This window comes from Alligator mississippiensis, chromosome 7 (assembly GCF_030867095.1).
Source record: "Alligator mississippiensis isolate rAllMis1 chromosome 7, rAllMis1, whole genome shotgun sequence".
NCBI classification, from domain to species: Eukaryota; Metazoa; Chordata; order Crocodylia; family Alligatoridae; genus Alligator; species Alligator mississippiensis.
The window spans coordinates 28,071,939-28,144,027 of NC_081830.1; the positions used below are offsets into that span (position 1 = coordinate 28,071,939).

The window sequence follows — 72,089 nt, forward strand, 5'->3', positions numbered from 1 at the left end:
CATACTCAGAAAGTATAAATTCTCACTAAAATGTGAATGAATTCATGAAATTGTTTCTTTAATGTAAAATATACAGCACATATAATAGACTTTGTGGCATCAGGTGCTTTCATCTGGCATACCTTAGCAAATCAATTGCATCACTGCGATGTGTAAATAGATATAGTTAAGACATCTTGAACCAAGTTTCTTACCAAGGAAAAATGGCTTTTTGTAAGCATTGAGCTTTCAAAAATAAACTGCCATGAGTTTAAAATCAATGTTTTCTACAAAATTTCCAAGCCCCCCTGATAATATGGGAAACGGAGGTTAATAGGTTCTTTCTAATGAAAGCTAACTTCATGCAAGATCCGTTGTGTATTCAGGCCATGTAGGACTAGCCACGTCAACCAAGATATATTGGGTGCGCTTACATTGTGTGATGAGTCGTGATTTCCTCCATGTCATGATGTCAAACAAATTAACTCATTTTCTGCTATTCTTTTCTGAGAAGCCCAGTTTTCCTAAAAGTTTTCCTCAAGGCCTTTCTTACCTCTTTGTTTCTCAAGCTGTATATAAAGGGGTTGACCATAGGAGTTAATACAGTGTATAAAATGGACAACATTTTGTTCAGGGATTTTAATGCAGCAGTGTCTGGTAGCAAATAGACAACAATTAGAGTTCCATAGAAAATAGTCACGACAATAAGGTGAGCGGAACAGGTAGAAAATGCTTTTTGCCGCCCAGTGTTGATGGGATTTGCAGGATGGTGCTCATGATGCAAGCATAGGATATCAGGATAAAGAAAAAGCCAAGAACAGTGAACACACAGGAAAGTATAAAGGTCACGAGTTCCATTACACTAGTGTCGCTGCAGGACAGTTTGATCAATGGGGTGAAATCACAAGAAATGATCAAACTCATTCGGGCCACAGAAAGTGAATTGGGACAACAAAGAAGTTGTTACCATGCTAGCCAGAAAGCCACTAACCCAGGACCCAGAGGCCAGCTGGACGCAGAACCTCCCATTCATCTGACTTGCATAGTGCAGTGGCTTGCATATTGCAAAGTACCTATCGTAAGACATCACAGCAAGGAGAAAACACTCTACAGCTGCCAGAGAGCTGAACACATTAAACTGCACAATGCAGCCACTGACAGAAATAGTCCTGTCCCCAATCAGGAGGCTGGCTAGCATCCTGGGCAGGATGCTGGAGGTGTAGCAAGTCTCCAAACAGGACAAATTCCCCAGGAAGAAATACATGGGGGTGTGCAGGTGTTGATTAGCCACAACCAACACAAGAATGAGGATGTTCCCAGTCATGGTCATCACATAAATCACTAAAAACAGCAAGAAGAGAAAAATGTGCAGATGAGGGAGACCTCCAAATCCCAGGAGGATGAACGTTGTTACTGATGTTTGGTTTCCCCATTTTGTACTGGCCAGGAAAGGATCCTGGGGAAGGAAAACAAATTTTCCATTAGGCTGAGGATTGAAAGATTGGAAGGAGTCATGCCCAATATTATGTAAACTTAATTTGCATGTGTCAACATGTTTCCTCTTTCTCGTAAGATTTTGACTCTGATGCTCCTAGAGGGCCATAGATTCACAGATTCATAGATGCTAGGGTCAGAAGGGACCTCAACAGATCATCAAGTCCAACCCCCTGCCTGGGCAGGAAAGGGTGCTTGGGTCAGATGCCTATCCAGCCTTCTCTCAAAGACCCCCAGGGTAGGGGAGAGCACCACCTCCCTTGGAAGCCCATTCCAAATTTTGGCCACCATTACCATGAAGAAGTTTTTCCTGATGTCTAGCCTAAATCTACTCCCTGTCAGTTTGTGACCATTTTTCCTTGTTACCCCAAGAGGCACCCTAGTGAACAGAGTATCTATGGTTCCTTCTTATGCTCCACTAATGAATTTGTAGGTGGCCACAAGATCACCTCTCAGCCTTCTCTTGTGGAGGCCAAAGAGGTCCAGGTCCCGTAGTCTCTCCTCATAGGGCTTGGCCTGAAAACCCTTAACCATACGAGTGGCCCTCCTCTGGACCCTCTTGAGGTTATCCACATCCTTCTTAAAGTACAGCACCAAAAACTGGATGCAGTACTCCAAGTGCAGTCTGACCAATGCCACATAGAGGGGAAGCATCACCTCCTTGGATCTTTGTCATGCATCTGGTGATGCATGATAAAGTGCGGTTAGCTTTGCTGATGATTTTGTCACATTGACAACTCATGTTCATCTTGGAGTCCACTATGACTCCAAGATCCCTTTCTGCTTCTGTGCTGCTGAGAGGGTCATTTCCCAGCCAGTAGGTGTGCTGCATATTTTTATACCCTAGGTGCAGCACTCTACATTTGTCCTTGTAGAACTGCATCCTATTGCATACTTCCCACTTTTCCAACCTGTCTATGTCTGCCTGCAATCGTTCCCTATCCTCCAGAGTGTTCACTTCACCCCACAATTTAGAATCTTCTGCAAACTTATCACAAGTCTGTATTTTGTGATATCCAGCCAAGCATATCACACGTTTGTATTTCCATAATAAATGTGGCCTGGCTTTACTGAAAACTAGTAGTGGCTATATTAAACTTCAAACTCAAAAGCCACATTTATGTCACTTTATAAGTTAATCAGGCAAGACATTCATCATCATCTAATGACAGACAGAGAGAGATCTCTGTCTATTTTGCAGCTTCCCCACTCATAGTCAAGCTTGGATAGCATTATTTTCATCTCCTCAATATGAATTTAGATTTTACTTTCCCCCACCTCATATTTACATGTAGTCTTCATTATGACTTCATAGACTCTGAAGAATGTGACTTTTTGTTCATCATGGCCAAAGAGGATTAAAGGAGAGAAACGTAGCGACCCTTGTAGATGTTTCTCCTTTAACAATTTATGAAGAGGCAGACAGATACATAGATGGCTGACTCAGACAGATCTCTGGCAATATCACAGTTTTCCAGGTTGTCTTTTCCATTAAGGAATTCCCAGAGTGGGTTATTCTGGTTTTATTACCTTCATAGCCATGCACTGAATTTAGTTTTCTCTGTTTATGCCCTTCTTACTTCAATGTATTTCTTCATGTGGACTTAACTTCAAATGAGGATTCAAGGAGCCGTAGGTGAAATATTCCATTCTAACATCTACCTGACCTCTGGCTAGAATTGACCAAAATAAACCTGGAGCACTCTACCTCAACATCCCCCTTTTGCCTTTGGTACAATGTGTCTGAAATGTATCTAGTAACTTATGGTCCCAACTCAGGATGTTGTTTCAGCCTGTGCTTAACCTTTACCACAAAAGTAGCTCAGGAACCTTAAAGGTGATGATGCCTATGTCTTATACTGTTAACAGGCTTCTGTATTTCCTGAATCAAAATCTCCAGATCTATTAATTGCTTTACCTTGGAGAAGGGCGCATTCCCAGCTGGAAAGTCTGTTGTGATCTCTTCGCTGTTTGTACCAGCACTAGAATATGGTTTCTGTAACCCATCTTCCATCTTCTCCTGCAGACACCTCAAGCTTTTCAAGAACCTAAATATGCTTAAATCCATACCTCAGTTTCCTACCTGGAGACACTCCTATCACCTGCCATACAGTGTTGCTCCTTTTCTGAATTTATTATATATGCTTTGTCTGGAAATAGCAACCTCTTTTCACGTATCTGCTTATTGCTCAAGATGATGATAATCTCTGGGACGTTGCTTTGGGATTTGAGTGCCTGCTCCCCTCAGGCTGCTTTGAATAGCTCTCACAGCCTAGGATAAGAAAAAAAAAAAACAGTGACTAGAATCTAATAGCTATCCTGAGACAACTGATAGGCAGCTGCTGTTCAGAGGGTGATGACAACCTGACTTCTGGATGTCAGGTATTTCCAACATGTCTTATCCTGGACTCTCCAAATACAATAAGGCCTTCAGAATCACTAGACACTTTGGAACATCTTGTTCATGTCCTCTAAATTCATGTGTAACCACAAACATTTTTTTTTCAGAGAAGAATGGAAAACGAGGCTCATCCATAATTTAACCTTTAACAAATTCACATTCCCCCTGGGGACTAGCTGTCACCCAAACACAGTAATCTTTCATGGCAGGAACCATTCACAGCTTCCACTCTTACATGTCACCCTCTCTTATATAATCAGGGACTCTTCACAACCCAACCCATGTAACACCATCACACTAGTTACATGACATAGACCATCCATGACCCCAACTGTCACTTCATCTTGCTTCTCCTATATTACATGAATTGTCCATAATCCAACCTCTCATTACATAACATATCCCTTGCACACCTTAGACCATCCATACCTCACACCCTTTCACTCTTCATACTCCCGATACACCAGGGACTATCCGGAACTCCCCTGGCCACCCTATCACCCTATCAGACGCGGGAGTGGCGAGAGACGCGCGGGTGAAAGCTCGCTGCGCCCCCGCTCCCCCGAAGCCCCCCAGAAACCCTCCAGCAGCTGCGGAGCCCCCGCTGACCCCCAGCGCAGCCGGGGTAAGCAGGGCCTGTGGAGAGAAGGGGCTAACCCCCTTAGTGTGTGTGTGGGAGGCGGCAGCTGAGTGGAGCCGGGCCGGGTCAAGCCCCGCCCAGGCCCCTACTTCGCCCAGCCCCACAGGGAGCCACGCAACCGGAGCCGCGTGAACAGGCTGCACAAACAAGCACGCTTCTCTGCCGGCGCGTGAGTTAGCGCGGAGTTCGCGCGGGAGGGCGTGCGGGAGGGCGCCAGACCCTGCCTGCACACCCCCCAGGGTAGACAGTCCCAGCCGTAGCCAACCTACCTGAGGCATGACACGGATGGGCACGCGCCGCACCCCGAGGGTCCCCTCGGGCTCCACGGCCCCCCCCCTCTTGCACCTCAGAGACGGCCACCCAGACGGAGCCCCTGGTTCCGGGCTCCACGCGGACGGAGCCCCTGGCTCTCGGCTGCGGGGGCTGCCTATCCCTTTTTCAGGCTCTGGGGCCTGGGAGCATGGCGACCTCCCCTTGCGGGGTCTGCTCCCTTTTGGGGTCTCTGGCACGCCAGCTGGAGGAGCTCCAGGCCACAGTCCACAGACTGCGTGCCATCAGGGACTGCGAGCAGGAGATAGACTCCTACTGCCAGGCCCTTCTCCCCCGGGAGGCAGAGGGTAGATCACAGTCTCCCTCCAGGCCAGAGGAGGACTCTGGGACCTCCTGCTGTGTCGAGCCAGGGGCATGGACCAAGGTGGTCAAGGGCCCTAAGGCCCGCCGCACCAAGGACCCTCCCCCGCCAGAACTGAGCAACAGGTATGCACCTCTTGCTGCCCCAGCAGAGCCTGCTGAGTTGCCGGCCCCCACAGGCAACATGGGCCTAACTGCAACTCCCGCCCCTGCTCTCCCCAAGACAAAACATAAGGTGTTTGTTGTGGGAGACTCCCTCCTGAGGGGGACAGAGGGGCCAATCTGCCACCCTGACCCCTTAGCCCGGCAAGTCTGCTGCTTCCCAGGGGCCCGCATCCGGGACATTGCAGAGAGGATCCCCAAGCTCCTCAAACCCACAGACCACTATCCCATGCTCCTTATTCATGTGGGCACCAATGACACGGCTCGGAGCACTCCCAGCCAGGTCATGAGGCACTACAGGGATTTGGGAGCGGGGCTTAAGGGTCTGGGGGCACAGGTGGTGTTCTCGTCGATCCTCCCAGTCTCAGGCTATGGGCTGAGAAGGGACAGGAGGATCTATGTGGTCAACCAAAGACTGCGGCGCTGGTGTAGTCAGGAAGGCTTTGGCTTTCATGACCACAGCCCGCTCTTTGGCGAGAGAGGCAGCGAGCTGCTGGGAAGAGATGGTCTCCACCTCTCTCCCCTAGGGAGGAGGCTCTTCTCAGCCAGACTGGCTGACCTGCTCCACCGGGCTTTAAACTAAGCCCGCTGGGGGACGGGGGGACTACCGCCACTGCTGGCCCGCTGAACAATCCTTGCAAAGCCAGCGGATCACGGCACTCAAGGGAGCCCACCCCAGCCCCAGCCCTGGTAAAATCTGTGGGCAAGGAAGGAGCCCCCCAGGGGGCACTTGCCTGCCTGTACACAAATGCCAGGAGCTTGGGGAATAAGCAGGAGGAGCTCATCCTCCTGCTCAGTGCAAACAATTACAATGTCACAGGGATCACGGAGACCTGGTGGGACTCCACCCATGACTGGACCACGGGGATAGATGGCTATACCCTGTACAGGAGGGATCGTGTAGAGAAAAGGGGCGGGGGTGTAGCTCTCTATGTTAAGGAAAGCTACGCGTCCCTGCAAGCCGATATTGGCGACCAGGGTGGACGGCTGGAGACCCTCTGGGTTAAAATCCGTGGGGAACACGGCACAGGGGACACAATGGTGGGAGTCTATTACAGACCTCCCACCCAAAGTCCTGAGCTAGACCAGGAGTTTGCCCAGGAACTGGCTGAGGCAGCTTGCTCCAGGACCATGGTTGTCATGGGTGACTTCAATTACCCAGACATCTCGTGGGAGGATCGCTCAGCAAAATCTGAGCGGTCGCAGAGCTTCCTCTCGTGCGTGGATGACCTCTACCTGACTCAAGAAGTCTATGGGCCAACGAGAGGCAAAGCGCTGCTCGACCTGGTGCTGGCTACTGGGGAGGACCTAGTCGGCAACCTAGTGATCGATGGGAAGCTGGGTGACAGCGACCACGAGCTGATCACCTTCACCATCCACCGAAAAGCTGGCAAGTCAGTCAGCAACACGCAAGTCCTTGACTTCAGGAAAGCCGACTTTGACAAGCTCAGGAGGCTTGTCAGTGAGGCCCTAAGGGACTGTGACCGCAGGGAGAGGGGAGTTCAAGAAGAGTGGTTGCTCCTCAAGGGAGCGATCCTCAATGCACAAACTAAGTCTATTCCATCTCAGAGGAAAGGCAGCAAGAGGGCACAGCAGCCCCCCTGGCTCTCCAGGGACCTAGCAGACCTCCTAAGGCTAAAAAGAAAGGCCTACAAAGGATGGAGGATGGGAGTCACCTCCAAGGAGGATTATTCTGCACTGGTCCAGTCCTGTAGGGAGCAGACCAGGAAAGCCAAGGCTGCAACTGAACTCCAGCTAGCTTTGAGCATCAAGGACAATAAAAAGTCCTTTTTCAGATATGTGGGGAGCCGGAGGAAAAGCAGGGGCAACGTTGGACCCCTGCTGAACCAGATGGGGCAACTGACAACTGACGCCCAGGAAAAAGCCAACCTATTAAATAGGTACTTTGCGTCGGTCTTTCATCAGCCCCATGGGACGCCTGTGCCTGTTACATGGCCGGGAAGTCCGAGTGAGGGTGATCCCCTGCCCTCCATTGATGCTGACTTTGTGAAGGAACATCTTGAGAGGCTGGATACCTTCAAGTCAGCCGGCCCTGACAATCTTCACCCCAGGGTACTCAAGGAGCTGGCGAGCATCATAGCCCAGCCTCTAGCGCGGATCTTCGAAAACTCTTGGCGCTCTGGTGTAGTGCCCGAAGACTGGAAGAAGGCCAACGTGGTGCCTATCTTCAAGAAAGGGAGGAAAGTGGATCCGGCTAACTATAGGCCCATCAGCCTGACTTCTATCCTGGGGAAGATCTTAGAAAAGTTTATTAAGGAGGCCATCCTTAATGGACTGGCCAACGCCAACATCTTAAGGGATAGCCAGCACAGGTTTGTTGCGGGTAGGTCTTGCTTGACCAATCTCATTTCCTTCTACGACCAGGTGACCTATCGCCTGGACAAGGGAGATGAGATTGATGTCATATATCTTGACTTCAAAAAAGCCTTTGATCTGGTGTCCCATGATCGTCTCTTGGAGAAACTGGCCAATTGTCGCCTTGGGTCCCCCACGATCCACTGGCTGGAAAATTGGCTCCGGGGTCGGACCCAGAGGGTAGTAATTGATGGAAGTCACTCATCGTGGTGTCCTGTGACCAGTGGGGTCCCCCAGGGCTCTGTCCTTGGACCCATACTGTTCAACATCTTCATTAATGATGTGGACACTGGAGTCAGAGGCGGACTGGCCAAGTTCGCCGATGACACCAAACTTTGGGGCAAAGCATCCACACCAGAAGACAGGCGGGTGATCCAGGCTGACCTGGACAGGCTCAGCAAGTGGGCGGATGAGAATCTGATGGTGTTCAACGCCGATAAATGCAAGGTTCTCCACCTTGGGAAAAAAAACCAGCAGCATCCTTATAGGCTCGGCAGTGCTATGTTGGTTAGCACTATGGAAGAAAGAGACTTGGGGGTCATCATTGACCACAAGATGAACATGAGCCTGCAATGCGATGCTGCGGCTAGTAAAGCGACCAAAACGCTGGCTTGCATCCATAGATGCTTCTCAAGCAAATCCCGTGACGTCATTCTCCCCCTGTACTCGGCCTTAGTGAGGCCGCAGCTGGAGTACTGCGTCCAGTTTTGGGCTCCACAATTCAAAAAGGATGTGGAGAAGCTTGAGAGAGTCCAGAGAAGAGCCATGCGCATGATCAGAGGTCAGGGAAGCAGACCCTACGATGACAGGCTGAGAGCCCTGGGGCTCTTTAGCCTGGAAAAGCGCAGGCTCAGGGGTAATCTGATGGCCACCTACAAGTTTATCAGGGGTGACCACCAGTATCTAGGGGAACGTTTGTTCACCAGAGCGCCCCAAGGGATGATGAGGACGAATGGTCACAAACTACTACAAGATCGTTTCAGGCTGGACATAAGGAAGAATTTCTTTACTGTCCGAGCCCCCAAGGTCTGGAACAGCCTGCCACCGGAGGTTGTTCAAGCGCCTTCATTGAACACCTTCAAGATGAAACTGGATGCTTATCTTGCTGGGATCCTATGACCCCAGCTGACGTCCTGCCCTTTGGGCGGGGGGCTGGACTCGATGATCTTCCGAGGTCCCTTCGAGCCCTAATGTCTATGAAATCTATGAAATCTATGAAATCACATGCTTCTTTCAGAAGAGAGATAATCCATAGTTCCCATTGTCAGTTCTGTATGGGGACTATTCCTGTCACCTTATAGTATTCTCCATGCACAACAGCGACCTTCCAGACCACACCCTGTCACCTCATCACACCCCTTTTATACATGAAAGACCATGCATAATTCACTTTGTCACACTCACACATGCCTCTCATTCACCACAGGACAACTATTGTGAACACTCACCTATCGAAACACATATAAGAAAGAAATGCTGCAACGAAGTCCACAGGCCATTGCACTTTGCAATAAGGATATACCGTGTAATGAGAAGATGAGCAAATCTTTAGTCTCTGGTGGATGAAAGGGCAATTATTAGGTGAGTGTGTAAGTTATAGACATTCCATGGTGTTAAAGGGAGTAGGATGGTGTGCAGGGTGAAATACTGATGTATAAGAAGAATGCGCTTCATCACAGAGTGAGTTATGGATGGTACCTTGGTAGTGTAATCAGTTGACACAGGAGGTATTAATGGACCCTGGTGTAACAGGAGTAGTATGGGGCAACAGTGCTGAGATACACAATGGAGACCAGGGGTAAGGGGAATGCATTTCAGTGTAATTCCTGATAGACATGGCTAGTGGGATGAAAAGATAGGAGCAAGCATGGAAGGTCCCAAAAGTGCAAAGAGTGTGGGATGACTTCACGGGGAGAATTACAGAAGGTTCCTCGTCTTTATGGCTACTGTGATTATTGAAAGTCCTAAGATACTTCTTTCAGTCCAACTGATGCAGGTTTGCTGAAGAGTACAAGCCAAATAGGAACAGAAATCTAAATGTCTCTGAAAATCATACAGCTTTCTATGTGTTGTTGTGTATTAAGTGCCTGTACAAGTTCTGCACTCTGAGCAGAAGGTGCTGCCCTATTTGCATTATCTCCTCTTGCTGTCTGCTGTTTTGCTTTACCCATGTATGATTAGGAAGTTTTAGTTGTTAATAATAAAAAAAGGTTCCCCTGTTCTTCTTTGTGTGGGAGAAGAATCCCAGACAGACACTAAATTAGCAATGAGGAAGGGATCCCAGTCAGTAGGAAAGCTTCTAGTGCTTAAATCACAAGAACAAAAGAAAAATCTTGTAGTGGTCCATGCTGCAACTGAGCCTCTTTTTCTCCCACCTTTTGGCCTGTGCAGTTGCTCTTTCATGTGCCTACTTCGGGCCAAATAGAAGAATTTGGTGCACTAGACACTATTCTTAAGGCCCCAACACCTAAAATTAACCAGGAACTGCAGGCATTCCTGAGTCTACTTTATTTCTACCATTCTTTTCTAGAAAACAAGGCTACAGGTGCTGAGCCTTTGCATCATCTACTGGATAAGGATGCCACATGAAAATGGACTAAACTACACAAGGAGACTTTTAATGACATGAAGTTATTGTTGTCATTTGACAGTGTGCTAGTGTTAGTGCTAGTAGAAGCCACTTCTGCTTACTTGTGATGCTTAGCCATACAGAGTGGGGGCTGTCCTCAGTCACCAGCAGAATGATGGACATGAAGCTCCCATTGCCTACTATTCATTAACTATGAATAAGATTCATAGATTCATAGATGTTAGGGTCGGAAGGGACCTCAATAGATCATCAAATACGACCCCCTGCATAAGCAGGAAAGAGTGCTGGGTCTAGATGACCCCAGCTAGATGCTCGTCTAACCTCCTCTTGAAGACCCCCAGGGTAGGGGAGAGCACCACCTCCCTTGGGAGCCCGTTCCAGACCCTGGCCACTCGAACTGTGAAGAAGATCTTCCTAATGTCCAGTCTAAATCTGCTCTCTGCTAGCTTGTGGCCATTGTTTCTTGTAACCCCCGGGGGCGCCTTGGTGAATAAATCCTCACCAATTCCCTTCTGTGCCCCCGTGATGAACTTATAGGCAGCCACAAGGTCGCCTCTCAACCTTCTCTTGCGGAGGCTGAAAAGGTCCAGTTTCTCTAGTCTCTCCTCGTAGGGCTTGGTCTGCAGGCCCTTGACCATACGAGTTGCCCTTCTCTGGACCCTCTCCAGGTTATCCGCATCCTTCTTGAAGTGTGGCGCCCAGAATTGCACGCAGTACTCCAACTGCGGTCTAACCAACGCCCTATAGAGGGGAAGTATCACCTCCCTGGACCTATTCGTCATGCATCTGCTGATGCACGATAAAGTGCCATTGGCTTTTCTGATGGCTTCGTCACACTGCCGGCTCATGTTCATCTTGGAGTCCACTAGGACTCCAAGATCCCTTTCCACCTCTGTGCCACCCAGCAGGTCATTCCCTAGGCTGTAGGTGTGCTGGACATTTTTCCTCCCTAGGTGCAGCACTTTGCATTTCTCCTTGTTGAACTGCATCCTGTTGTTTTCTGCCCACTTGTCCAACCTATCCAGGTCTGCCTGCAGCTGTTCCCTGCCCTCCGGAGTGTCCACTTCTCCCCATAGCTTTGTGTCATCTGCAAACTTGGACAGAGTACATTTCACTCCCTCGTCCAAGTCGCTGATGAAGACATTAAAGAGTATCTTTAATGTATCTTTAATGTTCCTGCGGGACCCCACTGCCCACACCCTTCCAGGTCGAGACCGACCCATCTACCACGACTCTTTGGGTGTGACCCTCTAGCCAATTCGCCACCCACCGGACTGTGCAGTCATCCACATCACAGCCTCTTAACTTGTTCACCAGTATGGGGTGGGATACCGTATCGAAGGCCTTCCTGAAGTCTAAGTATACGACATCCACCCCTCCTCCTGTGTCCAGGCGTTTTGTAACCTGGTCATAGAAAGAGACTAGGTTGGTCAGGCACGATCTGCCCGCCACAAACCCATGCTGGTTTCCCCTCAGCATAATTTGCCCTGCCGGGCTCTCACAAATGTGAGCCTTGATAATTTTTTCAAAGACTTTACCAAGGATGGAGGTGAGACTGACTGGCCTATAGTTGCTCGGGTCCTCCTTCCTCCCCTTCTTGAAAGTGGGGACCACGTTAGCCCTTTTCCAGTCTTCTTGGACTTGGCCCATGCGCCACGAGCGTTCGAATATTCCTGCCAGTGGCTCTGCAATGATGTCGGCCAGTGCCTTCAGCACCCTCGGATGGAGCCCATCCGGGCCTGCCAACTTAAAGGCATCCAGTTCTTCCAAGTGACTCTGCACCACCTCAGGATCTACGTATGGAAGTCTGGCGCCTTGCTGCTGCCTCTCTACAACCCCAGTGAGAGACTTGTCGTGCCCCTCACTTAGGAACACTGAGGCAAAGAACTCGTTGAGGAGTTCAGCTTTGTCCCCCCTATCTGTCACCAATTGTTTCTGCCCATTTAGCAGCGGTCCTATTCCTCCCTGGGCCTTCCTTTTACTCCCAATATATCTAAAAAACAATTTCTTGTCCTTTACTTGGGTTGCCATCCTCAGCTCCATGGTAGCTTTGGCCCGCCTAACTGCCTCCCTACAAGCACGAGCAGAGGAGGTATATTCATCTTTAGTGATCTCACCCTGTTTCCACTTTTTATGTGCTCCCCTTTTGGCCCTTAGGCTGCCCTGGATTTCTCTGGTCAGCCAGGGAAGCCTCCTGGCCCCTTTCCCTCTTTTGCCTCGCTCAGGGATCTTCTTGCTTTGTGCCCGAAGGATCATTTCCTTTAGGCACAGCCACCCTTCTTGGGCTCCCATCCCATCAAAACCCCTACTCTGCAGTGCTTCCTTGACTAATCGCCTGAGTGCATTGAGATCAGCTTTCCTAAAGTCTAGCACTTTCACCCTGTTAGTTACCTTACCCACTCGCCGTCTTATGTTGAATTCTATTATAAGGTGATCACTGTCTCCCAAATGGCTACCGATCTGGAGGTCCCCTATCATGTCATCTCCCGTTGCCAATACCAGATCCAGTATGGCATTCCCCCTAGTGGGACCATGCACCTCCTGTGTCAGGTGGAGGTCCTGTACACAGGTTAGAAACCTGCGTGAGCAATGGGACCTTGCTGTCTGCGTCTCCCAGCAGATGTCCGGGTAGTTTAGGTCCCCCATGACTACCGCCTCTTTAGCTTTTATGGTCTCCGAGAGTTGCCTCAGGAGCCCCGCATCTATTTCTTCCCCTTGGTGTGGGGGTCTGTAGCAGACCCCTACCACCAAATCCCTTTCTCCTTGCCCCCCATGTAGCCTAACCCACAATCCTTCTACTTCCTCAACCTCGGATTCTGTCTTTATGAGGGTTGATGTATATTGCTCACTGACATAAAGTGCAACCCCCCCCCCCCTTTTTCCCCGACCTGTCCTTTCTAAGATGGAAAGGAATTATGGCCAGATTGATGAGGAAGCTCTTGCAGTTGTTTCTGAGATTAAGAAAACCCATTATTACATAAACAGCCTCAAATTCACAATTGTGACAGTTCATAAACCATTGCTAGGATTATTCATCCAGAGTGGATAAACACTACAAAGCTTTTCACCACATACGATTCATTGGTTCTTTCTTTTAAATGCCTATGACTGAATTTCAGCAGCACCCTGGGATGTCAATAGCCAGCAAAGATGCACTGAGTCATTTGGCAATGTCCTGTCCTGAATTCTCTGTTTCTCTGCACTCCACAGCTCTGATGCTGGAATCTTCTTCTGATCCTCCTCTCCAGGGAGATGACATATCTTATATGACTGCTAAGGATCAAGCATTAGCCTAAGTACTAAAATGAGTATGGAGGGAATGGCCCTCAGAAAAGGTCACAGATGAGTTTAAACCATCCATTGTATGAAAACATAAAACTCTCCACCCATGATGGTTAACTAAGTGGTTGTTCCCATTACAGGTAGAATATGAGTTCTTGATGCTCTCCATGAAGGACATCTGGTGATTATTTGCATAATAACTCTTGCCAGAAGTTAAACCTGATGGCCAAAGATGGATGCTGACATTGAGCGAATAGCAAAGACATGTGAACCATGCCAAACTACATGCCATACACTAGCTAAGACTCCAGTACATCCATGTGAAGTAACCAGGACATCATAGTCTCATCTGCACAAAGATTTTCTGGCCATTTGCAAAATATTCTTTATTGTCATGGATTCTGTCTCAGAGTGGCTGGTAGTTGTTTCCATTGCTTCAATGACTTCAAACACTGTAATCACGTTTTATGACAGCTGTTCACAACACATGATCTTCCATATACTATTGTGTCTGACAATGATGTCCAATTAACTTTTGAAGAATTTAAGAAGTTTATGGGAAGGAATTTTACCTGTCACACTGCATCCCCACCATTCTACCCATCATCAAATGGTCAAGCTGAGAGGATGGTCCAAACTAGAAAAGATGTACTGAAGCTAAATCATTGATGGTGATTGTAACCAACAATTAGCTAATTTCTTATGACAGCAGCATATAAACCCATGCAGTGCTACAGGTTACAGCCCAGCAGATCTACTAAGGAACCATCAGGTGAAAACTTCTTTGGATAGGCTTTACCCAAATATGGTAGCCAAATTCCAGAGAAGGCAAGAAATCCAGTTCTCCAAGAAACAGAAGATTTCACTTGTAAGATCCTTCAAACCAGATAAACCTGTATACAGCTGAAACTATGAGGCTGGGCCACAGTGGGTGGAGCTACAGGGCTAGTATCATATAAAATCAGTACTCCAGATGGAAAGACACTTGGCAGACATATTGATTAAGGCTGTGCGAAATTTCTGCGGCCGTTTCATTTCAACACTGTTTCAACCAATATTGAGGTCAAAACAGCAAAATCAGACCAAAACAAAGGTCACTGAAATAGCTTCAGAACAAAATGAGGCTGGTCGAAATGCCTCAAAAGTTGAAATGTTTGGACCATAGGCTGGGGATGGGAAGTCAGTCCATCTGGGGTGACTTCCAACCCCCAGCACAAGATCCAGTAGGGGGCTGTGAGGCAGCCCAACTGGGCTGCTTTCCCGTCCCCTGCGCTAGATCACGCTGGGGGTGGGAGGCAGCCCAGCCCACCTTCCGCCCCTGGCACGATCTAGTGTGGGAAACAAGAAACAGCCCAGCTGGGCTGGCTCCAGCCCCTGGCGTGATCTAGCATGGTAGACCAGGAAGCAGCCCTGCTGGGCTGCCTTCCACCCAGGGCACGATCTAGCTTGAGGGATGGGAAAGCATCCCAGCTGGGCTTCCCCCAGCCCTGGCATGATATCATGTGGGAAACTGGGGGGCATCCCAGCTGGACTGTCTCCAGTCCCCAGTGGGATCTAGCCTGGGGGACTGGGAAGCAGCCCAGCTAGGCTGCCTCCCGCCCTGGGCACGATCTAGTGGGGATGGGAAAGCAGCCCAGCTGGGCTTCCCCCAGCCCTGGCATGATATCATGTGGGAAACTGGGGGGAATCCCAGCTGGACTGTCTCCAGTCCCCAGTGGGATCTAGCCTGGGGGACTGGGAAGCAGCCCAGCTAGGCTGCCTCCTGCCCTGGGCACGATCTAGCGGGGATGGGAAAGCAGCCCAGCTGGGCTGCCACCCCAGCACGATCTAGCACTAGGGATGGGAAGTCAGCCCAGCTGGGCTGACTCTCCATCCCCAGCAAATGGTCAAAACAACATCAAAACAGCCCTTCTGTTTCAATGGAATGGAATGGAACAGCGGTTTCAACTCAAAATGAAATTTGATGTGAAACACTGTTTCATTGAACTGTCAAAACTCAAGGCAAAATGGAACGGTGCCCTTTCACACAGCCCTAATATTGACTAAATGTGGAGATGAGTCAGTGACCCCTGCAATACCAGAAGGTGTTACATGGCTATTGGAACCAGTTCTTATGAGTCCATGAGATGCTGTTTTTGATCTATCAACACTTCTAATTGCTGAAGCTACTCTAGAAGACCCAAAGAAGCCTACTGCCATTGCCAGTGAAAGGGGTGTTACCCCTGAAGTGGGCCACATTAGATGGGAACCATCCAGCCCAAATACTTATTGGACAACCTTATCTATAGGGGAACAGTGTTGTGTATTGAATATCTATATATATGCCCTGTACTCTGTCAGCAAAGGAAACAGCCCAAATTGCAATATGTCCTCTTGCTGTTTACTAGTTTATTAGTATTATTAGAAAATGTTAAATGTTAAAAATTGTAGTTAATCATTCAATTATTGTAAGATTCTGGGGTGAATCTGAACAGAACGTTGTCCTTAGTTTGGGGTATTCCCTACTATCCTAAGACAGCCTCTGAATTAACTAACACTTATGAGGTGGCAAAGGGACTTATGCTGGTCCCTGGTTTGCACAGATATGTGATAGGTGAGGGTTAATAATAGATGCTGGGTGGTAAATGAGAGGAGTGTGATGGTGTCACAGAGCAAGTTATGGATGGTCAGTTATGTATAAAAGGGGTGTGATGAGGTGACAAGGTGAAGCCTGGAAGGTCCCTGTTGTGCATGGAGAACACTATAAGGTGACAAGGAAATTCCCCAGACAGAACTGATGATGGGAACTATGGATTGTCCCTCTTCTGAAAGAAGAATGTGATGGGGTGGCTGGGGGAGTTCTGGATATTCCCTGGTCAATAAAGAGAGTCTGAAGAGTGAAATGGTGAGATATGGGTGGTCTCAGGTGTGCAAGGGATGTGTTATGTCATAAGAGGTTGGATTATGGACAATCCATGGAGTGTAGGTGGAGCAAAATGAAGTGACAGATGGATGGTCTATGGCGTGTGACTACAGTGTGATGGTGTTACATGGTTTGGATTGTGAACAGTCCCTGCCCTGATTATATAAGAGAGGATGACACATGTAAGAGGGTAAACTGTGAATCGTTCCTGCCATGTAAGAGTACCATGTTTGGGTGACAGCTACTTCCCAGAGGGAATGTGATTTTGTTGCAAGGTAAGTTATGCTACCCTATAACCGTTACTTAAGTTACAGGGCAAGATATGGATAAGCCTTCTTTTCCAGTTCTTCTCAGAAAAACTGTTTATTCTTATATATGCATTTAGAGGTGTGAATAATGTTCCAAAGTGCCTAGTGAATCTGAAGGCCTCATTGTCTTTGGGCTGTCCAGGGTAAAATATGCTGGAAATACCTGACATCCAGAAGCCAGGTTGTCATCACCCTCTGAACAGCAGCTGCCTATCAGTTGTCTCAGGATAGCTATTAGATTCTAGTCACTGTTTTGTTTTTTGTTTTTTATCCAAGGCTGGGTGAAATATTCAAAACAGCCTGAGGGAAGCAGGTGCTCAAATCCCAAAGCAACATCCCAGAGAGTATCATCATCTTGAGCAATAAGCAGATATGTGAAAAGAGGTTGCTGTTTCCAGACAAAGCATATATAATGAATTCAGAAAAAGGAACAACACTGTATGGCAGGTGATAGGAGTGTCTCCAGGTAGGAAACTGAGGCATGGATTTAAGCATATGTAGGTGTTGTTCTTGAAAAGCTTGAAGAGTCTGTAGGAGAAGATGGAAGATGGGTTACAGAAATCATATTCTAGTGCTGGTACAAACAGTGAAGAGATCACAACAGACTTTCCAGCTGGGAATGCGCCCTTCTCAAAGGTAAGGCAATTAATAGATTCAGAGATTTGGAGTCAGGAAAATATGGAAGCCTGTGCATTAGGTAAAACATAGGTATCATCACCTTTAAGTTTCCTGAGCTACTTTTGTGGTAGGGTTAAGCACAGGCTTAAACAATATTCTGAGTTGTGACCATTATTTACTAGCTGGATTATCAGACATCAAATGCTTTTATTACCACAGGCAAAAGGGGGGAGTTGAGGTAGAGCACTCCAGGTTTATTTGGGTCAATTCTAGCTAGAGATCAGTTACATGTTAGTTAGAATGGCATATTCCACCCATGGCTTCTTCAATGCTCACTTGGAGTGAAGTCCACATGCAGAAACACATTGGAGTAAGGAGGGCAGAAAAGGAGAAAACTAAATTCAGTCCACGCCTATGAAGCTAAAAAAAACCTGGAAGACCCTCCTCTGCGCACTCCTTAATGGAAAAGACAACCTGGAAAACCGATACTGCCAGAGATCTGTCCAAGTATCTGTCTGCCTCTTCATAAATTGTTAAAAAAAAGAAACATCTGCAAGGGTCATTATGTTTCTCTCCTCTGAATCCCTTGTTTAATCCTGTTTTGACATGATGAGCAAAGAGTTACATGCATTAGATTTTATGAAGTAGTATCATTATAAAAATAGACATCTAAATATAAGGAGGAACAGGAGGGAAAAAAAGACAAAATCTAAATTCATATTGAGATTAAACTAATATAATCCAAACTTGCCTGCAAGTGGCAAAGCTGCAGAAACAGATCTCTCTCTCTCTCTCTGTCATTAGATGCTAATGAATGTCTTACCTTTGATTATTTTATAAGGTGATAGAAATGTGGCTTTGAGCGTTCAGTTTAATATAGCTACTAATAATTTTCAGTAAAGCCAGACCACATTTATTATGGAGATACAAACTTGTGATATGCTGGCCCTCTAGGAGTATCACAGTCAGAATCTTACAAGACAGAGAAAAAGTGTTGGCATGGACAAGCTAAGTTCACATAATATTGGGCATGGCTCCTTCCAATCTTTCAATCCTCAGCCTAATGGAAATTTTGTTTTCTTTCCCCAGGATTCCCTCCTGACCAGTACAAAATGGGGGAACCAAACATCAGTAACAACATTCATCCTCCTGGGATTTGGAGGTCTCCCTCATCTACACATTTTTCTCTTCTTGCTGTTTTTAGTGATTTACGTGGTGACCGTGACTGGGAACATCCTCATCCTTGTGTTAGTTGTGGCTAATCAACACCTGCACACCCCCATGTATTTCTTCCTGGGGAATTTGTCCTGTTTGGAGACTTGCTACACGTCCAGCATCCTGCCCAGGATGCTAGCCAGCCTCCTGACTGGGGACAGGACTATTTCTGTCAGTGGCTGCATTGTGCAGTTTAATGTGTTCAGCTCTCTGGCAGCTGTAGAGTGTTTTCTCCTTGCTGTGATGTCTTACGATAGGTACTTTGCAATATGTAAGCCACTGCACTATGCAAGTCAGATGAATGGGAGGTTCTGCGTCCAGCTGGCCTCTGGGTCCTGGGTTAGTGGCTTTCTGGCTAGCATGGTAACAACTTCTTTGTTGTCCCAATTCACTTTCTGTGGCCCGAATGAGATTGACCATTTCTTTTGTGATTTCACCCCATTGATCAAACTGTCCTGCAGCGACACTAGTGTAATGGAACTCGTGACCTTTATACTTTCCTGTATGTTCACTGTTCTTGGCTTTTTCTTTATCCTGATATCCTATGCTTGCATCATGAGCACCATCCTGCAAATCCCATCTGGCACTGGGCGGCAAAAGGCATTTTCCACTTGTTCCTCTCACCTTATTGTGGTGACCATTTTTTATGGTACCCTAATGATGGTCTATATGTTACCAGACACTGCTACATTAAGAGCTCTGAACAAAATGCTGTCTGTTTTCTACACTGCCTTAACTCCCATGGTCAACCCACTCATATACAGCTTGAGAAACAGAGAAGTGGAAAAAGCCTTTAGGAAAATTCTTAGAAAAGCTGGGCTTCTCAGAAAAAGAATAGCAGAAAATTAATTTGCTGATGTTACCATCACATGGAGGAAATCTGAGCTCATTACAGTGCAAACCCACCCAGTGTATCCTGGTTAGTGTAGCTAGTACTACATGACATGAATGCATGAGACACCTTGAATAAAAATTAGTTCCTTTTCCTTTGCAATCAAGGGAGATGCTCAATCTGTGTGCAGTCTGTTCTTTAATTAGTTTGTACTTGGACACCAGTATCTTTTTTCTGTTTCTATTTCAGGAAGCATCTACTAAACACATTTGTACAATGATGATTTTAAACATGACTATTCAACAGCTTGAATATAAAATGTCTCAGAAATGTCTGAGGAAAACAGGTATTTTAAATCTCATGGCAGTTTATTTTGAAAAGCTCAGTGCTCACAAAAAGCCATTTTTTCTTGGAAGAAAATTTTGGTGCAAAGCAAAGCATTTTAACAATATGCATTTAAGCATTGCAGTGAGGTATCACAGATAAGGGCAAGTGATGCCACAAAGTTCATTATATCTGCCCAATATATTACACAAAAGAAACAATTTCATTAGTTCATCCACATTTTATTGAGGATTTATAATGATTTGTTTATCAGGGTAAGTGCCTTGTTCACCTTGACTGGTATTTAGAAGGGGGCATCACAATGTTGGACCCCCAGATTCCATCAACATTGAATGTTTGAGTACTATAAATCCCTTTGCAAATCCTATTTCAAAAAAACAACTGTAGAGAGCTCACAGAGACACCAACCATAATTAAGTTGTTCTTTCCAGGCACAAGTATCCCTGGTCTCTTCCAGGAGTACCAGTAGACATCTGGGTATCACAGTGAAGCTGGGAAGCTTCCCACTGGCATAAAGCCCCCATTTCTAAAACTCAGAAGTGGCACATACTGCATCTGTTAGGATTCAAGGAAAGATCATTCCCCAAGGCCTATGTAATGTTGAAAGGGGTAATGAGAAAATAAAGTAACAATTACACAGTTGGTTGATTCTGAATGGAAATGTGGTGGGTCTATCAAAGTGTTTGTGTCTGTGTGGTGGTTAAATCATTATCAATCACTAGTGAATTGACTGTCAAGAATGACGGGTGGGGAGTAAGGGGGCTGGGATGGAGTGCTGCCACCTAACGCCGCATGCTGTCGCTGTTCTGCCTCTTGCAGGGAGTGGGGTGGGGGAGCTGAGGCCGGCACCTCCACCTTCTGTCTAGTCCTCGGCACAGCTTCAAAATCATGGTGGTGCTCCCCCATGCCTGGAGCACTCTGCTTCACCCCACTCGCATCCAGCTCCTCAGTCCCCACTGTCATGGCAGTGCTCCACTGTCTGTCCCTGTCTGTGTAGGGCACTTTGCTTGTCTGCCAAGATAGCCAATCAGAGCATGAATAAAGCACTATGCACAGACAGACAGAGATACTTAGGCTTTTATAATATTAGAACTAGCCAATTGCCCATCAAGAATGATGAGGGTGGGGGCAGTGGTTGGAGATAGAGCCTCAGGCCCGCTTCCCCTTCCCTTCTGCTGTTTCAGGTCTGGGCCCACACCCCTTCCCCACCACAGAGGTGGGGGGCCCAGGCCCAATGCAGAGGAGGACCAGGCTCAAAGGTGGGGAAAAGTTGAGCCCCCGCAGTGGTGGGGCAGACGGAAGCAGAAGCCCTGGGCTGACCCAGCGGCAACAGGGGGACAGGAGAAGCAAGCTCAGGGACAATGCGGGGGAGCAGGGGTGGAGGACGAGGCTCACTCCTCCCCTCCCCCCACAGCTGTTGTGCTGGGCCGGGATGGGCCCACTATCCCCCCAGCCCCACTGTAATGAGCAGTAGGCCGGCTTTACCCTCGGGTCAGGCTTGGGCACAGTACTCCCCTGGCCCTACCGTCACCACTGATGCCATGGCACACCCACATCAGGACTTCTCAGAGATGGGAGGAGCAGGCTCGGGGCCAACAAGGGGGAGGGAAGAGTGGGCCCGGGCCCAAGGGAGGGAGGAAGCCCAGTCCTTTCCTCCCCCCAGCTGCTGCCCCAGCCACATCGGGCTGGGCCCACTGTCTGGGCCCAGGGCTTCATGCTCTGATTGACTGTTTGTCAGCCAATCAGAGCACAAATAAAGCATTACAGATAGACAGAAATACAGATAGATTTAGGCTTTTATAATATTAGATTATGTTTCCTGGCACTGAAATGTACTTTGATTAAATTAATTGATGGACTCTGTGTACGTACCTGCAAACATACCTGTTTATATCCACCTTCCACCCAGTATCCCCTGCTTGGACACACACACACACACACACACACACACACACACACACTCACACACACACACAGCAGAGAGTGCACTAGAATTTATTGGGAAAATAGAGCTCTTTTCCTGGCTCAGCCACTGACCTCTTGGATGATTTTGGGCAAATTGCATCACATTTCTGTGCTTCAGTTTTCCATATACAAATCTGGGTTCATGATGTGGCCCTCTCTAGTAAAAATACCTTCCAAGCTACTTGTGCAATTTTTATTATTACTAAGGAAAGAGCTTCATTTCTGCAAAAATATAAACTTCTCTAAAATTTAAACATTATTAAGATTAGCAAGCTTTCTCACTTTTGCAGAACAACTTGACAATTTTTATTTGAAAGATTAATAAAATAGTCATTAATGGACTTCTTCTTTTTTTTTTTTGGTGAATGAAAGTGTCAAAACATTGATCTGGAAAGGACTTCCTGGACTATTGGGTACCTAAACACATAATGGATTTCTGCTCCAATGCATGCTAATTAGCACCCATCAGAGCAGACTTGAGTAATCATGTGCTAATCAATGTGCTAATTAGCACACTCCAGCAGCCTCCGCATCATGTGTATTCAGTGTCCTCGCATTTCAAAATGGCAGCAGCGGTACTTTAACCAAAGATAGTCAAATGAGCTTTAGTTAAAATGCCCCTGCCACTATTTTGAAATGTGAGACGTTGAATACACATGAGGCTGTGGGCACTTTAATAAGAACAGCACTCATAGATTCATAGATTCTAGGATCGGAAGGGACCTCAATAGATCATCGAGTCTGACCCCCAGCATAGGCAGGAAAGAGTGCTGGGTCTAGATGACCGCAGCTAGATGCCTATCTAACCTCGTCTTGAAGACCCCCAGGGTAGGGGAGACCACCACCTTCCTTGGGAGCCCGTTCCAGACCTCGGCCACTCTAACTGTGAAGACGTTCTTCCTAATGTCTAGTCTAAATCTGCTCTCTGCTAGCTTGTGGCCATTATTTCTTATAACCCCCAGGGGCGCCTTGGTGAATAAAACCTCACCAATTCCCTTTTGTGCCCCCGTGATGAACTTATAGGCAGCCACAATGTCGCCTCTCAACCTTCTCTTGCAGAGGCTGAAGAGGTCCACGTGCCCCAGTCTCTCCTAACAGGGCTTGGCCTGCAAGCCCTTAACCATATGAGTGGCCCTTCTCTGGACCCTCTCCAGGTTATCCACATCTCTCTTGAAGTGTGGTGCCCAAAATTGAACGCAGTATTCCAACTGCGGTCTGACCAGCGCCCGAGAGAGGGGAAGTATCACCTTCTTGGATCTGTTCATCATGCATCTGCTGATGCACGATAAAGTGTCATTAGCTTTTCTGATGGCTTCGTCACACTGCCGACTCATGTTCATCTTGGAGTCCACTAGGACTCCAAGGTCCCTTTCCACTTCTGTTCCACCAAGCAGGTCATTTCCTAGGCAGTAGGTATGTTGGACATTTTTCCTCCCTAGGTGCAGCACTTTGTATTTCTCCTTGTTGAACTGCATTCTGTTGTTTTCTGCCCTCTTGTCCAACCTGTCCAGGTCTGCTTGTAGTTGTTCCCTGCCCTCCGGTGTGTCCACTTCTCCCCACAGTTTTGTGTCATCTGCAAACTTGGACAGAGTACACTTCATTCCCTCATCCAAGTCACTGATGAAGACATTGAAGGGTATCGGTCCTAGGACCAAGCCCTGCAGGACTCCACTGCCCACACCCTTCCAGGTCGATACCAACCCATCCACTATGACTCTCTGGGTGCGACCCTCCAGCCAATTCGCCAACCACCAGTGTGTGTAATCATCCAAGTCACAGCCTCTTAACTTGTTCACCAGTATGGGGTGGGATACCGTATCGAAGGCCTTCCTGAAGTCTAAGTATATGATGTCAACCCCTACTCCTGCGTCCAGGCGTTTTGTAACCTGGTCATAAAAAAAGACTAGATTAGTCTGGCATGATCTACCTGCTACAAACCCGTGCTGGTTTCCCTTCAGCATAATTTTATCTGCCGGGCTATCGCAAATGTGAGCCTTGGTAATTTTTTCAAAGACTTTGCCAAGGATGGAGGTGAGACTAACTGGCCTATAGTTGCCCGGGTCCTCCTTCCTCCCCTTCTTGAAAATGGGGACCACATTGGCCCTTTTCCAGTCCTCCGGGACCCGGCCCATGCACCACGAGTGTTCAAATATTCCCGCCAGTGGCTGTGCAATGACATCAGCCAGTGCCTTCAGTACCCTTGGATGGAGCTCATCCGGGCCTGCTGACTTAAACGCATCCAGTTCCTCCAAGTGACTCTGCACCATCTCAGGGTCTACACATGGTAGTCTGGCACCCTGCTGCTGCCTCTCTACAATTCCAGTGAGAGACTTGTCTTTCCCCTCGCTTAGGAACACTGAGGCAAAGAACTCATTGAGGAGTTCAGCCTTGTCCCCCCTGTTTGCCACCAATTGCTTCTGCCCATTTAGCAGCGGTCCTAATCCTCCCTGGGCCTTCCTTTTACTCCCTATATAGCTGAAAAACAGTTTCTTGTTATCCTTAACTTGGGATGCCATCCTCAGCTCCATGGTAGCTTTGGCCCGTCTAACTGCCTCCCTACAAGCGCGAGCAGCGGATGTATACTCCTCTTTGGTAATCTCTCCCTGTTTCCACTTGTTATATGCTCCCCTTTTAGCCCATAGGCTGCTCTGGATTTCTCTGGTCAGCCAGGGAAGCCTCCTGGCCCCTTTCCCTATTTTTCCTCGCACTGGGATTGTCTCCCTCTGTGCCCGAAGGATCACTTCCTTAAGGCACAGCCACCCTTCCTGGGCTCCCATCTCTTCAAAACTCCTACTCTGCAGTGCGTCCTTGACTAATTGCCTGAGTTCATTGAAATCAGCTTTCCTAAAGTCTAGCACTTTCACCCTACTAGTTACCTTACCCACTCGACGTCTTATGATGAATTCTATTATTTGGTGATCACTGTCCCCCAGGTGACCACCGATCTGTAGGTCCCCTACCATGTCATCCCCCGTTGCTAATACCAGGTCCAGTAAGGCATTCCCCCTAGTGGGACCGTGTACCTCCTGCATCAGGTGGAGGTACTGTACACAGGATAGGAACCTGCGTGAATGGTGGGACTTTGCTGTCTGCGTCTCCCAGCAGATGTCTGGGTAGTTTAGGTCCCCCATGACTACTGCCTCCTTAGTTTTTATGGTCTCCGAGAGCTGCCTCAGGAGCCCCAAATCTAGCTCTTCCCCTTGGTGTGGGGGTCTGTAGCAGACGCCTACCACCAAATCCCTTTCTCCTTGACCCCCATGTAACCTAACCCATAATCCTTCTACTTTCTCCTCCTTCAATTCCGTCTTGATAAGGGTCGATGTATATTGCTTGTTGACATAGAGCGCAACCTCTCCCCCTTTCTTCCCCGCCCTGTCCTTTCTGTACAGCCTATAACCCTCAGTATGTACCACCCAGTCGTGGGAAGAATCCCACCAGGTTTCTGTTAGCCCTACTAAGTCGTAGGTGTTTTCTGCAAGTAGGAGTGCTAGTTCATCCTGCTTGCTCCCCATGGTCCTAGCATTAGTATATAGGCACTTGAGCCCTGTGACTGGCACCTTTGCTGCCCCCCAGCTCTGATTCCCAAAGGGCCCCTTATTGCTTACCTGCTTATTGCTTACCTGTGCTGTACTGCTGGCCACCCCATGGATTGCAGGTTCCCGATGTTCTCCTTCTTCAGGCTGGGCTGTCCTTGTGGGTGCCACATGGTTTGGTGGTCCATGGCTTCCCCTGCCTTCATCTTCCCCTGCCCCCGATGAGCCTAGTTTAAAGCCCACCTGAGGAGATCTGCCAACTTAGAAGAGAACACACGCTTACCTTTGGGGGACAGATGAAGCCCATCCCAACTGAGCATGACCCTCATCATGATGTACGTGTCATTGTCAAGGAAGCTGAAGCCTGCCTCAAGACACCATTGCCGAAGCCGCCAGTTGGTCGCTCTAATGCAGTTCCTGTGTCGTCTTCCACATCTGCTCTCTGGTAGGACAGAGGAGAATACCACCTGTGCACCGATCTCCCTCAGCACACTGCCCAGAGCATGGTAGTCCGTCATCAGGTGATTGGGGATTCTCCTGGCCGTATCATTAGTACCCACATGGACAAGGACCAACGGGTAGTAATCGGTGGGCTGAATCATGGTCTGGATTATTCCCGTCACGTCCCAAATCTTTGCTCAGGGCAGGCAGTATACCTCTTGTGTTGAGGGGTCCTGGCGACAAATGGGCCCTTCCGTACCTCTCAGGATGGAGTAGCCTATGATGATCACTCGACGCTTCCTCCTCTGGGTCTGCTTGGTTCTCCTGACCTGTTCGGATTGTGGAGAATGTGGCGTTGCTTCCTGCCCAGAGGTTTCCTCCTCTCTTTCCATCTCCTGCAGGGTCGCCAGGGCCTCATACCTGTTCTCCAGTCAGACTGGAGGAACTGGTACCGGTTTACTGCGAGCAGCTCCGGTCCTGGATGTGACTGTCTGCCACTCTGCTGTGGAGGGCACTCCCCGGGGTGCTTCTTCCTTGGGTGCCTGGTCCTGCAGGGAAAGGAAATAACTGTCAATTTCATCCTCCGCCTCCCTGATACCCCTCAGCCTGCTAACCTCCTCCCGGAGCTCCCTCACCTGCACTTCCACAGCCCTAAGACGGGCACCTGCCGGACAGGTGTGGGGGCCCCCAATCTCTGCCCCCCCCGGCCCTGCTGGGGATCCCCTGCAGGCCAGGAGGCAGGGGGACACCAGCTCCCCCATGGGCTCAGTCTGGGTGGAGGCCTCAGACGAGCCCCGGGTAGGCATGGCCCCCTGGGCAGAGGCCCTCTAATTAATGAGCCACTCTAATTAATGCGCACCACCACCACCACCCTGGAGCACATGTATAGACACCCATTGAGTCCAGTGCAATTAATTTGATTTGCTGTTAACCATTTACCCCCAAATTGCTTGAAATGATTATCATTAGAATCCTTGGAGCCTGACCTAGAGAAAAATTTATTTTTGAACCCACATTTGGTAATCAATTTAACCCCAAGTGGAACAGCAAGACCCTGCAGCCAGAAATCGATGAGATGTCCAACTATGGTACCAGCAGGAGCATCAGCACATGCCAGTCAAATTCCCCAGTCCTAGCTGTGACCAATTTTCTGTGGCCATCAGGACAGGGGAAAAGGGAATCTGGTTCATGAAGAACCCCCATAAAAACATAAAAACAGCCTTTAACAGGGGCAGATGGTGACTTATAAATGGCCTGCCTTGTGTTTGGTCAATGCTGTTGGGTAACTGAATAGCTTATGAATAGATCCTGATGTATAAAAAGGAGGATGACTTGAGTAAGGCTTTTGATACAGTCTCCTACAGCTTTCTCACAAGCAAGCTAAGGAAATATGGGTTGGATGAGTGGACAATAAGGTGGATAGAAAACTGGCTGAATCATCAGGCTTAAAGGGCAGTAATCAATGGCTCAATGTTTAGTTGGCAGCTACTATCAGGTAGAGTGCCCCAAGGGTTGGTCCTGGGGCCAGTTTTGTTCAATGTCTTCATCAACAACCTGGAAGATGGCATAGAGTGTACCTTCAGCAAGTTTGCGGATGGCATCAAGGTGGTGGGAGTAGTAAATATGCTGGAGGGTAAGGCAAGGATTCAGAGTGACATATAAAAATTGGAGGATTGTAACAAAAGAAATCTCATGAGGTTCAATAAGGACAAGTGAAAAGTCCTGCACTTAGGATGAACAATCTCATGCACTGCTACAGCCTAGGCCAACTGGCTGGGCAGCAGCTCTGCAGAAAAGGATCTGGGAGTTACAGTGCATGATAAGCTGAATATGAGCCAACAGGGTTGTTGCAAAGCAGGCTAATATCATACTGAGCTGCATTAGTAGAAGTGTTGCCAGCAGCTCAAGGGATCCTTCCCTTCTATTTGGCACTGGTGAGGCCACATCTGGAGTACTGTGTCCAGTTTTGGGCCCCCCACCACATAAAGGGTTTAGAAAATTGGAGGGCGTCCAGTGGAGGGGAATCAAAATGGTTAGGGCACTGGACCACATGATTTCTAAGAAGAAGCTGAGGGTATTGGGCTCATTTAGTCTGCAGAAGAGAAGGCTGGGGTGGGGGAGGGGATTTAATAGCAGCCTTTAATTACCTGAAGGGTAGTACCAAAGAGGATGGAGCTGGACTGTTATTAGTGGTGGCAGATGACAGAACAAGGAGGAATGGTCTCAAGTTGCAGCAAGGGAAGTTTAGGTTGATTATTAAGAAAAAAAAATTCCCTTTGAGGGTACTAAGACACAGATCTCTTCTTCAGACTAAATAACCCTAATTCTTTTGCCTGTCCTCATAAGGCATATTTCTCAGGCCTCTAATCATTTCTGATATTCTCAGATGGACTCTTTCCAATCTGTTCACATCTTTCTGGGAGTGTGGAGCCCAAAACTAGATGCAGTACTCCAGATGAGGCTATGAGCCCTCACCAACACTGAACAGAGTAGAAGAATTTCTTCCCTGTAAATATAGACTGAACACATGCAGAAGGCTATGCACTGGCCAGGCACATATACAGCTATGTGTATACACCCCTTGTGGATGTCTAAGAGTGTTGAAAGCCCAAAAATATAGGCAGTAAAAAACACAGGTTTAGTAGATGTTAGCTAGAAGAGGAGGGCTGTACCATGCTTTACCCCCCAACAGCTGGGTGGCTAGATCACTTTACCAAGAAGCTGGAGACCCAGCTCTAGGACCCCTTCATACAGAGATGGCTTGAATATACATCAATCTGACTTCCTAATACAGCACTTTTTAAGTGCCACACCAATTTTTAAGTGCTTCCAGATAATAACTTTGATTAAGTGGGGCTAATGAAAACCTGGTGGGACCCTACCCATGACTGGGCAGTTCACACTGAGGGCTACAGGTTGTACAGAAGGGACAGAGTAGGGAAGAAAGGGAGCGGGGTGGCTCTCTATGTAAAGGAGCATTATACATTTACCTTACTCAAAATGGGATCAAAGGAGAAGAAAGTTGAGGCATTGTAGGTTAGGATACAAGGAGAATGGGGTGAAAGGGACTTGACAGTGGAGGTCTGGTACAGACTACCATACCAAGATAAAAAGCTAGACTTGGAATTCTTGAGGCAGTTCTCAGAGGCTGTACAGTCTAGGGATGTGGTTATCATGGGGGACTTAAACTACCCTGACAAATGCTGGGAGGAGCAGTCAGCCAAATCCAACCATTCACATAGGGTCTTAACCTGCATACAGGACCTCCACCTAACACAGCACATACAATTCCACTAGGGGGAATGCCTTACTGCACTTGTTGTCAGCTACAGGGGATGAGCTGGTAGGGGAGCTACAGATTCATGGTCACCTTGGGGACAGCGACCACCAATCAATTGAATTCACCATACAGCATAGGGTGGGTAAGATAACTAGTAGGGTGGAAGTGCTTGACTTCAGGAAGGCTAACTTCAGTGTGCTTAGGAATCTAGTCAATGATGCACTGCAGGAGAAGAGTATTGGGGAGATGGGAGTCCAGGAAGGGTGGACATTCCTAAAGAAAGTGATCCTTTGGGTACAGAGGGAGATGATCCCAGTATGAGGGAAAAGGGGGAAAGGAGCCAAAAAACTTCCTTGTCTAAACAGGGGAATCCAGGGGAGCCTAAGGGCAAAAAAGAAGGCATATAGGCAATGGAAGCAGGGGGAAGCTACCAAGGAGAAGTATACCTACTTGGCCCACGCTTGCAGGCAGGCAGTTAGAAAGGCAAAAGCAACTACAGAGCTGAGGCTGGCAACACAAATTAAAGACAATAAAAAGTCTTTTTTTAGGTACGTAGGGAGTAAAAGGAAGGTGCAGGGCAGCATAGGACCCATACTGAACAAGGAGGAGTAATTAGTGACAGACAGGGGGGACAAGGCTGAGTTATTCAATGAGTTTTTTGCTTCTGTGTTGTTAAATAGGGCTCAAGATAAGTCTCCTAACGGGTTCTTAGATGGGCATCAGAGGGACACCAGCCCACCAACTGTTGATGCTGACTTGGTGCAGATTCACTTGGATGGACTGGATGTGTTTAAGTCAGCAGGCCCAGATGAGCTGCACCTGAGAGTACTGAAGGAATTGGGTGGTGTCATAGCAGAACCACTGGCATGGCTTTTGAGCACTTGTGGCACTCAAGCCAGGTCCCAGAGGACTGGAAAAGGGTCAAAGTGGTCCCTATTTTCAAGAAGGGGAGAAAGGAGGATGTGAGTAATTATAGGCCAGTCAGTCTCACCTCCATCCTTGGAAAGGTCTTTGAAAATATTATGAAGGACCATATTTGTCAGAATCCAGCAGGAAAAATAATGCAGCAGGGCAACCAGCATGGATTCATAGCAGGCAGGTCATGCCTGACCAATCTGGTTTTGTTTTATGACAGGGTCACAAAACACTTAGATGCAGGAGTAGAGGTGGACATCATTTTCTTGGATTTTAGCAAGGCCTTCAATATAGTATCTCATCCCATTCTCATAAATAAAGAGGCTGTGACATAAATGTTTACATGGTCCGGTGGGGGGCAAAATGGCTTAGCGATCGCACCCAGAGAGTGGTAGTAGATGGGTAGGTATCGGCCTGGAAGGAGGTGGGTAGTGGGGTTCCACAGGGTTCAGTCCTTGAATCTGTACTCTTCAATATCTTCATCAGTGACTTGGATGTGGGTGTGAAGGGTACTTTGTCTAAGTCTGTGGACGATACTAAATTGTGGGGTGAAATGAAGTGCATACTCCAGAAGGTAAGGAATGATTGCAGGCAGACCTGGACAGGTTAGAAAAGTGGGCAGTACACAATAGGACGCAGTACAACAGGGACAAATGCAAAATCCTGCACCTAGGGCACAAAAATATTCAGCACACCTACTGGCTGGGAAGTAACCCTCTCAGCAGCACAGAAGCAGAAAGGGATCTCGGAGTCATAGTGGAATCCAAGATGAACATGAGTTGTCAGTGTGACAAAATCATCAGCAAAGCTAACCACACTTTATCATGCATCAGTAGATGCATGACAAACGGAACCAAAGAGGTGATACTTCCCCTCTATGTGGCATTGGTCAGGCAGCAGTTGGAGTACTGTTTTGGGTTCCGTACTTCAAGAAGGATGTTGATAGACTTGAGAGGGTGCGTAGAAGGGCCACTCATATGGTTAGGGGGTTACAGGACAAGCCCTATGCAGACAGACTGAGGGACCTGGACCTTTTCAGCCTCCACAAGAGAAGGCTGAGAGGTAATCTTGTGGCCACCTACAAATTCATTAGGGGAATTCAGCAAGGGATCAGAGATGCTCTGTTCACCAGGGTGCCTCTTGGGGTAACAAGGAACAATGGTCACAAACTGACAGAGAGCACATTTAGGTTAGATATCAAGAAAAACTTCTTCATGGTAAGGGTGGCCAAAATTTGGAATGGGCTTCCAAGGGAGGTGGTGCTCTCCCCTATCTTGCAGGTCTTTAAGAGAAGGCTGGATAGGCATCTGGCTGGGGTCATCTGACCCCAGCACTCTTTCCTGCCTAGGCAGGAGATGAGACTTGATGATGTGTTGAGGTCCCTTCTGACCCTAGCATCTATGAATCTATGAACCACAAGACAAGCATCATGCAAGGCCTTCACCAATGCTCCATCTTCAGCCAATCACCTGGGCAGCCAAAGAAAGATAGACACATGGGTCCAGGAGGAAGAGAGCAAGACAGACAGTGTGGATCTCAGTAAGATGGATGCCACCCTGGAAGGGAGTGGGACTTGACTTCTAGTCTGGAGTCTTGTTCCCAATAAGGCAAAAACTTCCCCACTAGACCACCGTACATCTACTTCAGCAAATGCAAGGGACAGTGGCACCACGTCAAAAGGAGCACCTGAGCGGAGCCTAAATAATGCCTGTTTAACAGGGCCTGTACTCCATTACTAAGAAGGGGAGACCCGGAGAGAGAGGCAGTACTTCAAAGAGTACCCCACAGGGCATATAATCCAGACTTGAGACAGTGGAGGGACCACTGTCAGTCCCAGTGTTCTGGGAGAAATGGCCTCCACAAAGCAGTGAGAGATGTTACCCAAGTGGGCAGTGGGAAGCAGAACTGAGAAAGCTGCAGTTACTGAAGGGTCAAATGGACCAGCTGCCAAGAGACAAACCCCAAGCACTTGATTGAGACAGGGCTTCAGTGAAGAGCATGGGCAAGCCTACTAATCAGGCAAATTGGAAACTGCTGATCGAGGTTACGAGTGCATCAGTCCAGATACACCTAGAGACTAGAGCCTTAGTTTTTTTCTTGCTTTGGCAAAAATAGGACATGGTATGGTCTGGGGGAACAGGAGCTCACAGACCAAGGAGATAAGGCAGTCTGGTAGCCCTGCTGGGAAGAAGCCACTGTAAGGGGCCGCCAAAAAGATAAGTATTGAAAGCTACATGTTTTGGTTTATGTTGTGGACTGGATTCAAAGCTGTAAGGCATGGGAGTGGCTGAAGGGAAGAAAAGGAGGTCACTGAAGACACAGTACAGAAGGACTTAGTACACTGTTGAGCTGATGGGCTCCCAGAGACCCAGTGAAAGAAGAGTGGGTTGTCAGGCCCAGCAAACTCAGACCGAGGTTTTAGAGCTGGTACAGAGGGTATGGGATTCCTGAGAGACCGGAACAGGGGGTAAAAAGTACCTGTGCCAAGAGATACCTTCAATGGTATGATACTTTATGAACATGCATGACCTTGGTCCTTACACATCAGGAAGGGTAGGGCTCTCCAGACCTGTAAATAGAGGAGGTAGGGCAAGGAAGTTGCCATGGTGCAGAAATTCCAACATTTCAAAATGTGCTTTGGGCCAGAGCCAGCCCACAATTTTTTGGGGCCCCCTGCAAGATATAGTTTTGGGTCCCCCTGACCCATCAAAAATAAAAATTGCAGTTAATTGTGGCATAAAGTCACTGAAATAAAATAGTCAGGGCTGTGGTGTGGGGGGCATGGGGTGGGGGCAGCATGCGCTGGGGATGCCTGGGCTCCCTCTCCAGCCCCAGGGAGGGAACCCAGGCTGGGAACTCCTCCCCCACTTTAGCCAGGAAGAGGTTCCCTGCTTGCATTGAGCCCCTTAAACATGGCACAGGCAGTGGACAACAAGCAGGGCATGGCCCCTTGGCTGTGGGATCTCCTGCGGCTGCAGGTTCCACAGGATAGGATGGGATGGCCCTGCTTTGGGCCCAAATCAGAACCAAAAGTGGAAAGATGTATCCAGCAGGTGTTTGATTATGGCAGCCATTTTAAAACTCTGACCACCTGTATAAACAGAGCAGTTTGCTGCTGGCAGGTGAGGCAGAAACATCACCTGGCTGCAAGGCTGAATGCAACATCTTGGAGGCAAGGGCAGGTGCTTAAGGGGATAGTTTGGAGGCTCCTGATCCTGGACATGACCTAAAACTGCCCCTGCCAGGAGTGGGGCTCCCAGTGGTGCAGGAGCCCCCTGAAAATACCAGGCCAGTTACCACCCCCAGTGAAAGGTGGGTTGGGGGCACCTTAATAACCCCAGCTCCCACAACCAGGTGGGTAACTCCAGAGTATGGCCAAGAAGGTGGACCCAGTTTAGACAGTGGGCTACAGGCTCAGAATCCTGACTTGAAACACCCTTGACTGATCAATGCTGGGGCCAATACCAGAAAGGTCAAAAGGCCAGGGGCCCACCATGGGGGATGCACAGAGCTAAGGTCTTGGGATTCCAACTGGCCTTGGAGGTAAGACCGGGGCCTGTGTGGCCAAAGGTCCCAGGGGGTGGCCATGCCTGAGAGGGGGAAGAGTTCAGACAGCCCAGGATGAGGGCGGAGTAGGCTGCCTGATTGGAGGGATCTGGTTGGGGTCTGGACTGGAGGATTCTGGGGGACAGTGTGGGGCCGGTGATGTTAAGAACTGTGGATACCATCTGTGAGGCTTGGGCTGCTGTGTAGGGGAGGAACAGAGCCACAGATAGTGCCCCCTGGCATTGGGGCAAGAATGGGCAGCCTCCTGCCTAATTAACACCATAATTATGTATTATCAAGGCATGGCAGATGAGGAGGCGGGTGGTTGGCCCAGGAACAGGTGGGCAGGCCAATGACAGACCAGCCCCAAGAGAGCCCCCCTGTTACAAGGCCACATCCAGATGTGCAAGGGCATGTGCTTGCAGTGGCACAAATACTAGCAACACAAATTTGTGCCGCTACTTTGTGCTGTAGCGCACACCCCTCCACCCCTTCCCATCCTCCTCCCCAGCCTTCAGTGGCTAGAGAGCTAACAAGGGGGTAATCATGGAGCAGATGTACAGCCTCTAGCCACGCCCCTGCTCGCCATCTCTCTAGTGGCAGATCTGAGCAGAGCACATTAGAGAGGGTATTAACCCCAAATGTGTGACTGATCACTAGCACTTGTTAATCTTACTACAGGACTCTGATTCCTTAGAATCAACACCTGCTAACTCTAATGTGTCACCTCCCTCTAAAGTTTTGGAATGCCCCTGGCCTTAGATGCATGCATACCTGCACAACCTTTACTTAGGTGCACAGCTACCCAGCCAGAATACAGTCCAGCCAAGCATGCTCAGGGCCCACGGGTATGTTTTCTTATCCACAGCTCCACTTTGAACTGTGATTAAGTTACAAAAACTGCAGTTGTTCAACTGTGTACGTGCCACATGGGTGAGTAAAGTCAACTATGACTTAGCCCTTAAACTTCACAGGCATCTCAGATTGTGACCCAAAAGTTTGCATCTCAGAAAGTGACCCAGATAATGTGACAGTCTTACGTCAGTAGCTAGGTACTTAACTGGACTGAGCCCAAATGGAATTGTTTTGATAATGCTGAAGTTTTGTTAATTCTATTTTATCACATCCTACAATCTGGAATGGAATGGAAACCACCAGGAAGTGCTAACAGCCTATTGATACAAAAAAAAAAGTCAAAATGCTTCATTTTGATTCTGTGGCTTTTCAAATTTTTCCCAATGAAGATGTCATCCAAACTGGTATTTTCCTTCCAAATATTTCAGTTTCACCCAAACAGCATTGTATGATAGAAAGTTGTCACACCAACATTTTATCTTATTATTTTTATTGCAAATCAGTGCATGTCCCTTTTCTAGGTCCTGGCGTATGTTAACACAAATATTCCTTTTAGTGAGAAATCACTTTCATCTTCTCTCTTCTCAGTGCCCCTTTCACCTCTTTGTTCCTTAGGCTGTAGATAATGGGATTCAGCATGGGAGTGATGGTAGTGTACATCAGAGCCAGGACTTTGTTGCTTTCTGGTGAGTAACTGGACTTGGGTCGCAAGTAAATCAGGCTCCCACTCCCATAATACAGTGTCACCACCATGAGGTGTGAGGAGCAGGTGGAGAAGGTCTTGTGCCTACCCTCCGCTGAGGTTATCCTCATGATGGTGGAGATGATACGGATGTAGGACACAAGAATGAGAGAAAAAGGAATAAAGATGACCAGTACTGTGGTTGTCATTGCCTGCATCTCATACAGAGAAGTGTCAATGCAAGAAAGTTTAATCAGTGGGGGGATGTCACAGAAGAAATAATTAATCCTGTTGGACCCACAGAAGGGTAAAGTGAACACCCAAGCTGTCTGCACCATGGACACCAAGTTACCACTGAACCAAGAGAAAACTGCCAGTAAAAGACAAACCTTTCTGTTCATGATGGCTGTATATCTTAGTGGGTTGCATATGGCCACATAGCGGTCATATGCCATGGCTGCCAGAAGGAAGCACTCAGAAGCCCCTAGGAAGAGCAGGAAGTACATCTGAGCAGCACAGCCCATGTAGGAAATGCTCCTGTCTTTGGACAGAAAGTTCTCCAGCATCTTGGGGACAATGACAGAGGTAGTACAAATGTCCAAGAAGGACAGGACTCTCAGGAAGAAATACATGGGGGTGCAAAGTGATGGGTTCACTGTGACCATGATGATCAGTACGTTTCCCATCAGGGTGATGATATAGATCAGAAAAAACATACAAAAGAGAAGCACCTCCAGCTCAGGGAGGTCCGACAAGCCCACAAGTATAAATTCAGTTACTGTAGTTGAATTCTCTCTTCTGGATCCTTCTAGATACTTCATCTGGAGGGAAAATACATTTTCAGATATTACTGGGGAAACTGATGATGCAAAATAGTATTAATAATGTTCACGTTGTAATATCACTCAGTAACTTTAAGCTGTCAGCTTCATGGGGCGTGTGTGCATGTAGCTGTCAGACTGACACTAACAAGGCATTTCATACTAGTACACAGTATGCTCAATAATGTGTGTAATATAAGGCCAAAATGCTGAAACAATTTATATGCAGGTTTAACTTCATGCATTGTGCGTACTGATCAAGAACATTTTTTTCCATTGAATATTTTTGGTACCATTGCAACCTGAGGCTTTCAAAAGTGACTGGATATTCAAATACTTTCAAGACATTAAAAATCTTGGCTAAAATCCCTACATCTTCTCTACTCAGAGCTCAGTACATTTTGATCAGACAACATTCACATGGAAAGGCTGAATAACCAAAATCAAAGACATTTATAGTTGATATAATTAATTTTGTTACCCTTAGTTTAAAAGTTAAACTATTGTAGCAAAAACCCCAGTTTTTCTTTTCTTTTCTTTTAAAATGCATTCCCTCCCCTTCCCCAACCATTTCTGACTTTGTCTCTCCCTCTCTATTCCCTATAGATATGTATACATGAGCTAAGACAGAGGATAAGCTTCAGCATTTTATTTTGGTACCAAGTTGTATTTGTTTTGGATTTTTTTCCTCCTTCTTTATATTGTACAATTATTACGTTCATATTAATTTTTACTGTTCTATATTACTGTTTAACAGATACTATATAATTTAGGCCTACATATGTGAGTTACCATAAGTCAAGTTTCCATTTTGTTGGTCAAGTCTCCATCTTGTCCCCAGGCCTGGTTGTGTAACCTATGAATCATACCTACCCCTCCTACATAACTTGGTTCCTGAATGAATGGGGATGAATGAGGGTGCTTGAGAGACAATGGCAGTAGGTCTGAAAATAGCTCCCTCTGAATGACCGAATTATCAACACCAATACCTGGACCAACGACCTAGTCCTTGAAACCACCCTCAGCATTCAAGAAACAAAAGATGAGGCAACCCACCATTGTGCCAAGGCTGCACATGCTCAGTAAGAACACCTGGAGCCCTCTGGAAAAGGGCTGACCTTGCCTGGACAGGCCCTCTCCATAGGAGATCAGAGGTAGTCTGCCCCATAGAAGGGGTAGTGAAGACTGACTCCTTGGGACGCCCTCTCCATCTGGACCAGCAGCATGACACACCACCTATCCACCCACAGGCCCTGCTGACGACCCCCTCTGGACAACACCTACTGGACAAAGACCCCTTTCCAGCCTGGATAGGTAACTATCACCCCCACCCCCTCTTCAACCAAAGACTTGGACTCTGCTTCTCTTCCCTACCTGGACTCCAGCCCTTCCACTGAGTCTCTGTCTCCTGCTGCCATTGTGAGCGCTTGTGTGTGTGAGCCAATAACTTCATGGGACTGTGTAGCGTGGGGTTGTCTATATAATAAACCTGTTATTTAGACCCCTGAGTTGAGTTTTGCTTTACTACAGTTCTGGCCCTGCTCCAATCTCTGCTCCTCGCCCCTCTAACTTCTGTCTCATTTCTCCCTCTCCTGCTTCTGGCTCACTGCAACCTCCAACACCTGTCCTGAGCTCCTCTCTGCCGGCAAACCCCCTGTTTCTTAAGACCCACTGTCTTATCCCCACTGCCTTTTCTCTGGATCTCTGCCACTGCTATTGCTTTCTCTCCACTGCCTTTTCTCCTGATCTCTGCCACTGTTATTGCCTTGTCCCCACTGCCTTTCCCTCTGAGCTCCCAGGTTACTGCCTCAGTTTCTTTCCTGGCTGTCTCCTCCTTGCCACCAGGCTTTTCCACTTGCACCAGTGACCTCGAGTAACCCTGGGGCCACTTGACCTTAAGTAACCCCATGTCTCAGTTCCTCAGCCAGCTTCTCTCTAGTCCACTTGTTCTAATCCCGGTTTTGGCAACTTTCACTCCCTACACTTTTTAACTCCCTCTCTCTCTCTCTCTCGCCTTAACCTTCCCCCAAGTATGCCAGGTACCCCAAGCACACACCGTACCATCCAACTTAGGAACTTACCTGTGTGTATGAGTAGGTGGGTTTTGTGTGTGTGAACTGGTGAGTGTGTGTGTGTGTGTGTGTGTATACATGTCATTGTGTGCATGATATACAAATTAGTGATCTGTGTATGTATACTGAGTGTGCAGGTATGGACAATTGATTTTTGTGTGATTCAGTGTGTGTGTGTGTGTGTGTGTGTGTGTGTGTGTGTATCTGTCATTGTGTGCATGATATGAATTGGTGATCTGTGTCTATCTTCTAGGGTGTATAGTGTATGTGCTTGAATTGGTGATAGGTATGCATGTGCCTAGGCTTGTTTGGATGTGTATGTGCCCAAGTTGGTAGAGTGTGTGTGTGTGTGTGTGTGTATGCACTTAATTGATTTATGTGTTTTTATGTGTGCAATTGTGTCACACCTTCCTGTCTAACAGTGCAATATTGAAGTCCTGAGAGTTGGCCTGATCCCACAGGGCAACACTATTATTTGCTTATCATCATCCTGGTTTATCACCATAGAGGTTCCTTGAAGCATATGGCTTCACTCTTTCTATTAACGTGTTTAATCATGTGAATAGTCTTTTTAAAGTTACTGATTTGCATAACTGTTTGAATAACCCACTGGATAGTGTCAGTTAGAACTCACCCTTTGGTGTCAATCTGCAGAGAAAATGAATTGTCATAGTCACCAAGCTAAAAAGCTTTAGCTTTCCATTTAGCATTATTCAGTTTTATTCTTATTTGATATAATTACACAATCCACTTAGCACTGGAATCCCACATGTACTGACCAAGATGAATCTTGTAGGGTTAGAAACTATACCATGTAGTAAGGCAGCTACTCTCCTAAAAATGGAAGTTTTTTTTATACTACTGAGTCACTTCAATGTGAAATTTTCAACACTGCAGGAAGATCTGAGCACTCAGTTCTTGTTAAAGGTTGATGTTATACATTAATCTAATCTGGATGTGATTTTGACAGTTTTCCATATCTCAGAAGAAGGCTCTAAATTTAAAGTGATAGGAAGCTCAGTGTTAGTGCTAGTGATTTAACCAAGTCATATCAACATACAAATGTCAACCAAAATCAGTGGGCGTGGGCAACAATGTTCATGTCTACACAAAACGTTTACTGTGGAGTAGAGTAATAGGCTCAACAGTAAATGTCTCGTCGTCTACACACGCCAGGCAATTAGGCTAGTGTAAACTAATAATTTCCACAGCAGGATAGTATTTGTAAATACAAGTACTATCTTTCTGCAGAGTTTATTCTACTTTTCAGAACTGCATGTTTAGATGCTGAAGGCACAAGGGTGCTTCAGTGCATGGACTTCCTGCCAGCTAGCCCCATGCTGAAGCACCCTTGTGCCCCAGCCAGCCCCTTTGACCCCCAGGGTCTCTTGCAAGCCAGGGCTTCTCTGACCTGGCTCAACATGCTGTGATCCTAGGTGCATGTGCAAATGGTGCACAAGGGAGCAATAAGCTCCAGAGTTTATTGCTTCACATTAATTGCAAATGTAGATGCACACAGTGACTTGCAAAAATCTTATTGTCTAGGAAAGCCAGTGCATAAAAATCCTTCTCTGTGACTACCAATTCAAGATAATATCTTTATATGTAAATGTGATATAGTTGGTAAATCTTCCATGCCATTTCTGTATAAAATTGTAATTCAAGTGGCAGAACAGTTCAGCTGGCAGAAACCAAAAGTACAATTCATTGGTTCTTCCTGTTTTGTACTACAAAGTGTAATTGCGAACATTCTAATTCTGCAAACATCTTCTACTGTACATTATGTTGGGAACATCACGAGATCAACCAGAGTGACTTTAGAATCTGAATTTGACTGGGATAATCTAGTTGGGGATGGTTGCTGCTTTGAGCAGGGGGTCGGACTAGATGCCCTCCTGAGGTCTCTTCCAACCCTCATTTTCTATGATTCTATGAAGTAAAGCAAATCTACCTCCTTTGTCCCTATACATTTGCAACTGCCAAGGTCAAGTACACTACACACACACATTGTTATCGCTGAAACTGTTACACTTATTTGATGGAAAATATAAGGGGCTGGGATGTTCATTACCCTCACCCCGCTTCAAATAAGACTTTGCAAACTGAAAAGTTTGAGAAACAGAAGTACTTACTATAGGGCTTGCCAAAAATATTCTACATGTAATTTTTTTTTTTCAATAGAAAACTCCATTTGTGAAAGACGATGTCTTTTTTTTTGTGGGAAATGTATCTTTTTTTTCTCAAAAAGAAAATATTTTTTTGTCAAATTTGCAAAGTACTGGCTTTGCTTTGCTAGTAGACTCATAGAGTCATAGAGAAGTAGGGCAAGAAGGGACTGCCAGAGGTAATCTATTCCAACCCCCTGCCAGAGGCAGGATTATCCCTATCCAAACCGTCCCATACAACTATACTCTAAATGCTACATAAGACTACCCTCAACCCTCACACAACATAGACCTAAACCCTAACCTGCCATAGGTGAAGCAGAGGAGCCACTGCAGGCAATGTTTTGCTTCTCTGAAGTGTCAACATACACTCAAGAGGTCCTGGGTAGAGGGCCAAGCCCCCTGCTACAGAGGATGGTAAAACCCCCCACAATCTGTACCAAGCTGACCATGGGCTAAAATTGTTTCTTGACCCTGAATATGGCAATCGGTTTGACCCTGAGCTTTGCTCCTAGCAGGAGAAATGGCACATCCTAGTTGAAGTCCCCATAGTTTCATAGTTGATAGGGTCGGAAGGGACGTGAACAGATCATCATGTCCAACCCCCTGCCATGGCAGGAAAAAGTACTGGGGTCAAATGACCCCAGCAAGGTGTTCATCCAGCCTCCTCTTAAAGACCCCCAGGGTAGGAGCCAGCACCACTTATCTTGGAAGTTGGTTCCAGATCCTAGCCACCCTGACAGTGAAGTAGCGCCTCCTGATATCTAGCCTGAATCTACTCTCTGCCAGCTTGTGACCGTTATTTCTTGTCACTCCTGGTAGTGCTTGGGGGAACAGGGACTCTCCCAATACCTGCCTCCCCATCCTTAACTGTAGCCCACACCCAATGCCTCTGGAGAGGCTTAAGCCACTGGTCCCCATCTTCCTCTCTGCAAACAACCCTTTGAATTTAGGGAGACTCAAGACAATAACCAACAGAGCCCCCAAGATGTTTTGCAGAATAAGGTCCAAAATTAAGTAAAAGTTAACTGTGCATCTCACCTCTCTGTACTAGCTGATATTACCCAAACTGGATAGCAGGTGTCTTGACTCTGCTGAAGTGATGCCTCTTTCCCTTCAGTAGTTCTGGAGGATGAATGCTGTGCTTCCACTGGATGCTGGAGAATCTGGCACTTCACAAGTCTTTAGTGCCCAAGTCATCATCGTCACTGCTTCTTTTGATGGGGTTGCCACCACTTACAATTTAGTGTCCCAGTTGTTTTGATTATCACAGTGTGTAACAGCCCTGCCAGTCATATACTCGCATATTCCCAGTTGTCTCAGGTTCAACAGAGTAAAGATAGTGGAGTTTTGATTGTAGCATCTCGCCAAGCTGTGAAGGAATCTGACCTCGGTATCTACAGGCACACACTATGATTGCTGGAGCTAAGCAGCAAAGTTTCCCTGCTGCAAGAATGTAGCAGGCTCAAAAGCTTCCCTGTATAGACTAGCTACTGGAAAGGGACAGAGAGCCACAATATGGACGCTCCAAGGAATCAAAGGATGTTCACTTTCCTCTAGGATACAGATGAGGCACTGCTAAGTGTCTGTGGTAACACAGAAGGCAGAATTTCCACAGGGGCTTAATCCCACTGAAATGGAAGTTGTGCGCCATGTGTCCTTAGGAAATCCCCATTAGAAGCACTTTATGCCAAGAATTATGTCTAGTGGCAGGTTTCCTTGGGGTGTCACTGGTCCAGCACAGACAGATACCTGAGTGACACTAAGGCAGGTTTCTCCACTCAAGTTTTCTGGAAGGACCCTGCTTCAGCCAGAATCATAGACAATGAGGTTTGGAAGGAACCTCAGGAGGTCACATCTAGTCCACCCCCCTACTCCAAGGAACACCACCCTCAACTATATCATCCCAGCCAAAGCTTCTAGGAGAATGCCAAGCCACCAGGCCACAGAGACCACCTGTCTCTTGCTTTCTCTGAGGACTATGCTTGAGTCAAATCCATTGCTTCTATTGAGACTTAGGGATAGGGTATTTTTTCCCTGCCTGCTAGCACAGGCCTCTTCAGGGGCTTAGACTGACCTTGGGCACCTCCTAGAAACCCTTTGAACTACAAACGGGTTTGAAAAAAAATTAGGTACCATACAGTATCTCAGCTGCTATAGATGTCTATAGACCTCTTCATTCAAAAGTGGAGCTGCTTAAATGAGGGCCTTTTTTCATGCAACAGCAGTATGGCCCATTGACGATGGGCCTGAGCATGTCCTACTCATCCAACAACACAGGCTTGTTTTGGACTAGGAAGTTTACCTGTTTTGGTTCATCCCTCGTGTCCCCTGTGGAACCCGCAGTTGCAGGTGAGCCAAAGGATGGCCAACGGGGATGAGATCAGAAAAGCTTTCTTAACAAACTTCCTGGTCTGAAGCATGCCCATGAACTTGAGTTATTAAGCCCTGACAGGATTAAGGATCTTTGCAGTTAACTGTTTCAGGACCATTTGAAATTGCTTTTTAGAACTCAGGTGTCTAAAGTCCAGCAAAACTCCATTTATGGGCCTAAGAAAACACTCTGAATAGTGTCCTGTCCCAAAATGGGCAACTTGAACAATCAAGTATCTAAAATTAGAGGCTGCTTTAGAGTTTTGAAAAAAAATGACTGTACATAAGATAAAGAAGGCATTACTAGATGGCAGATCAGGAAAGAAACAGTGGCAGAAAAAGAGTGTTAACGTAGCACAATAAGCAACACAGGGCAGCACTGGAGATATTTTGAAAGAACTGTTATAAAAGATAGCAGAAGTTGGTAAAAGATTACATCAAGAGTAGACACTATTTAATTTATATGAAGAAACTGAATGAGGGAAGTTGGTTCCATCCAACCTGGAATTAAAAGTCACAATGATAACACACTCTCTCTCTTTGCTTTAGTCTATAACCCTAGAATTAATGCACATCAATGTTTGGCAGCTAATTCTACTTTCCCCTAATTTCTGATAGAATATTGTTTCTAACTCCCTTGGACCTTTTGAAGACCTCTTTCACAAGTGAGACATAGCTGGAGCCATCGCTCTATGTAATTGCCATCAATCTGGTTCTTCCTTTGCAGTAGTCACTACCTGACCTCCTTAACATTTTCCACTTTCATCTTCTTGATGTTCAGGCAGTAGATGATAATATTTAGGAAACAGGCAATGACAACTTCAAAGACAGAAATGCCCTTGACCAACCCAAAGATTTTTTTGGCCAACACCAGAATAGAGAGACAGGAGCATAGGGCTATGGCATAAAATGTGGCTCTGGTACTGAATCTGTCTGCAAATGAATGCTGATGAAGTGAACTGGAGACACAGAAGATGTACTACAGCCCTTGGATCCCACAGAAGGACAAGTGGCTATTAGTCCTATAGACTGGACCACCACTGGGAAAACCAAAGTCCAGCAGATAATGGCTAGGCAGGTTCAGGCTCATGATGGTCAGCACACAGCTAGGCAGCAGTTGCAGGCACTTAGGGATGGAGTGGAATTCAGTTATCAGCAGGGCAAAATTATGGACATGGTGAGCGTCACATTCGAGATGTCTGAGGAACAAAGGTGCCCCCTCCCTGTCCTTCTGGTGCCCCTCCCATTAGGTAGTGCCTGGGGTACATGGTACTTTTGCTCAGACCATGTTATGCTCCTGGTCCAAGCTGTACATCCTTAGTAACGGTGAAGCCTGTAGTGAAAGAAGTTATTTAGAGACCTTGGCTGATTTAGAATAGAGTTTGGAATTGGGAAATGACCCTTTGGTGAAATACTTAGAGCCAGACAAAGGGTTTGGAGAGGTTTTCTACTGCTCCACAAGTAAAGTTTGTTGTTTTAGTTCTTCTTGTTCATAAATGCTTTTCTTTATTGTACCTGGGGATTGTACAAAGCCCATGAAGAGGAACCAGTTCTTATTTCTTATACAGAAGTTACATGCACATATAAAATGACCGTAGGACACCAACCAAGCACAATATCAGTGAGATCCTTCCCATGGAAGAATTTGGAAGGAAAAGCCTGAGGTGAAAGGAGATGAGTTATGATGCAAGAGATTGCAGGATGTGACATAGAGTAGGTCCTCCTGATAATACAGAATGTCCAGAAAATGAGGCACCCTCAAGAGACAGTCTGGTTGGGCCAGCACGAACTTCTTTGTGGGGGTAGGATGGCCACAAAGCTAGTCCCCAGAACCTTGCAAAGACAATAGCAAGACTGTGACTTCTATACTCTACTTATTTCTGGATATAAGTTCCTGTACATAATAAAGAGTTATTGCACACCAATGAGTCAATAGACATACACTGAAATAAGGCCCGTGGGCCTGGGTCTTGCTGCATATTTGCATAATGGACATGATCATCATCTTGGTTCTCCTCTTGCTTACCCTGGGGTCATAAGCTCTTAGTGTAAAGGGGGCTGAAATTCCTCTCATTCCTCCTGGTTTGAAATAATAGATGGCAGCTTTGGAAAAGAAATATGGGCTGAAAAAGAGGTAATGCAATAAAAGTGGTAACAGATAGCATCAGTGAAAAAATGTTGATGGTCTTTGATAATTCAACCTGATTTCCTTCTCTGACAAGGTGATTGGCCCTTGGATGGTGGAAAAATAGTGGATTTCAGCTAGGTTTTTGACATCAGCTCCTATGACATTCTCAGTAAGCTAAAGAGATAGTTTAGATATAATTATTGTAAGGTGGATTCACAACTGGTGGATCATTGTACTCCCTTGGCATTTTTAAATAGCTATTTTCATTTCTGTAGATGATCAGGTTCAGGAAAGTAGCAATGACAGTATAAAAGACAGACACAAACATATTCAGCACAAAGGATTTCTTAGTTGATGGATGAAAGAGCCACAGATGTGGGAGACAGGCATCAGTCACTGTCAGATGTTCAGAACAGCTGTAGAAGATTGTGCTCCTACTGACGGCTGAAGAATTTTGGAGGAAGAGAGAAGTGAAAGATAAATACTGCTACCACAGTAGGGAGGTAGCAACCCTAGATGGTAGTAAGACTAGGTCCTGAGTTCACTGCATTTTACAGTAGGTAGCAACCAGTCAAAATAAAGAAATGAATAAATATCCCTGGCATCAAGGTCTGAAATTCAGATATTTCTACTCCTAATGAAATGATGGAGCCGCTAAGGTACAAAGACTTGCTCTTATTCAGACCTCATGACACTTGCAATTCTGGCTGTACACTGCTCCAGCAACAACATGCCAGGTGGATAGTGTTCCTCCCAGCTATTCTATATCTTTGCAGCGAGGGCACGCTTCAGAGAAGTTGGCAATATGGTTCAAGTAGATGGACACAGTGAATTTAACCAATTTAGCTCCAATCCCTAGGTGAGCAGACTGGTTGATAAAAGGGTAAGGTTCAAGGTTTCAATGATCTAAAGTCTTACAAGACTATGCATCTTTTATACACAAAGGTATTTCAGAAACAAGTGGCAAAATGGCTGCTCACACTATATGCCTGCATCATAGCAGGGAACTACATATGCAGCAGCAGGGAACACTGATGGCGACACTGTTGAATGCACCTTTCACATATGACTATATAGAGAAGTAGTAGGGCTGTGCGAAATTTCATTGGCTGTTTTGTTTCAATACTGTTTCAACTCCTTTTGAGCTCAAAACAGCAAAATCAAAATGAAACAGAGGGCTTCAAAACAGCCTTGAAATGAAACAAGGCAAGTTGAAATGTTTCAAAAGTTTCAAAATGCTTCAAGTTTCGAAGCTGAAGCTGGGCTTGCCTGCAAGGAAACAGAAAGTAAGGGGAGGGAGGGGGAAGAGGCGGGAAGAGGAAGGAAGGACTGCTCTCATTATTGACTGCGTAGCTGGCCAGTGACTGTCATCCTTTCCTGAGGTCCCTTCCAATCCCAGTGTTACGGGGGAGGGATGCAAAAGCAGCCTAAAAGGCAGCATTGTTTAAACTGCCTTCCTTTCTGCCTTGGTGTCATTTACTGAGTTTTGTGTTCCAGCAGCTCAGTGTCAGACAACTACTGCTAGCAGCACTGATCTTCTAAAGGATTCCCTACTTGCTAGCCTAGCAAGAGGGATTTCAGAATACCTTTTTCTTCTAGGCACTTTTATTTTATTATTATATTCATTGATTTTATTCTTTTGAATTTTATACTTATATTGGATAGGGTTACTATAGAATTTAATTTATATAGGAAGGGAAATACATTTATATTTTTTTTCTAAACATTTAAAGCTTTGCAGCATGCATCATACATTATAGAATTTATCTAGGAAGAAAGATATATTTGCTTTTATACCTTCATTATTTGTACCACACTTACATTCTTTAATTTATATTGTGAGAAAGATATATTTCTATTGGTTTTCATACATTTCTGCATTGCACCACACCTACGCTATTGAATTTATATAAGAAGAAAGATCTATTTCTATCAGTTTCATACATTTCTTCATTGCACCAGACCTACATTTTTATAATTTATATAGGGAGAAAGACCTATTTCTATTTGTTTGTATACATTTCTTCACTGAACCACACCTTCATTTTTTAATTTATATAGGAACGCAAATACATTTCTATATTTGTAGAAAAGAACGACATGAAACACACCATGAAGCATGGTGGAAAGGCAGATGGCCAGCCTTCAGGGAGAGGCAAAAGACGGAGGTAGAGGGAAAGCTGTAAGTCCTGCCCCCCTTCCCCCACCAAACTGAGATGCAGCCACTTTGCTCCAGCTAGAAGGGATGAGGCAGCTACAAGCAGCAAGGAGAGGGGAGCAGTGCCAGTGCCACGGCCTATACCCGAGAATGCATCCCCTCCACAAGCACCAGCCATAACCCCCCCCCACCACCACCACCATGATGACAACCACAAGCATCAGCACCAACACATCAGCCTACTCCACCCCTATTTCACTTCCCATACTGAGCCTTCCAGTGCCAGACAAAGAGCTGATGCTGGATCTCAGTGCCCTAGCAAGGGAAACTCTGGGGAAGAAGGGGGAATCACCTGAGTTTGTGCTTGACACCCCTCAAGTTTTCCCTGGAGCCAGGTCTCCTTTCCCAGAAGGCGCTTCGAAGGAGGTTGACATACAGGTGGAGGCAAGCAACTCAGCCAAGTCCACTCCTACTCTTGCTGTGCCTCTGCCTGCTGAGGAGGAGGAAAGTGCAGCAACTTCCACACATGAACCCACACCCCAGAAGTGAGTGGGTAGTGTGTTCTGGGATCATTTTGAGCTGGCAGATGATCCCATGAAGCTATCTGCCTGCACTGCCGAGCCAAAACCAGCCAAGGCAAGGGAACAAAACATACATATAAGCACTATGCGGATGCATCTCCGCAGGCACCACTCCCTTGCCCATGCTCCTCTTCAGCCTGGCACCAGTGGAAGCATGTCCAAGGGAAAGGTGGACAGAAAGAAGGGCACATAGCAAGGGCAAGTGAGATCACCCAGAGCACTGGGGAGATGCTTGCTGTTGATGGCCAGGCCTTCTCATTAGTTGAGCAGCCAGAGTTCAGGCGGCTCATGGCCCCATCATACCAAGTGCCCGCATGCACCACCTTCCACAGGACAGTGGTGCTCTCCCTGTATGAGACATGCAGGGAGTACTTGAAGGAGGAGCTGTGCAAAGCAGGTCCGCAGGTGGCCTTACACCTCACCTCAGACATCTGGAGCAGCCAGGATAATCATGCCTACCTCCAGAGGCTTGCTGGTTGCAGTGGAGTTGTGAGGCTCCACGTGAGCTCTGCTTAGCTGCCTGGGATGACAGCTTTTGTGTTGAAAAACCCTTTGTCAGGCTGAGGAAGCACCTGCAGTTGGTGTGTCTGCTGGTCCTGGATGAAAGGAATAGTAAAGAAGCCAGAGGCTGGTCTGACAAACAATGAAGGCAAGAAGTCCAGTCAGTGAAAATGGAATTAGAGGTGTCAGGGGGTGAAGGACAGGCTGGGGTGGGTGGGGAAGGGGGATGTAGCAGAACAGGTAAGAGTGGAAAGGTAACTGGGGAGTCAAATGTTCAGCAGGTTGCAGTGTCAGAATTCCATTGTCTATATTGAGTCCAGGAGTTTCTGTACCTAAAGAGGCTAACGAAGTGAAGTTCATAGGCCCGGCTGTGAAAAGTGGTTTGTAATTTGTTCCTTCTCAGGATCAGGCCTGAGGCAGAGTGGGGTTTTTTTGGTGAGGAATGTTCCCCCACAGGTAGTCGGGTATTGTTGTCTTTGATAGATTCTGGTGTGCAGTTTGTAGGGGTACTGGAGATAGTTGGCAGGTTTTGTGTTTTGAGCTGTAGGAAGTTGGCTTCAGTTCTGGTGACGAGGTTAGGTACTTGTTTGAATTTACAAACCACGTTTGAGAGTTGGGCCTATGAACTTCACTTCATCAGCCTCCTAGCTACCTTATATCTATCAAAATAGATTAGACAGTGGAATTCTGACACACGGCAACCTGCTGGACATCTGACTCCCCAGGTACCTCTGCAATTTTCCCTGTGCTGCTACATCCCCGCCCTACAGCATGTCCCTCACCCCCTGATGCCTCCATTTCCATATTCACTGACTGGCTTTCTTGCCTGCATTGCATGCCAGGCCAGCCTCTGGCTTCTTTATTATTCCTTCCATCCAGGACCAGCAGACACACCAATTGCAGGTACTTCCTCAGCCTGACAAAGGGTTTTTCAACCCAAAAGCTTGCTAAGATACATTTCTCTAACTATGCATTTGGCCTACTAAAAAGATACCAGATTGTCTTATCTGTTGCCATTTAAAGTGGTGGATCAGACTGAGGCTGTAGGGGAGGAGGAGCCTTCATTGGGGCACACTAGCATGTTGTGTAGAGGCCCCAGCACCAGTGAAGGTGCACCTTAACAGAAATACACACACACAGAGTCACACAGTGAGGACACACCTTAACAGACATGTTAGAGAAGACACAGCTCCTACTTGAGAGGGAAGAAGGGCTCTATGACAGTTTGGCTACCTGAGATGCTGTTGGTGCAACTGAGCTAGTGCTGCTCACTCACTAAATTATTTTATACCTGTTGTCAAGTAAAGTGGTGGACCGGTCTGAGGCTGTAGGGGAGGAGGAGACCTCATTGGGGCACACTAACATGTTATATAGATGCCCCAGTGCCAGTGAGGGCACACCTTAACACACACACACACACACACACACACACACACACACACACAGTGTCACCCACCCATGTCACGAGTTTTGCCTGTCAGCAGCCAGAGGTGCAGGGCCCCATAAGCCCCTACACCTATGTCCTTGAAAGCTGGCAGGCTTTGTAGCCGCTGTAGGCCTAGCAGGCCTACAGTTCCCTCCCTGCTGTGCTCTAACACAGACATAGTCACACAAGCACCTATGTCATGAGTTTTGCCTGTCAGCAGCCAGAGGTACAGGCCCCAGAACCCCCCTGCACCTGTCTCCTTGAAACTTGGCAGACTTTGTGGACTCAGCAGGGGCCACCATCCCTGCAGTTTTCACCCCCCCTCCATGCCCTAACACACACACACTGTCACCCATGTCACGAGTTTTGTTTATTGGCAGCTTGAGGTACAGTTTCCCAGAAGCCCCTGCACTTATCTCCTTGAAACTTGGCAGGCTTCATGGCCACAGAAAGGGCTACCATCCCGGCAAGGTTCAGTGGAATCAGGCAAGAAGTGACAAAGTTATATGCTGTTTTGTGCTTCCCCATTATAGCCTATGGGCAAAATGATGAAACAAAATGGAACAGTGGTTTCGAATCGAAATTAAATTTGAAATGAAACACTGTTCTGTTGAAACATTGAAACTCAAGTCAAAACAAAACAGTGCCATTTCGCACAGCCTTAAGATGTAGTGTGGTCCAGTAAATGGATCATTGCAAACAAAATGGTTTTATTTCAAAATTGCATCAATTTCTGAAACACCCTCATACGCGCAGCTTCGGTCCATGATTCAATTTGGCAGAGATTCAGCCCAATTTGGTGGCCAAATCTCCAAATCCTAATTGAATCAGAGGACCCTTTAATCTCTCCAAATCAATTCAGAACCCTCCAAATCGATTCGGAGAGATTCAGACAGATTTGACCATTCTGACATAGAGACAGCTTTAAATGATTTTCTACATACCTCTAGGTAGCAGGGGCTATGAAGCCTGTGGTGCTGGGGTACATGCAGTGTCCCACAGCAGTGTGGGGGGCTCCCCAGCACACTTGGCAGCAGACCTGGAAGTGGACCAGAAGCACTTCCAGTCCACTTCCTGGTCCACCAGGAAGCATGCTGGGGAGGCCTCCCTATACCCCCCCCAGCTCAGCAACTGGTGCCTCCTGGGTGTGGGGGAGGCACCTGGGGGTCCCCCTGAATCTGATTGCTGAAATGAGGGGGTGCTGGGGGGGGGGGGGGGGGAGGGACACCAGTGTGCTCCCCAGCAGACCCAGAAGTGGACTGGAAATACTTCTGGTCCACTTCAGGGTTCACTGCCGAGCACACTGGAGAGCCCCCTGTGCTGCTGTGGGACACTGCATCTGCCCCAGCACTGTAGTGATCACAACCGTGCTGCTACCTCAAGGTACGTAGAAAAAACTTTTAAAGCTGTGCTTGTACCCAAGTAGCTGATTCACCAAGTCAGAACTGAATCATCAGATTCAGATTCAACTGAATTGAATCAGAGACAGTGATCCAAACCAATGGATCAAATCACTGTCTCCGATTCAGCATGAATCTGAATTGAATAGGGCCCATGTCACACAGCCCTAATACATATATATGTTGTTAGTCCAGTCATTGGATAATAATACCCATGTAGTTGCATAAATACATTCCCTGATTCATCCTAGCTATATTTCATGCCTCCCTCAGTAATTCCAACAGATGCTCCTGCTGTAGCATAAGCTACCTTATGGCATCTAACTTTAATTTCATAGGTGCTGTTTTGTCACCTTAATAGGAGCTGAATTGTGGCTTAGGTGTCCTAAATTGAACCACAGAAAATTATCAGGTTTTATTAGCAACTGCTTGGAGCTGTGAAATTAAGTGTTTTAACATGAAATAAAGAACATGCCCACTAGATGGCAGCTGAGGGAAAATAGAAAGCCAATGGAAAAAAAAAGCAGCTCAGTGCATTTGGGATGACTGGCTTTCTAGGTAATATTCTGAAAGAGTGAAAGGCTATGTAGCATATTGGGCACTAGGAGGCAGCAGAGGGTAAGGAGTGAGAACACAGACGCACAGGACATGTACTCTTTACTTCACCCCAGTGCAGATCAGAAGCTACTCCACTAAAGATAATGAAGTTAGTTTTCTTCCCAGTCACCCTAGTGTAAATTGAGAGTAAAACTCTGGATTTTCCCCCTCTCAGTCCAGTAAAAATTAGAAGCAACTTCAATAATATAAACCAATATGGGAATGCCAAAAAAGTTTCTCTTCCCTCTTGCTTTGTAAGGTCAAAGCCTGCTTTGAAATGTGATTTCATTCCTTCTTCCTTTACAACTTTGAGTTACCAGGAGAAGGTGACCTTGGTGATGTTTAATGATAAAGGAAGTGGAAATAGTGGTTTACAATTATCTTAATAACATCAGTTAGCTCCACCCCCTATAAAAATGGGTGGAGCTCCACAAAACAGTCTTCAGATCCAGGCAACACTTTGGGTTAATGGTTTGTGGGACATCTAGACAATTACAAATTAGGTTAAATTCCCTTCCTATTGTTACCTCTGGGATTTCAGATTTCTGAGTGCACAGCACTACTAGTGCACAATTTTGTCCAGGAATCATATGGTCCAAGGTTCCCTCCAAGGTGCGCACGTGCGTGGCTGCCCACAATTTAAAATCTTGTCGCACACCAACTTTTTAATGCCGTGCACCCACCCGGAGAAGAGCTGGGCATGGACGTGGTGGAGGCATCAGGGCCAGTGTGGGACATTTACCAGAGGAAAGCTCCTCCCTCCTCAGGCAGCAGCTCCTCCCTGAGGCAAAGCAGGGGCAGGGGTGGGGGCAGGGGCTAGGGAAGAGTGCCTCCTCGTGGTGCACTGGGGAACTGCTCCAGCTGTTGTTTTTTTTTACCTTGCAGCCAGAAATTCTGGCTGCCACCTCTTCCACTGCATCCAGTGTGCCAAGACATTAATTTAGTTTCCAGCCAAGCAGGGGAAGAGTTCCTGGCTCTGCTCCCACCCCAGCCCCAGCCCCAGGGAGGGATCACGGGGTCCCCAAAGATTGCGGGCTGGCTCTGCATATGATTTCCCTCTCATACAAGTTGTACGCCACTGTAAGTTTCTATTTTTTAATTAAGTCACTGTTGGTTTGCAAAGGCATAGATGAAAAGAAAATATGGGCCTATAAACACCATAGAAGGAAACTATTGCATGTAAGCAGTTCACGTGATGTCTAGTGGTGCTCAGAACTCTTTTATTGCTTTCTTTATTTTACTTTTCTTTGGCACAATGTTTGGGTAAAGCTATTTAATTTAATATGTAAGTACCTATAGGAGTTTCTTCATCAATACACACTCAAGTACTGAGGTTATGCTGGTACCTGATTTTGTGAGGGGAATCAGACCCTAACCCTCTAGCTGTTTGTGACAACTGACAATTTTAACTCTTAAATCTGTTCATGAATGTATAATACCCCTAAACACAGTACCATGCTGCTGTCCTTGAGACACATTGCAGAGCCCCACCAGGCTTATTCAAACAATCCATAAGAGTGCTTAAACAGAACTCAATTACTATTTAAGTGGTCATATGTTTGTTACACTATTAATGGGAATGGACTGAAGTGGCGTGCTCATGGACCAAAGAACCATGTTCACAGACTGAAGCGGCATGCTCACAGATCGCTACACCTTAGAGGGAACATTGATCTGGGCCCCTTCCAGACCTTGTGTAGCTTGAGATTAGCTTAAACTCAGAAGCAAGAGATTTAATATCCTTCTTAGGCCAGCCCAGGCCCCTTTAGGTAAACACAGTCCTGAGTTGAGAGCAATAAAAAATTTGACAGAGCTGAACCACGGTAATGCTGCCAAAAGCAGGCCCTTCATCTCCATCTATAGGGTTGATCCTAATTTAGTTAGTAATTTCTGATTTCTTAGTTTCCACTCTGAATGTAGTTCTATGGGAGAGATCCTCATGCTAGGTAACCCACTGCCAAACTGGAATGATGCATGAATTAGCAGTGGAGTACAAGTGAGGGAGACTCAGGCACTTTGAGGCTCTCTTCTCCCTGAGAACGTCAGAGACACACATGTTCTTCTTACGGTTGGATTTAAGGGAGATAGGTTTAAACAATCATAGAAAATAAGGGTTCGAAGGGAACTCAGGAGGTCACATCTAGTCCAACCCCCCTGCTCAAAGTAGGACCATCTCTAACTAGATCATCCCAGCTGAGATCATCCCAGTCCACCTAGAGGAGCTTCACAACAGGATTCTGTCAAAGGATTGTTTGCAGTTCTGATAAGATTGAAAGATGCTAATATTTTCAGGATCATCCCCTTTTCTAATTTTCAGAAAATTGAACAACTAGAAAGGAAAGATTTTCTTTAGAGTTGAACATAGGTCATATTTATCTGTGGCTATGATAGTAGGTCAGCATAGGAGACCAGTGTTCAATTATCTGCTCAACTAAAGGAGTCCTTGTGTCCTCTGGGTCACTTAGGCTGAGACCCTTAAAGGAATTTCAGTGGTTAATTCCCTCAGAAATAAGGGAGCAGAGCATCAGAAGAAGTTTCAGGATCTCAGCCCCTGCATTTCTTCAAGATAAGTTCTTAATACATGATGATAATAAAAACCCTCCTCAAAAAACCAAATGTCCCCTAAATTTCTACCAAACCATATTCCTGCTATTTCTTCAATTGAATATTTGTTGTTCTGTTGTTTCAGCAGTTCTCAGTAATTTGGCATTTCGGCTTTTCTCTCTTTCTCTCTTGGCAAGAAAACTTGAAGAAAAGTATGGCTTTTAGAATTTTTGAAAGGAAGTATAACATTCCCAAAGAAAAACTTCTGTGGAAAAAATGGCTCTCTCATACCATGAGAAAGGAGGCCATCAAAATAGTTTTAGGTAGATAGGGTGTGTCTACAGAAGCTGCTTTACTGTGCAGTAAAGCTAATTACTACATTGTAAGTGTCACCGTTGGCACATGCTGACCCTTACTTACTGCACAGTAATTTCCTTTACTTGGCAGTTAATTTGCTACCTGCAAATGCAAGTTGCAAATTAACTGCTGAGTAATTACCTTCTTGTTGTTCCCAAACGTCCCTGATCAAATCTAAAATCCCATGGGGGTGGTGGCCATACAATAGCTCAAACATTGAAAACCCAGTGGCACTTTGCGGTTCTTCTCAGTAGGCAAACATCAGTGGTTCCAGTAACATGTCCCACTGCTGCAGATCTTGCCCAGCAATCTTCTTGAGCATACATTTGAGGGTCCACTTGAACTGTTCATCCAGTCCATATGTTTGAGGGTGGTACATGGATTTTCAAAGGTACTGGATCTTCAACATAGCACAGCCTTCCTTGAATACCTGGGGCATAAAATTGCTACCTTGATGCATCAATATCTCTCATAGCAGGCCCACATGGGTAAAAATCTTCAGCAGCTCTTCCACATTTCCTGCATTTGCAGTTCTCATGGGCACCACCTACAGATATTGGGTGGCATAGTCCACCAGGACCAAAATACATTGGAACCCCACATTACACTGGGGCAAAGAGTCCACAATATCTACTGCCACGCACCTAAAAGGCTCTTCCATAAATGGCATGGCAACCAATGGCACCCTCAGTGGGTGACCCATGTGTTCCAGCTGGAACTCAGGGCAGAATCAGCAAGACTGCCCTACCTCCTGTCAGATCCCCAGTCAAAAAACCCTGACTAAATGGCATGCTCTAGTTTTATCTTTCCCTAGGTGGCCTCCTGTGGGAAGCTCATGGGTGACTCAGCAGGGCCTCTTTGGCACTGGGATTTTAGTGACCTTACTCCCCGGTATCCACCCAAGGTCTACTCTGTACAATACCCTCATACCTTACATCAAAATCAGGGCACTATTTGTACCAGATTGAGCTGCACCACTTCTTCCTCTATCCAGGTGATGCCTTTTTAATTTACCCACTGGAAACCATCCTTCCAGGACTGATACATTGCAAACTTCCCCAACTTTAGCTCCCACTGCCAATCCACATCAATCTCCCTCATGCAGGTTGAGCTGCCCAAGCTCGTGCTTACCTGGGATTTGCCCAACAGCCCCTCTGCCTGGGAACCCAGAAAAGATGTCTTTCACTGCATGAGGGTGACCAACAACATCCTTAGGTGAGGCCAGTCCCCGCCTAACAATACCAGGTAAGCCAAATGCCTAGCTAGGCATGCCAACACATGGGTATGCCCCTCAACATCTCCTTGTATCCTGAGAGCTAGTCTGCACCTAACTTCTCTCTGGAGTTGGTGCCATAGTGCAGGATTTGGCTTCCTGGACCACGACCCACACTTCCTGTCAGGGGACTTCCTGGGCGTGATGAACTTCACCTCTCAGTGAAAGGTAAAAGTCTTTTCTCCAACAGGTTGGCTGATCTCCTATGTTGGGCTTTAAACTAGTTCAGACGGGGGACAGGGAGGAAGAAGGAGAACATCAGGAACCTGCAATCCTTGGGACAGCCAGCAGTACAGCACAGGTGAGCAATAAGCTGGTAAGCAATAGGGGGCCCATTGAGCATCAGAACTGGGGGGCAACAAAAGTGCCAGTCACAGGGCTCAAGTGTCTATACACCAATGCTAGGAGCATGGGGAACAAGCAGGATGAATTAGCACTCCTGCTTGCAGAAAACACTTATGACTTAGTGGAGCTAAGAGAAACCTGGTGGGACTCTACCCATGACTGGGTGGTACACATTGAGGGCTATAAGCTGTACAGAAAGGACAGAGTGGGGAGGAGAGGGGGAGGGGTTGCGCTCTATGTCAAGGAGCGTTATACATCGACCCTTATCAAAATGGATTCGGAGGAGGAGAAAGTAGAAGGATTGTGGGTTAGGATACATGGAAGACAAGAGGAAAGAGATTTGGTGGTAGGGGTCTGTTATGGACCCCCACACCAAGGGGAAGAACTAGATTCAGAACTCCTGAGGCAGCTCTCAGAGACCATAAAGGCTAGGGAGGCAGTAGTCATGGGGGACCTAAACTACCCTGACATTTGCTGGGAGATGCAGACAGCAAATTCCCACCATTCACGCACGTTCCTATCTTGTGTACAGGACCTCCACCTTATGCAGGAGGTACGTGGTCCCACAAGGGGGAATGACTTACTAGACCTGGTATTGGCGACAGGGAATAGCATGGTAGGGGACCTACAGATCAGCGGTCACCTGGGGGACAGTGACCACCAAATAATAGAATTCGTCATAAGGCATAGAGTGGGTAAGGTAACTAGTAGGGTGGAAGTGCTAGACTTTAGGAAGACTGACTTCAGGAAACTCAGGCATTTAGTCTATGACACACTGCAGAGTAAGAGATTTAGTGAGATGGGAGCCCAGGAAGGGTGGCTGTGCCTTAAGGAAAATATCCTTCGGGCACAGAGGGAGACCATCCCAACGCGGAGGAAGTTGGGGAAAGGGGCCAAGAGGCTTCCCTGGCTGACCAGAGAAATCCAGAGCAGCCTAAGGGCAAAAAGGGGGGCATATAAGCAGTGGAAACAGGAAGAGATTACTAAAGAGGAGTATACCTCCTCAGCTCGCAGTTGTAGAGAGGCAGTTAGAAAGGCCAAAGCTACCATTGAGATGAGGATGGCATCCCAAATTAAGGATAACAAGAAATTGTTTTTCAGATATATAGGGAGTAAAAGGAAGGCCCAGGGCAGAATAGGACCACTACTGAATGGACAAAAGCAATTGGTGACAGACAGGGGAGACAAGGCTGAACTCCTCAATGAGTTCTTTGCCTCAGTGTTCCTAAACGAGGGGCAAGACAAGTCTCACAATGGGATTGTAGAGAGACAACAGCAGAGTGCCAGACTACCAAGCATTGACATTGAGATATTGCAGAATCACTTGGAAAAACTGGATGTGTTTAAGTCGGCAGGCCCAGATGAGCTCCATCCAACGGTACTGAAGGCACTGGCTGATGTCTATGCACAGCCACTGGCAAGAATATTTGAACACTCGTGGCGCACGGGCCAGGTCCCACAGGACTGGAAAAGGGCCAATGTGGTCCCCATTTTCAAGAAGCAGAGGAAGGAGGATCCAGGCAACTATAGGCCAGTCAGTCTCACCTCCATCCTTGGCAACGTCTTTGAAAAGATTATTAAGGTTCATATATGTGAGAGCCCAGCAGGAAAAATTATTCTGAGGGGAAACCACCATGGGTTCATAGCAGGTAGATCATGCCTAACTAATCTAGTCTCTTTTTACAACCAGTTTACAAAACACCTGGATGCAGGAGTAGGGGTTGACATCATCTACTTAGACTTCAAGAAGGCCTTCGATACGGTATCCCACCCCATACTGGTGAACAAGCTAAGAGGCTGTGACTTGGATGATTACACAGTCCAGTGGGTGGCAAATTGGCTAGAGGGTCGAGCCCAGAGAGCGGTGGTGGATGGGTTGGTATTTACCTGGAAGGACATGGGCAGTGGGGTCCCACAGGGCTCGGTCATTGGACTGATACTCTTCAATGTCTTCATCACTGACTTGGATGGGGGAGTGAAGTGTACTCTGTCCAAGTTTGCGGATGATACAAAACTGTGGGGAGAAGTGGACACACCGGAAGGCAGGAAACAACTGCAGGCAGACCTGGACAGGTTGGACAAATGGGCAGAAAATAATAGAATGAAATTTAACATGAAGGAATGCAAATTGCTGCACCTAGGGAGGAGAAATGTCCAGCATACCTACTGCCTAGGAAATGACCTGCTTGGTAGCATGGAAGCAGAAAGGGATCTTGGAGTCCTAGTGGACTCCAAGATGAATATGAGTTGTCAGTGTGATGAAGTCATCAGAAAAGCTAACTGCAGTTTATCAAGCATCAGCAGATGCACAACAAACAGAACCAAGGTGGTAATACTTCCCCTCTATCGGGTGCTGGTCAGACCGTAATTGGAATACTGTGTGCAGTTTTGGGCGCCACACTCAAAGAGGGATGTGGATAACCTGGAGAGAGTCCAGAGAAGGGCCACTCATATGTTTAAGAGCTTGCAGGCTTGCAGTTGGAAATGCTAAACAAGCAATAGTGGCAGCATTCGTCCAGGGACTTAACCCTAAAATTGCTGAGAAAATTCAAACAGTAATTATTGGCTGGGAAACTAAAGATTTGACTGAAGTCCTTGCTGCAGCTAACCATTTTCATAACAAATTGGAACGGTCTAAAGACAATGCCGAGTTTAAGTTAATGGCCTTACAGATTTCTCAGTTGCAGGGTCCAGGTAGAAGAAGAGGACGAAGACGGGGAAGGGGAGGCCCGGGTAGATTCAGGGGAAGAGATAGATCCTCAGGCCCACAAAACCCAGGCTATGGGAACCAATGTCATTATTGCAAGCAAGAAGGACATTGGAAATCAGAATGCCCCAACCGCCCCGGCCAAGGACCCAGACCCCAGCCCCCACCTCCCACCTCCTCTTCCTGTCAATTTTCCCAGTGTCGAATAGGACAGCCTGAGGGACAGTGACATCATCGCTCCTTTGCTTGCTACTGACCAATCTGGTCCGTTTGTTGAATGCCTTATATTTCTGGTAAACCTGTCTCCTGTCTTGTCAATACCGGAGCGTCCTGCTCCACGCTAAAGGCTGCTGAGTTTCCTTTCCTACCTTATTCTCCTGAAACTGTAAATGCTGTCGGTATAGACGGACAACCTATCCCACATCCCGTCTCTGAACCTGTCTCCATCTCTATTGGCCCTTTGTCTGAAAATCATGCCTTTCTTCTTAGCCCTTGTGCACCTGTCAAGCTTCTCGGTAAGGATTTGCTGCGTAAACTGGGATGCGTGATTTATTGTAGCCCAGATGGTGTTTACCTTGAGGTACCGAAACATAGGGAAACCGAGCTTGTGGCTTTGCTAACCCAGGAGTACTCTGATCCTGACACTTCCTACTTGCAAGAGGAACTGTTGGCACGAGTACCTCCACAGCTGTGGTCCAGCCATGCGAATGAAGTGGGGCACATGCTGAGTGCTGAACCAGTGCGTATCACCTTGAATCCTGCCAAGCCACTTCCTCATGTCCCACAGTACCCCATCTCAAAGGAAGCTGAGGAAGGGATCAAGCCTGTCATTTCCTCACTCCTTGAGCAAGGGATTATTGTCCCAATACGCTCCCCTTGTAACACACCTATTCTACCTGTCAAGAAACCTGGTAAAGATACTTATCACTTTGTGCAAGACCTTCGAGCTGTAAATGCTGCTGTTTTACCTGCTTTCCCCGTGGTCCCTAACCCTGCCACTATTCTTTCCTGTATCCCTTCAGATGCTACATATTTCACAGTAGCGGACCTTTGTTCTGCTTTTTTCTCTATCCCCGTTCATAAGGATAGCCAGTATCTGTTTGCATTTACTTATCAGAGATTCCAATATACCTGGACAAGACTCCCTCAAGGATATACAGAGTCCCCCACCCTGTTTTCCCAGATCCTAAAAAAGGAATTAGATCTTATCATGTTCAAAGGGGGGTCCACCCTTGTTCAGTATATTGATGATCTATTGTTAGCCTCACCCACTTTGGCGGCCTGTAAGCAAGATACTTTGATACTCCTCACACCTTTAGCTCAGAAAGGCCACAAGGCCTCAAAATCTAAATTGCAGCTCTGTAAGTCTAAGGTACATTATTTAGGGCATGATATCTCAGCAGGAGAATGACACCTTTCCCCTAGTAGAGTTGAAGCTATCCTCAACATTCCCAAACCTATGACTAAAAAACAGATGAGGAGATCTTAGGTGCAACGGGTTATTGTAGACAGTGGATCCTGGGTTATGCTGCTTTTGCAAAACCCTTGCAAGCATTTACTCATGATACCACCCCGGAACCCCTCCCTTGGACTCCTGAAGCCGAACAAGCGTTTGTGGCCCTTAAGCAAGCCCTCACTGTTGCTCCCACTCTTGGACTTCCTAATTATAAGAAACCCTTTATCTTGTTTTGTCATGAACAGGAAGGAATCTCTTTAGGAGTACTCACTCAGCTGCACGGTGAAAAGCATCACCCAATTGCGTATTACAGCTCTGCCCTTGATCCCATAGCTGCGGGACTTCCTCCTTGCCTCCGTTCAGTTGCAGCTGCTGCCTTGTTGGTTGAAAAGGCAGATTCTCTAGTTTTGGGATACTCTTTAACCGTTGCAGTTCCACATGCTGTGATGGCCCTTCTCCTCAAGGGCAAAACTCAGCACATTTCCAATTCCCGTCTTACTAAATATGAGAAACTTCTACTGTCAGCTGCAAATGTAACCTTAAATCCGCTGTTCAATTCTGAATCCTGCGTCACTTCTGCCTATTGGCTCTGATGGTGAGCCTTATGATTGCCTGTCTGTCACAACTCAATTATTAACCCCTCGAACTGACCTCAAGGACATTCCTATCCTGAACTCTGACCTTGTTTTGTTTGTTGATGGTTCCTGTCTTAGAAATGATGCAGGCAAATTAGTTGCGGGATATGCAGCATGCACTCAGTATGCTGTTTTGGAAGCCTATTCTTTACCCCAAGCTCATTCTGCTCAAGTTGCTGAACTCATTGCTTTAACACATGCTTGCATTCTTGCAAAAAATCAAACCACAACCATTTATACTGACTCTAAGTATGCTTTTGGTGTTGTTCATGATTTTGGACAAATCTGGAAACAAAGAGGGTTCCTCACTTCATCAGGGACCCAAATCAGTCATGGTTGTTACGTAAAAGCGCTCTTAGAAGCTGTTCAATTGCCTTCTGCTATTGCTATTGTTAAACGCAAAGCTCATGAGAAACCCTTTGATGATGTCACACAAGGAAATGATCTGGCAGACTGTTCTGCCAGAAACGCGGCCCTTTCTGGCCCACAGGCTCCTAACTCTGTTCTTGTTTGTTTTCAGCAGACAAGTCTCCTTTGGCTAGCCTTTCAAGTCTGGCCCTTCTTCAAAATCAGGCCCCAAAAAAGGAAATAAATGACTGGCTGCGTGCAGGATGTTCACTGCACCCCGACTCTTTCTGGCGCGCCCCGGACGGCCGCCTGGTGGCGCCTAGAGAGCTTTTGCCACATCTTGCTCGTTTAACCCACTCTGTGGCCCATACGAGCAAAGGGGGATGATTGCTACAGTACAAAGAAATTGGTTTGCCCCAAATTTTCCTTCCATGGCACAACAGTACTGTAGCTCCTGTCCCATCTGTTTAGCTCACAACATTGGGCAATGGGTAAAAACGACACCTGCAGCCTATCCCCCTCCATGGGGACCGTTTGTAAATCTGCAAATTGATTTTGTGCAGCTACCTAAGTGTTGTTCTTATGAGTACATTCTTGTTATTATTGATGTGTTCTCTGGATGGGTAGAAGCATACCCATGCATACATGCTAATTCTATCACTGTAGCAAAGAAATTGCTCAAAGAATTCATCCCTAGATTTGGAATGCCCCTCACAATAGATAGCGACTGAGGCACCCATTTCACAGGACAGATAGTAAAAAACATCTGCCAAGCACTCAACATACAGCAACACCTACACTGTAGTTATCATCCACAATCAAGTGGTGCTGTAGAATGTAAAAACTCTGATTTGAAAATGCACATTTCGAAAATTTGTGCTGAAACAGGCCTCAAATAGCCTGATGCGCTGCCCATTGCTCTTATGCACATTAGGAACACTGTTAACAGAAAACATGGCCTAACCCCTTATGAAATACTCATGGCATGACCCACGAGGATGCCAGCTACACCACCTGTTGCCCCACACCAAACAGACCTACAATTAACTGAAGAAACTGTACTAAATTATTGCAAGGCATTAATGAAGTATGCCAGGTCTGTTCATTCACAGGTCCAAGAAGCCTTACCTCAACCACCGGATGTTCCCTGTCACAACCTCGAACCAGAAGATTGGGTCTACGTAAAGGTCTATCAACGGAAAAATGCACTTCAACCCAGATAGAAGGGACCTTTCCAGGTACTTCTGACCACTAATTCTGCTGTCCATTGCCAAGGTCACCAAACGTGGACTCACACCTCACACTGCAAGAAGGTATCACCTCCATTAGACCCCAAAGCAGCTGAATTCCAACCAAGGTTGGGATCTTTCCCTGAGGCCAAGGACAAAGACCCTCAGGACCTCACTCAGGCAAGTGAGGAGCATCAGGGTGCAAGTGCTAGTAACCTCTCCCCTGAACCCAACACCTCAGCCCAGCTGGATTCATCAGTTGAAGAACAAAGATATCATCTCCAGCCTCGAAGAAAGTGAATGCTCCCATTCGGAAGATCACCACCTCGATTGAGACCAAGAGCCGACGTTATCAGTCCTTTAGGTAACTTGAGCCCAGAAGACGAAGAAAGACTTTGGCTGCCATCCTGGGTTTGGCTGGTAGTGTTCTTTTTCTTACTAACGCTGGTTATGATTGTTGTTGAAATCCTTTGTCCCTCCTGTCTCTAAAAATGGCACTGATATCCTTATATATCACACTTGGGTATCTTAGTATCACCCAAGGACGGTGGGAGAAAAAACTGTACTTCCAGATCTCCCTTATGGTGGCTCAAGCTGGAAATAAAAGTGACTGCTGAATATGCTCTCACAGCCCAGCGCACCTACACCAAGGAATCCCAATGATCGGAGTACCAATATCCCTCCAGCAATGGGGAAAAATAAACGGCAGCTTCGTTAGACACTACTCGTTAGCTGCCCATCAGTCCGCTCCTAAGGAATGGAGGGCCGCCCCTGCTAACTGGATAATCTCCCCAAGAGTAGAGGCACCTTTCTGTTACAGATCCAACAACACCAGAGCTTATAATAAAGCTACACCTGTAGGACACTACCCTCATTGCCTAACTACTCTAGATTATAGACCTAATAGCACCAGTGGAATCCTGTTGGGTAAAGTACCCTCTCTCAATTATACAGGATTCATGGTCTACAATTTTTCTAAGGAACCTCATGTTGCTCTCATTGCAAACAGATCGGAATTTTACATTCACTCCAATTTTACTTCTTGTAATATATCTCGGTCCAGCAGGATAGCAGCCGAACGTGGTCCGTCCTATACGATGCATATCAATCGAAAGTGCTGGGTATGGCACAACACCTGTCCAGATTTGAGTACCCTTTCTGCCCCAGGCCTTTACTGGCTCTGCGGAAACAGGGCTCATAAAATCTTGCCCTGGAATTGGGTGGGGGCATGCACTCTTGGACATGTTATCCCTGGTTTCGAAATGCATAGTGCAATATATCTGGAACAAGTAAAACATTTCAACCATCACATGAAAAGGGTGGTTAACCCCTTACCCCTTAGCTACCAGAAACACAGGGTTCCATCAATTTGTGAGAACCTTCATACCGTGGCTTAGAATAAGAGAATTGGAATTAGCCATAATTAACATTTCAGCCACAATGGAAGCTATGGGAAATGCCACTGTGGATGCAATTCAGGCTCTGCAAAAAGAGATCTCCCAGATCTCACAAGTAACTATACAACACCACATAGCCCTAGATTACCTATTAGTATCCCAGGGAGGAGTATGTGCCTTAGTAGACTCCACCTGTTGTGACTATGTCAATCAGGACATGTGAATAGAAACTGACATTCGTAAAATTTGAAATCAGTTAAGGGTCCTACATCAAGTAGCCTCAAAAAATACTGACTGGGGTCTAGAAGAAATGTGGTCTTGGCTAACCTCCTGGCTCCCAGATTTCGGGGCCCTTGGCAAGAAAATCCTGTATGGAATATTGTTTGTCTTGCTAGCTCTGACAATGTTTTATGTCTTAGTGCAACTGATCCTCTGCTGCATGAAAGCCAGCAGGAGAAGCTTTAGCAAGGCAAGAAAACCCATGGCAGAGACTAGAATAATGGTGTTACAAAGTGTCAGCAGATTGAAAGAAAACATGAAAGGCTGCATGATGAAATAGAGGGGCTCATGAGAATGGAAGTTTAAGGCTAAAGTGAGACTAAATAGTCTCAAAGGGGGGACTGTGGAATCAGAAAAAAAAAATAAATGCCTTAATCTTTGATCATTTGAGTTATAAGATGACATAACCGCTTTGTGGAGAATTGCTGGCTCTGTACAGTAGAACAGATAAGGGAAAGTGTTTGTTCTTTGTAACTCCTCTGCAACTGCTTCACTCACCGTGGCCTTGACGATAGCAAAAAGTATGTACAACTCTGATTTCCAGGTGCAAGAAAGAGGTTTGTGAACTAACCTTGCCTCCCCCATAAGTCCCCATCCTGATTACAGCAAAGAAGTAATGAAGTAATGTTATAGCTGCTTTTCATGCTAATTTCACTATATGATCATGTGAGTTGTAAGCGACTGTTAAAAAGTATATAAGCCTCCTGATTTTGCTCTTGGGTGGCAACCCCTTCCAAGTGCTTGGGAAATCCATGTCACTTTTGAATCCCCCCTACAGCTGTAGTTTCTTTTGAATAAAAGCTTCTGCTGACCTGACCCAAAAGTATGCTGTGTGTGTTTCCATGACACACCTGACTCAGGGCAACCACCTGGATGCAACTGGTGCCAGTGCCCAGCATTTGTACAAATCAAATGACTCACCAAAGAAATGGGAGATCTGAGTGCTAGGCCCAGCCTGCATCTGTCACCTTCCAAGAGAAGATATTAACTACTATGGTGAAGAAGAGTTTGGATAGTGGCTGAACCTTGGCCACCATGCATTAGGAAGGCAAAATTAATTGGGATGGAAGGAAAGCAAGCAGGAGTGAACCTAACAGAGTAGCCCAGGGATGGGAATACTCTCCTGGCAGCCATGAGGCCAGCATTCTGGTCCTTGCTCACTGGACTATTTAAGCATTTTATACTGGGAATTTATTGGACAAAGGAAGAAAATTAACCCTGATAGCCACACACAGCTGAATGCCTTAAGCAATAGGGACTCAGGCCCTAAGATTCTGCCTAGCCCTACATTGAAAAAAAAATCTATGAATACATTTGCTATGTAGATAATTTGAAAATATATTCTTATTATTGGCTTTGAGAATTCTCTTCTGCCTGATGTCATAGGAAGTCTTCTTTTGGAGTGGAAAGATCAGCGTTCTACTTCCTATAACAACTCTGGTTTATGTAATAGATGTGTCTCTTCTCTCTATAACAGCTTGCTTTCTTAGAGTGTTTCCTATAATCAGGGCAGTGCACATTGATTTCAGTACATGCACTGAACCTTGAGAAATATTGACACAAAAAAAAATCCTTTACTAAAAACCCAAAAATATAGCTTATGGCATGTTTAAGAATTTCTTTAACATACTTTAGAAAATCCCTAGCCATCTCTACTCACAACCAGAAATAGTTCTGATTGTCCAGCTAAATGGTAGAGAGTAGCTCTGGTATTCTCAAAGAACATCAGTAAGGGAAAGTTTTTTTATCCATTAGGGCTGTGCAAAGCTTCAGTCCCCGATTTGATTTGGTGGAGATTCGGCCCAATTCGGTGGCTGAATCTCCGAATCCAAATCAAATCAGAGGACCCTTTAATCTCTCCAAATCAAATTGGAGTGCTCTGAATTGACTCAGAGAGATTTGGAAAGATTTGGAGATTCGGACATAGACACAGCTTTAAATATTTTTTCTACATACCTCTAGGTAGCCAGTGGCTCATGAATGCTGAGATGCTGGGGCACATGGAGAGTCCCACAGAAGTGTGGGGGGCTCCCCAGTGCATTTGGAAGCAGACTCAGAAGTGGACCAGAAACACTTCCAGTCCACTTCTGGGTCCGCCAGGGAGCGGCCCCCCTGCCTCAGCAACTGGTGCCTCCTGCGTCTCAGGGTCCCCCTGAGGCCAACCGCCAAGCTGGAGGGGGCGGGGGGGGAATTGAATCAGGAACAGTGGTCCGAATCAACAAATGCTTTGCACACCCCTACTATCCATTTCTCTGGGTGCTTTCCTCTGTCTCGCTACTTTGAAAATCCCAGGCCACAACTTAAGCCCATGTTGCTGGTACAGCTGACTGACTGCTCTTCTTCAACCACCTGTTTTTGGTCTTGTTCTTATTTCTAGGTTCACATCTATACCTCTACCACTGCAGCTAAATGGCCTATGTAGGAGTGTGGGTACTGAAGGCAAGAGTCTGAGTAACAGGGCAAAATAAGAATGGGAATATTAATAAACCCAATGCAAGTTCTACATGTGGGAAAATAGACACTAATGGAGAGTGCCTTTGAAGCCCATTTTCTCACTCCAAACTCAGTGCAAAGTGAATTCAACCCCATAGCCAACCCTTTCTCAGGAATGGACATCTATAGTTTGTGCTGGTCCTTGAACCCCTACCAGTGACTGATTGATGCTAGAACACAAGAGAATGAAATATTCCTCAATATAGAAGGAACCTCCACCCACCATCCATTTTGTGGGACTTATATTCAGACATAGTAATGTAGCCATGTATGGGCCTGGTCAGTGCATAGCTCTGGAAGTGGTAAGACTCCAGGGGCATGTCCAGACAATTGGGAAAGTGTGTTTTGCAGCTCCTCAAAAGCTTTTGAGCACCACAAAATGCATGTGGCACATGTCAAAAGGTTCTTTGTGCTGCATATTTGCAGCAAGGAGCCAACATTAGATACCAGGAAATGCCAGTTTCTAAAAAATACACAACAAAAAAAAAAGTGAGGTGGCACATATGGCTACAGCGTGCACCTCCTGAAACTGGAGCCTGGACAGCAAGAGTCATACTCTAGCTGCCAGCCAGACTCCATGCCCAAGGCTCTCCCGTCTCAAGGCACCCTGTGCCCTAGGCATCCAGGGAATGGCTGGCTGAGGCACAGGGGCTCTGCAGCACATAGAAAGGGGAAGCAAACAGCCCTAAGTTGATCGCTTCCCTGTCTCCGCGTTCGTCCTGAAACATGCCACTGATGTGCACCAAGGGTTTGTTGGGTTTTTTTGCTATTGGGAAATCCCGGTAGCAAAATTTTGCCCCAGAGCTGTAAATTAACAGTGCTTTGCATGGCTTAATGTGTAACACATGCAGTTTGTGGCACTGCATAGAGATCTGCTACAACACTAATCGCATGTGCCTGCATGTCTGGATCTGGCCTTTGAGTCCAGACAGCTAACTCCTGGTGAACTTAGTCGTGTGAGAAAAATGATTCACCTCCCTTGATCTTAAAGCACTTACACCTGATGTACACCAGCGTGAGTACAAAGAGAATCAACACCACTAAGTTTTGGAACATTAATTGGAGCAGGAGTTCTAAAAGATCCCTATGGTAATCTTCTTTACTCTGGCTCCCAAACCCAAAGCTGCTGTAAATCAGCTGTCTGACCTGAAATGGAGAGAGGTAGATACCTCAGTTCTCACCAGAAGAATATGTGGCCTGTGGTGTAAATCAGGAAACAGCACAACAACTTGTCTTTCCAAATGACTACACTGGTTTGGTGGCCAGATGACATTAGTCAATGGAATGACCATAAGTCAGAGAGACGTTAAGTGGTACTTGTCAATTGTGGAGCCTGTGCTAATCAGAGCAGGATTGGGGCTGACGTTTCCTCTTGATGTATACAAATCCATGAATCTAAAGGTTGTTTTTTTCCCTTGCTCCTTTGACTCTCTTCCCCCCTCCCTTCTGCTTGCACACACATGGGATTCTGAAGTTTACCTTCAGTTAATTCTATTTATCCAGGGGGACCACATTTTCACCAACTTATTATCAGGTCTCTGTGTTTAGCCCAGCCCTGCCCAGGGGAGACAACAAGAACTTTGTCTCTAGAGCGGAGATGGTATGCTAACCACTGTCAAGGAAACTTTTTAATCCCAGTGTGACTTTAAACCCTAGATACCTTGTTAGCGGTACTTCCTTTTAATTGCTTCAGGTATCCCCTGAAAGATGAAGATTTTTATTTTTGCTTCAGCTCTGAAAGACAAGGTCAGGCCCAGTCAACTCTGATCACAGCTAGAAACACTGACCCTTCCAGTGTACAGAAGGCATTTGTCAGCCACAGACCATGTGTAACCCCAAATCCTTGTCCTGACCCATGACCAATGAAGGTATTCCCTGGTCATAGAAAGACCCGGTGTGTATAAAAACCCATGAGTCCTGCCTGCGCATGGTAAACTGAAGCACTGATAAACACGCCATCATACCAACTTTGATCCCAGAGTAGACCAGCACATCTGATACTCTCCTATCCATTTTAGCAACATTCAGGCAAAGGGGTCAAAGGCAAATATAGACCCATAAAAAGTTGTTACAGTAGCAGGCCATAATACGATAGGGCCATGGCTTGTTTTCATTGGTGTTATGCATAACTGGAATAACTCGCAAGAGATATGGATCCTAAGACTGCCAAGTCTTTTGCCTCTACGTAGTGTAAAATAGGAGTAATGCCAGTAAGGTCAAAGGGATTGCTGCCCTAGGATGTTAGCCCTAACAAAAACTGAGGGATTTTGACTGGGGTGAATGGATGCTCCTGCCACTACTCAAAAAAAACTCAGGGAGTCTTGCCTTTCTACCCAGGGCCATGCTGACCACCAGATTTGGGATCCGGAAGGAATTTGTCCTAGGTCAGATTGACAAGGGCTGTAAGGATTTTTGCCTCTTTCTGCATGTGGAGCATGGTCTTCCTTCTAGGATCCTCTGAGCATATATGTTAACCTACTACTTCCCTGTCATTGCAGTGTATGGCAGTGTTCTCATCTTCTCTGCTTTTATGCATAGCATGTTGTTGGTGTGCTAAGTGTTTTTGTTATTATGTCTTCTAGTTGTGTGTGAGGGCTCAAAGTGTCCATTTTGAGCATCCCTCGGGTAAATAATTGCCTGTGAGCACAGGGGACTAGACTGGATGGCCCAGAAAGCTCCTTCCTGTCCTTTGTTCCCTAACTGGACTGTTCACACTAACCCACTACCTCAGCCAGGTGCCCCCATACTACCCCACCCATGCACACTTTACCCCACAGTGACCATTCATATTTACAGAATGCCTTGGCCTAGTCCACAGACACTATCCAGTGCCCCAGATCCACCCATTTCTATTAATCCCTAGATTTGGCCTGGGCCACCCATACCAAATGACAGTCTCATTGGTTAACCTGGAGGTACAGCATTAGGAAACTGGATTCATGTGAATAAACCATCCACTGGGCTGGTGGCTTAATTCACCTGGCTTGGGAACTGAGTTATTATGGTCCGACAAGGCCACAGTACTGACTTAACTTAGGTGGATCATTGGCTTAAGACACGTGGAGGAGACTACAGCAGATCTGGAACAGTCAGATGGATTAGTGTGGGTGTATCTGAGTGGGATGGTGGGCTAGAAGGGGTGGTAGGGTTCAAGTGCTGTTGCAGTCCTCATGGTCCAGGAAATGAACAAGAGGCAAGAAGTTTTTTTTATTGGATCACATGTACAGCTGAAAGAGATGTTTGACAAACCTTGAGCACACACTTTATACACCTCCTTTCAAGCTCAGACCTGAAGATGGGCAACTTTCCGCCCAAAAGGATGCCCTGCATCTCTTCCAACTGTATAGTTGATCCAATAAAAGATCACAAAAAAGCCCTTGCTTCTCATAGCATGGGTGGAGGGTTCAGACTAGGACTATGGAGAGACAGCCTGGTGCAGAGATTTATTGAAGATGGATCAAGGCAGTTGTTTTAAATGAATGGAACAGTCTGGGTATTGGGCAAATGGTAGGAGAGTCCAGGCCTGATTTGTTCCACCAGAACCAGCTAAAATATTCTGGATTTACATTGACATATACACAAGCAGAACAAAGCACAGATTCCCTGATCTACGCACTGTGCAGAAATGATAAAAATTCCATATTTTTTTTATATTAGCCCAGCTTCTGGTGCTCTGACTCCAGAACAGAGAACAGATGCTGGGTATTCAAGGAAGAGACATGTATGTACATCATACATCAGGAGCTGGCAGGCAATGTGCTGCACATACTCTTAAATCTGTATTTAGCTTTGGTGTAAATCCACCTGACATTAATTCCTCTCACTCATATTTTGAAACCAATAGTGTTACCTCTGATTTACATCATGTTTTATGTCTGGATTGCTGGTGGCAGGATGCCAAGGTCCTCTAAAAGCTCCAGGCTAAAGGACTGATCCCTGTTGTAAACCTTCATCTCTAGCCCAAGTGTTGTTAGCTTAGGAAAGTGCCCTTCGGGCTTCAACCTGCTTACACTGGAGTGAAGGGGAGGTTTTGTATTAGTCCAACAGGCTCAAGGTGGGGACACCTGTTTGGGATGCACTGCAAATAGTTAAACTATGGAGGCTGGAAATACTGCAGCTGTCAAGAGGGGTGGGAAGAAGGTGGGGGAGAGGAGAAAGTCTTTGTTTAAAGTTGAAGGCCTGTGCTAAACTGCACAGGTGCATGGCTTGCAGAATACAGCTTTATGCAGTGTCAGATATCACTTGCTAAGCAGGTTTTGAGGTGGCTCAGGTGTTTGGCTGAAAAGCCAGCTAAGAGAAAATCCTTGGATATGGCAGCGAGATGGGGGAAGATAGGAGACTCCAGCAGATCTAATGCCCTGGCATGGTGCTTGGGGACTGCTGTGCTGCAGGGAGCAGAGGGGAAGAGGTGGGCGCACTCAGTATTCAGTGATCTCTTCACTCAGTCAGTCCAGCCCCCAATGCCTGGCCTGGTGGGGAGGTTCTGTGCTGCAGGGAATTAGATGAAGTGGTCAGTGGAAGGGTGCTCTCCCCTTGCAGTCTGTGAAGGCCCAAAACCCTGGCAACAGGGGTAGATTAAGAAATCTTGGGGCCCCAGGTCCAAATTGCATGGGAAAAACTGAATGATGTTTGCCCTGAGCAGCACCCATGGTGCAACATTGCCAGTAGTAACCATGTAACCAAATGTGGAATAGGGAAACCTTTATTATAGAATCATAAAAAATGAGGGGTGGAAGGGACCGCAGGAGGTCACACCTAGTTCAACCCCCTGCCCAAAGCAGGACCAGCCCCAACTAGACCATCCCAGCCAAGCCTTCATCTACCCAGGGCTTAAAAACCTCTAAGGATGGAGATTCCTCTACCTCTCTGTGTAACCACTTCCAGTGCTTCACTACCCTCCTTATGAAAAAGTTTTTCCTAATATCTAACCTAAACTTCCCTTGCTGCAACTTGAGACTGTGGCTCCTTGTTCTGTCATTGTTTTTCCTAGCCTCTGTTGAGAATGTGACACTCTCCTTTGCAGTTTGGGACTGGCAGCATCAGAGAAATCTTCAGGGCAACATCCACATTAGGGAAGACTGACACAAGGTCATGGTGCCTTGAATCTTTCAGCAGTGCAGTTGGAGCTTTATCCAGTTCATCCTGTACAAAGACTTTGAGTTGTACAAGTTCATCCAGAAAGTTTTTATGATCAAAGATTTGAAGGGGAGGTGGTAAAGGGCAGCAAGTTCAGCAAAAGAAATCAGATGTTGAAAACCAGGAAGTGGTTAAGTTTGATTACTCTCATAGGCAACTCACTGCTCACAGCACTCTGGTAGAGGATGGAGTTGTATTGGTTGGCTAAATCAGACTCTTGTTTCAATGAAGATCATTTATGAGCAACGGAAACAAGTAGCAATAAGGTGAAGAAGTAAAATGCCACCTGGCAGAGGAGGTAACAGCAATTCTCATGATACACTACTGCTGATTTCTCCTCTAGCTGGTTTCAGTTTGCAACCAGCACAAAGAAAAAACATGTGTCCTCTTACTCTTTGTTGCTCATGATCCTACCCTCAAATTTTCTTCATATACTCTAAGGCAGGTTATGTCTCATACCTGCCACACTCAGATTTCATAGATTTCATAGACATTTGGGCTGGAAGGGACCCCAGAGGATCACTGAGTCCAGCCCCCTGCCCCAGGGGCAAGAAGTCAGCCAGGATCATAGAATCCCAGCAAGATAATCAGTCAAATGCATCTTGAAGGTGTTCAAAGTGGGTGCTTGAACCACCCCCGGGTGGCAGTCTATTCCAAACCTTGGGAACTCCAACAGT

The 72,089-nt window shown here is 46.5% G+C and overlaps 2 protein-coding genes and 1 pseudogene across 2 annotated transcripts; 1 reads left to right on the plus strand and 2 right to left on the minus strand.

The window, feature by feature from the left end:
* Positions 1-475: 475 nt before the first annotated feature.
* LOC109283686 (olfactory receptor 11A1-like) lies at positions 476-3,487 on the minus strand (annotated as a pseudogene).
* A 13,817-nt stretch (positions 3,488-17,304) lies between these two features.
* Positions 17,305-19,446, plus strand: LOC106738944 (olfactory receptor 11A1-like). The gene is made up of 2 exons (XM_014597746.2): positions 17,305-17,400; positions 18,472-19,446. Exons 1-2 carry the CDS (start codon positions 17,305-17,307, stop codon positions 19,444-19,446), a joined length of 1,071 nt encoding a protein of 356 aa, XP_014453232.1.
* Positions 19,447-34,861: 15,415 nt separating this feature from the next.
* Positions 34,862-35,812, minus strand: LOC102561129 (olfactory receptor 10A7-like). Its single transcript, XM_006277278.1, has one exon. The coding sequence runs from the start codon at positions 35,810-35,812 to the stop codon at positions 34,862-34,864; it is 951 nt and encodes a 316-aa protein (XP_006277340.1).
* Between the last annotated feature and the right edge of the window lie 36,277 nt (positions 35,813-72,089).

Coding starts and splice junctions, on each gene's coding strand:
- LOC106738944 (XM_014597746.2), top strand. CDS start 17,305: ATGGAAGATGGGTTACAGAAATCATATTCTAGTGCTGGTACAAACAGT. Junction 17,401..18,471: donor GGAATGCGCCCTTCTCAAAG/GTAAGGCAATTA, acceptor TTCTTTCCCCAG/GATTCCCTCCTGACCAGTAC.
- LOC102561129 (XM_006277278.1), bottom strand. CDS start 35,812: ATGAAGTATCTAGAAGGATCCAGAAGAGAGAATTCAACTACAGTAACT.